This window comes from Elgaria multicarinata, chromosome 4 (assembly GCF_023053635.1).
Source record: "Elgaria multicarinata webbii isolate HBS135686 ecotype San Diego chromosome 4, rElgMul1.1.pri, whole genome shotgun sequence".
Taxonomy (NCBI): domain Eukaryota; kingdom Metazoa; phylum Chordata; class Lepidosauria; order Squamata; family Anguidae; genus Elgaria; species Elgaria multicarinata.
The window spans coordinates 13229203-13301291 of NC_086174.1; positions in this window are offsets into that span (position 1 = coordinate 13229203).

Here is a 72089-nt window from a genome sequence, read left to right on the forward strand (position 1 = left end):
ACATGAACAAGGATGACCCCAGGACAATCCCGGGATAAACCTTAGGTCTAGCTAAGGCCTCAGTCTCTCTTCATAGGGCTTTGTGACCTCAGTGAACAGGAAGTACAAATTAAACAAATGCTTACAACTGCGTAAGTTTTAAAGATAAAGACATCAAAATTGGCACAGTAATAGATATTAAGGAGAGCTTTAAGCACACCAAATTTGAATCGGATTGGGTCATCCGTTGAATTTTTAATGATTTTTTACATTTCTCCCCCTTAAACCCTTTTGCTGGTATGCAAAGGATCTTAGGAGTGCCGCCACCCAGGGTGTGATTTAGCTAACAACAACAATGACAGCTTTATGCTATGGGGATAATTCGAGGGAAATGGGTACGTGGGATGAAGCCATATATGAAATAAATTCCTTTCATCACACCCCAAATGATGTAGACAGCGGATCACTTTCCACACACAACCCTCCACCCTAGTGGGCTGAACCCTGAAGAGCTGGTAGTCGCAGACAGGTACTCGCAGCCTTAAACATTTATTGCATTATAAATGATCAATGGTGGTGGGTTTTTTTTAACAGTATCCCCCTGGATCTCTTTGTATATATCAAGCTATGATTTCAGAGAAAGAAAGAAACCATTTCATGTACATTATACCACTTTAACTTTGGGAAGGTCAGTTCTGACAGCACCTCTGGAAATTGAAAGTGGAGGATCAAGGAATAACAAGCATCTACACAGAAGAAACTGGGTGATAATTTTTTTCCCCCTCATACAACTACTCTGATATGAAAGCATTAAAAAAGGAACGAGGCAGGGAAAGAGAAACTAGAATGTGGAACCGGAGTGGACCCCTGTCCCCCTAAGAAAACACTAGAAGTTGAGTGCAACAGTATTAACCATATGCCCCCCCCTTTTTTTTAATGGGTAGCTTGAAGAATCAGGGGGAAAGTTTCAAAGTATTTAATGCACTACTGACTGTTGGAGATTAAGAGCTACAGAGCCATGTCTTTCTGAATTCAGAAAAACAGCTGGCGGCAATGAGAGTCCCACGTACCCAGATTCCAATTAAATGTCATTAAGTTTTTCTGCAACAGTTGGTGTCATTTGCAAGGATAAAACCCATAGGGTAAACAATCCAGGGGGGGGGGGGGAAACAATGCTCAGAAAGTATTCCAACGCAGACAACTGGCCTTGGAAAAAATACATGTCCTAATTAGAAGATTGTTGAATGTCTAAGCAAATCATGCCATGCATCATGAAATCTCATTTATCATAAGAATGTGAAGGAGAGAAGGAAGGAAATCAATGAAGGTATTCCAAACCAACGATGGTTTTCCCACGCACCCCTCTATCTTTAACTGCAAAAAGCTTGGAATGAGGCAAACTTGACTACAAACAGGAAGCTGTTCATCTTCTTCTTCCAATCTACGTGCCTGTCATAACTCATAGTGCTTCATCCGACGAGCGTCAACGAGCAGCTCGCATAGTTTTTTCTGTTGCCACTGCAACATCACTTCCTGAAAACAGGAAGTAATTACCACCATAGAGTAAGGTAGGGGAGACCTCTAACCGGACTTTGACTGGTTCTTTTTGTTGCGCAAGATGCACAAGTGACAGACGATGTCATGTAAGTATTTTGTGAGTGCCCAATGACGAGTGTGCATTAAAACACTCGTTGGATGAAGCTAATAATGTCACTAAACTCTGCCCCAGACAGCATCCCCAAATCTTCAACCTCATTCTTCTCCCTCTCTCAAAATACTAGAATCCAGGGTCATCCCATGAAGCTGATTGGTCGGAGATCCAGGACTAATAAAAGGAAGGACTTCTTCACACAGTGCATAGTTAAATTATGGAACTCACTACCACAAGATGTAGTGATGGCCACCAATCTGGATGGCTTTAAAAGGGGGTTGGATAGATTCCTGGAGAAGAAGGCTATCAATGGCTACTAGCCCTGATGGTTATGTGCTATCTCCAGTATTCAAGGCAGTAGGCCTGTGTGCATCAGAACATGGGTGGGAGGGTGCTGTTGCACCATGTCCTGCTTGTTCATCCCTGGCTGGTTGGCCACTGTGTGAATAGAGTCCTGGACTAGATGGACCCTTGGTCTGATCCAACATGGCATTTCTTATGTTCTTATGTTCTATATTCTGATGGGATCTGAGCTAGTGGTAATGGCAAGGAAGAGATCTTGGGGTTGTGGTGGACAGCTTGATGAAAATGTTGACCCAGTATGTGGTTCCTGAGAAAGAAAGAAAGAAAGAAAGAAAGAAAGAAAGAAAGAAAGAAAGAATCTATGTTAGGCATAATTAGGAAAGGAATAAAAAATAAATAAAACTACCCCCTTATACTGCACTATTCAAATCTATAGTGCAACCATACTGGGGATACTGTGAGCAGTTATGATTATCACTCTTAAAAAGGACATTCTGTAGAGTTGGGAAAAGTGAAGAAAAGGGAAACTAAAACGATTAAGGGGCTGGAGCAACTCCCCTATGAGGGAAGGTTACAGCAGTTGGGATTGTTTAGTGTAGGAAAAGGAGAATAAGGCCGTAGCTAGACCAGCGTTTATCCCGGGGCAAACGCCGGGATCATCCCTGTGCGTCCAGATGACACACAGGGAATCCCAGGATCAGGCAGGGATCCACCCTCCTTGGCCCTGGGATACAGCACTACACTTTGGGCCTGCTTTTTCCGCGGTCCCAGGCTCAGCCTGAGACCGTCGAAAGTGTGGCCCGTTGCAGTGTCTTGAGCCAGTTCCGCGCGATTACTCGTGCGGAGCCAGGAGGAGCACTATGTCCATCGGGTTTAGAGTGGGGGGAGTGGGGAAAGCATTTAAAAAAAAAAAAACCTTACCTTTTCACTGGAGAGCTCGTGTGCTGCCAGCCCTTTAAGAATAAAAAAAATGGTGGACGCGATGCCTCTCTTCTTGAGGTCTTCGCGCCTTTCGGTAAACGAGGGTGAGATCTCGTGTTATTCACAACATGAGGTATCCCCTCCTCTCCCCCGCAACAAAAGGTTGGTCTAGCTAAGGCCTAAGATGAGATATGACAGAGGTGTACAACGTTATGCATGCTGTGGAGACAGTGGATAGGATGATCTCTCTCTCTCTTTCTCTCTCTCTCTCTTTCTCTCTCTCTCTCTCTCTCTCTCTCTCTCTCTCTCTCTCTCTCCATAATATTTCAAGTTTAGAAACCCACTACACCTCTACTATTGCAGGCATTGCCTACTGTTGCAGGCATTTGCAGCTGCCATTTTGCGCAACAGAAATATACAAAAAAGTCACCCCCCAGATCTTCCATAAAAATACTGTCTTGCATCTAGGAACGGTGGCAGTGGGGTACTCCCTGTCCATGCAGGGCTCGACTAGCATGGGTGCCCATGGCTCAGTGAACAGGTTCCAGGCATGGGGGAGTCTACTGGACTCCTGAACCCAGTTTGTCGCCCATGGCATCCCTATCATAGAGATACAAACAGGATTCGAGGTCAGGCCAGACATTTTTTGTTCCAGTCTCTCTCACCCACCCATCTTTCCTCTTTATCCTTCATTCCACAAAGGACTTTTTCACATGTGCAGGTTTGTTACATGATGGTTACACTATCGAGTGATGACATGGATGTTTGAATGGGTCGTTGCAGCAGAACCTTCAGAACAGATCAGATCATCTTCATGCAATGCTTTCCAATGTAGTCAGTTTGCACTATCAGGAAACTGTAGAAAGATCAAGCTATGTTTGTGTGAAATAGTGAAGATTCAAATGGCAGTGCAAGGCTACACAATTGGTGTGTAACAGTCTAGTGGATATTAAGAGATTGAGATATGAGCCAAGAAGACTCCGGTTGAAATATTACCTCTGCAATGAATTCATTGGGTAGCTTTAAGCAAATCATTCACTCTCTTCTTTCTCCCCTTCTCCTTCTCTCTCTTTTCTCAGGGCCTTCCTAGACGAGAGTTTAGCCAAGTGCGAGGCCCGGGCTCCCTGGTGTGTGTGCAGATGACGCACAGGGGATCCCAGGGTCAGGCTGGGCTAAACCCTCCCTTGACCCGGGATAACCAGATCCACTTTTCAGCCCGGGGCTGCAGAAAATCTAGCTGGTTCCGCGGCTTTTCCCAGCTGCTCGCTTACTCGCTTACTTCCCTCGTACCCATTGGGCTGGGGGCGAGGGAATTGTGGGGGGGAGACATGGGGGCCAGGGGGGAAGAGCAGACCCAGCAGGAGATATGGGGGGGAGAGCGGAGCCGGGGGGGGAGATCACAGCCAGGGTGGTGGTGGAGGGGGCATTGGACATAGCGAGCGGGGGCAGCGAGTGGAATGGTGAGCGAACAGATGAGCGAGCGGGGAGGCAAGCGGGGGTGTGAGCAAGCAGGCAAGCGAGGGGGCGAGCGGGGGGTGTCAGACATTGTGGGGGAAAATCGGGAGCAGGGGGAGTCGGGAACCCTTTATTTTTAAATAAACCAACTTACCTTTTTGTTGGTGTGCTCCTGCGCACATGGCCCCTTTAACTTTTTTTAAAAAATAGAGGACGCGATGGGGCTTTCCTTTCCCCGTCGCGTCTGACGTGTGGAAAGGAGCAACAGCTCCTTCTAGCGCGGGCTGGCTGCTCCTCCCACATGGATTCTGAGGTAGGTCTAGCAAGGCCCTCAGTCTCAGGGCTCATCTACACCAAGCAGGATATTCCACTATGAAAGCAATATATAAAAGGTAGGATTATTATTATTATTTATTTATTTATTTATTTATTTATATAGCACCATCAATGCACATGGTGCTGTACAGAGTAAAACAGTAAATCGCAAGACTCTGCCGCATAGGCTTACTATCTAATAAAATCATAATAAAGTAATAAGGAGGGGAAGAGAATGTAAACAGGCACTGGGTAGGGTAAACAGGCACAGGGTAGGGTAAAACTAACAGTGTAAAGTCCAAACAACATCACGTTTTAAAAGCTTTAGGAAAAAGAAAAGTTTTTAGCTGAGCTTTAAAAGCTGCGATTGAACTTGTGGATCTCAGATGTTCTGGAAGAGCGTTCCAGGCGTAAGGGGCAGCAGAGGAAGATGGACGAAGCCGAGCAAGGGAAGTAGAGACCCTTGGGCAGGCGAGAAACATGGCATCAGAGGAGCAAAGAGCACGAGCGGGGCAATAGTGTGAGATGAGAGAGGAGAGATAGGAAGGAGCTAGACTGTGAAAAGCTTTGAAGGTCGACAGGAGAAGTTTATATTGGATTCTGAAGTGAATTGGAAGCCAATGAAGAGATTTCAGAAGTGGAGTAACATGGTCAGAGCGGCGAGCCAGGAAGATTATCTTAGCAGCAGAGTGGTGGACAGAAACCAGTGGACTGATGTGAGAAGAAGGAAGGCCAGAGAGAAGAAGGTTGCAGTAGTCCAACCGAGAAATAACCAATGCATGAACAAGCGTCTTGGCAGAAGAGATAGACAGAAATGATCGAATCCTGGCAATATTACACAGGAAAAAACGACATAGGAGCCATACTACTGCTTTATAGCGGTACTGCACTTTATAGTGCACTGACAACTGTTGGGGCCCATTGGCACATACTATATACCACTTTCATACCATTTTCATAGTGTTATATCCTGCTTGGTGTGGACGTGTCAATGGGCCCCAACAGTTCTCAGTGCACTTCCATACCACTGTAAAGCAGCAGTGTGGCTCCTGCTTTTTATACACCGCTTTCATACCACTTTCATAGTGGAATATCCTGCTTGGTGTAGATGAGCCCTCTATCCCCCATCTGTAAAATGGGAATAATACTGGCCAAACTCACAGGAACTGTTGTTTACATTTAAAAAAAAAAACGTTGAGTGAGGGGAGACAAAAGTGTGCATGGTGCAAAGAGTGTATAGAGAGACATTTTTCTCCCTCTCTAATAATACTAGAACCCATTGGGGCCATCACATGAAGCTGATTGGTGGGAAGCTCAGGACAGATAAAGTGGGGGGGTGACTTCTTCGCACAGTCCATAGTTGAACTATGGAATCAAGATGTAGCAACAGCCACCACTTTAGATTGCTTTAAAAGGGGATTGAGCAAATTCATGGAGGATAAAGCTATCAGTGGCTACTAGTCCTGATGGCCACATGCTACTTCCATTATCAGAGGCAGTCTGTCTATATGGACTAATTGCTGGGGACCTTGGGGTGGCAAGGTGCCATTGCCCTCATTCCCTCTTGTTGGTTTCCTGTGGACAGCTGTTTGGCCGCTGTGTGAACAGAATGCTGGAGTAGATGAACCCTTGGTCTGGTCCAGCACAGCTCTTCTTATGTTCTTATGACAGAATTTCTGAGTCAATGTATATGAGCTTGATGCCCTTTGAGAACTCATTAAAAGTGCTATGTAAGAGTTCCTTCTAAGATATCACAATCATGGGCCCCATTCACTTTGGAAGACATGCATTCTGGTTCAGAAGCTCTGCTGTCCAATTAGTGACTACTAATTGCTAGAGATCTTGACAAAATTTATCACTCGGAATAGAAACTTGTCAAGCTTGTACTGCTTGACTGCATTATGAATCGAGTGGAGTTTCCCTCAAAAGTTTATTCTGAAGAAACCAAGCATCTCTACCACCACTTCATGTATGTTAAAAACTGCAATGGCAGCATCTGACATGCCAGGAATCATGGGAAATGTAGTCTTCCAGCCCACATGAGTCTTAAGAATGAAATCAGATGGTAAATATTTCAGAGCTCCTTATGCCTAGGAACTACTGGGCATGCTGATAGCTCTGGTCCAGGTGCAAGGGATTATGGGAAAGATAATAGTGCTGGTATTAACATTTAAATACATTCAAAGTGCTGGTATTAACATTTAAAGCCCTAAACAGCTTGGGGCCAGGCTATCTGAAGGAACGCCTCCTCCCATATGTACCTGCCCGGACCCTAAGGTCATCCTCAGGGGTCCTTCTCTGTGAGCCCCTGCCAAAGGAAGTGAGGCAGGTGGCTACCAGGAGGAGGGCCTTCTCTGCTGTGGCACCCTGGCTGCGGAATGAGCTCCCTAAGGAGGTTCGCTTGGCACCTACATTATATGCTTTTAGATGCCAGGTGAAGACCTTTTTTATTCTCCCAGCATTTTAACAGTCTATAAATAAATTTTAACTCTGTATTTTAAATTTGTAATTTTGCATTGCTGCTGTTTTTATCTGGTTGTGCTATTATATTGTATTTTATATTATGGTTTTATACTATTGTTTTATACGTTGAATGTTTTTAATTTTTGTGAACCGCCCAGAGAGCTCCGGCTATTGGGCGGTACAGAAATGTAATTAATAAATAAATAAATAAATATCCAGGAACTGAGAATTCAGAGCCCCTCTGGAAAATTACATTTCCCGAAATCCCTGGCACCTGAGATGTTCCTGTTAGAGTAGAGGTGAGGAAAGGTTTTTTTTTTTTGTTTTTTTTTTTACTTCTCAAGGCCCCCATTCCCTTGGGGGTAATCTATCAGGAGCTGCATGTCACCAGTGGATGAAGTTAAAAGCAGTGATGTTTGGGGTGGAGTCAATGGGTGGGACCAGACCCAAAACTAGGTGGCCCACCACCACCCCTTTCTGCCAATTCCATCTCCTCCTGGCCACTTGCTCTTCTTCTCTACCCAGCAGGCTTTTGGGAAAGGACAGATTGCTCTTGCCAGAGGTCTGAACTGATTGCTTGCAGAGGTCTTCTGACAATAAGGCAAGACCCAGAGGCTGTAACACCATTGTGTTACAGCATTCAAAGTCCTGGAGGAGGTCTCCTGTGAGAACTTCCCATTACTGCTGTTGTCACTGCCAGATCAGTGACAATGGGACAGGGAATGGGACAGGGTATGACAATTCTCATGGTGGGAAGTGGCGGCCACAAGGCCAACAACGTCATCAGTGTTGCAACAGTGACTGAATTCTGGAATTGGGCTTAAAGGGAAAACAACTTTAAAAAAAAATTAAAAATTTTTTTTTGTGAACCGCCCAGAGAGCTTCGGCTATTGGGCGGTATAAAAATGTAATAAATAAATAAATAAATAAATAAAAATGCAGCAATCTGCTGAGTCCAATTCTTAATCAAGTCAAGGGGGATTTGCATGTCACATACATAACTGGGCACTTTTGAACAAATGCATGAACTAAAACTCATTTATCCTTCAAAATTTGCATTTCTCCCAATTTTGCAGTGGAGTTATCCAGTCAAAACATGGTGTATACGAATATGTGCAAGAAGGGAAGGTACACACAGAAATGTATGCGTTAGTGAGTATCATGTTTCAAATGCATTATATTAAGAACATGACTTGCACAAAATGTATAAATTTAGCAAAATTGTGTAGAAGAATCCATGTATTATGAGAAATGTTTACAAAAATGTCTCTGGATTTTCAGTTAGGGTTGTTGTTGTTTTTTTAATTAAATCAAATCAATGTTTGGGATGAACTGAAGTTCAGACTGTGAAAGTGAAAAACAGAGGAACTAAAATGGACAGATTAACTACTACTGTTTCCTTAATGGTGAAAGGGAGCCAGTTGCATTAAAAAACATAATTAGACATTTGTGCAAATCACACCCACAAATTGTGTAATTTGCTCAAATGGCAACTGTGATTCACACAAATTATCTCATTTCAAATGCTAAGGCCTGTGGCTGATGCAAATAAAGGAATTCCTTCCTTCCTTCATGCATTCATTCACACAAATTCTGGCTGTAAGTTTGTGCCAATAAATTCTGGGCAATATTTACGCAAATTTCTATTTCTTGGGGGGGAATGGAAAAGCCGCAAGCTGGACTGACTTGATGTAGGTTGGACTGGGCCAGCTCATAGGGAAATGAGCCAAAGTCCAAAGTGTGTGAATCTGATGAAAGCTCAGTGAACTCCACCTCTCAGACGGATTCCTCTGACATCCTTATTCACTTGTTCCTGGATTAAATCCTTGCAGCACGTATTATCAGGCCCAGACGATTCAGGAAAGGTTTTGCTGAAGGCTAAGCAAAAGAGATGAGATGGATCGGGCCTGGGAACGCACGCATTCTTGAAAGTTGTTTGGGTACTATTTACAAAAAACTGAAATATATCCTCTCTGCGAATATACATAATTCACAGGGTCACGTACCATAAGAGGCTGCTTTTATCTATTTATTGTTAGCACCGCCAAAGGTTATAAAACCATAAAAGGCAAACAGGGCATGAAGGACAGCTTTGCAAGGAATGTATTCATAATTTAAAGTGTTTGCAGCGAGATTTTCCAGGCAACCCAGAATAATTCTGACAGTTGGCTATGGAGAGTATTCATCACTGCATGCGGAACTATGACAATCATTTCACATTCAAGCCAGGACTTACTGTTAATGTCACATAAGATTATGCACAGAATGCCACATCTTAAGCCTTATTTACATGTAAAATGAAATCCACTGACGTTTGGCTAGTGGTGTGGCTTATTCAAAGGGATTCTAAAACCAGGTGCTGCTGGGTTTTGTGTTCCTTTTGAAGGGCTGCTTCGGAACTTAGCAAGTACAGATTTTCAGATAAGGCCTGAACTGCAGTGTATGCACGGGTAATTGGCTTGGCTATGAAGATATTCCTGGGAACTCATGAGCATTTGTAGTCACATCATTACATTGATGGTGCTATATAAATAAATAATAATAATAATAATAATAATAATAATAATAATAATAATCTGGCTCCAAGTTTGAGAGGACCTGTCATGCCCTGCATAGAGATGGAGTCCGGAGATGAGGAGGAGGTGGCAGAGGCTGGACCTAGTACCGAGAAGCCCAGCACAGGTAGTGAGGAGGCTGGACTGGCAGAGACTGTGGCAGAGCCTCAGGGAGAAGAGCCAAGGCCAGCTGGGACCTCTGCTAGCTCTGAGGGCCTGATGCCAGCAAAGACTACGGAGGAGCCGCAGAGGTCTGAGGAGGAGGCGGAGAAGCCTGGTTTCAGCCAGTTGCGGGCGGAGAAGGCAACCAGACGCCGGTCTCGCCGCCTCCACCAGAAACACCTGGCAATTAGGGATCAGCTGAGAGGCCATGACTCAGCACTCTGACTAAGGATAAAAGCACAGCTGTGAGCCATGCAAGGTTGTCAGAGATTATCTGAGCATTCTGGCGGAAGCCTTTGCTCTTGGATCTTGTGACCTCGTGCCTTGTTCCTGAACGCCTGGATTCTGATTCCTGTCTTGATTCCCGGACCCCGTGACCACGTCTGCCTACTCTGGATTCCTGCTTCGACCTTGGACCGGTTTGTGACTACGTCTTGCCTGTTGTTGCCCCTGACTCTGGACTGTGTTACTGGTTTGTCACTGACTGTTGGCTGTGTTTGAACTTGGACTGCATTATCGAATCTCCACTTTGCTACGCTCCCTTGACTTTGGACTGGACATTGACTACTCTACAAGCCTGCTCCTTGAACTGTTCCTGTTCCTTGACTTTTGCAGTCAAACCCCCATTTTCCCCTCCTTTCCCTGCACTGTTTAGCTTCTGTAAATAAACACCTTCGTTGCCTAGCTACCGGCTGGTCTTATCCTTCTTTGTCAAGCCATTTGGCGGCTTTCCCGGACAGGACCCCAATTGAATGCATTCAGGTGGACTTCTACTATATGATTTAACTTCCAGACATCCACAGTGTTCTGATCTCATTTCTAAGATGGAGGTAGATTTTTTTTATGATTACTATTCTTGTTTGGCAAGACGGGTATGCATATATTTAACACACTGCTTGTAATTGCCTTCCTCATTTGCTTAGCAATAATTAGGTCTATCACTTCTCCATGAACAGAATGAACATTGAGGAACTTAATTAAAAATACCTAATGCTCCCTTTTATTCACAATTTTATGGAGCACAAGAGAACTAACTATAGTTCTACTATAGCTCTGAATATATGGTCTCCTTATATCCCCTGAGGATGTCATTTCTGGTGGATTATGCCATGAACACTGCAGTTAGCCCTACACATTCAGATTAGGGTTGTGCTTTGCCTCAGCCCCAAACCCCGAATCTGAGTTGAAGCGGGCTGGATTCATTCAGGACCAGATTGGGCCATCCCGGGCCAAAGCAGACAAAGTGTTTCAGGCTTATTCAGCCCAAAGCCAGCTGTCCCCCATCCCCTCCCCCATCCATCTGCAGGACTTAGCTGAAGCCTCCGTGCATGCTGGCAAGCCACCCATCCTCCATGAGAGCCACTGTGGCCTGCTATACATCTACTGTTACTTTATTTATTGCATTTTTTATATCCCACCATTTTTTCTCCAAAGAATTCAATACAACATACATAATCATCATCCTCTCCATTTTTTCCTCACTTCTGACTCCAAGCTGAGCAGATGCAGAGAAGAGGAGCTGCCCCAGCTGCACTAGTAGCTACAAAAGGAAGCCAGCTCCCAGAGAGCAAGTGATCAGAGCAAGCGAACAGGGGGAGCCTTAAAAGCTTGCCTTTCCTTTGAAGTGCCATTGTAAGCACCATGGAAGTTAGTTTACAAGCCATGATTGGGTGGAATTCACTGACATCACTTCTTACAATTGTAAACATTGCAGCAGATATTCCATATCAAACTCACTTTGCACCCTTAGGAGGAAGATACACATGTGAAATACAAGCTGTTCAACTGAGGAGGGAACACTCAGCACCTCCGAACTGGGCCCTTCCAGCCTGAGGACCTCTCTCTTCGACCTTCATCAGACTTGGAAGATGAGCCCTCAATAACATTTCTACCCCCTCTGCAGAACTGGACAAGGGCCCTTTAAGACAAGCTCCTCCAAGGGATTGGGCACCTGAAGACCAGAACTAGTTCAAATGGCCTTAGCTCTCTGCTGAGACATCTCTCTGTAGCTCAGCCAGGAAAGTTTTACTGGGAGCTGTCCATGGTCCTGACTTCTGCTTAGAGAGACCTGATCATATTGCCTGAATGACTTCCCACATCATGATAGGACAACAACTGTACATTTATTTATTTATTTATTTATTTTATTACATTTATATACCGCCCCACAGCCAAAGCTCTCTGGGCAGTTTACAACAATTAAAAATGGTAAACATTAAAAGTATACAAAATTTAAAAACCATCAAAAACATTAAAAAACAGTATAAAAACAACAGTATCCATTTAAAAACAACAATTCTGGGGTCCATTAAAAACAAACTTAACATTGTTAAATGCTGTTAAAATGCCTGGGAGAAGAGAAAAGTCTTGACCTGGCGCCGAAAAGATAACAATGTTGGCACCAGGTGAGCCTCATCGGGGAGATCATTCCACAGTCAGGGGGGCCACCACTGAGAAGGCCCTCTCCCTTGTTGCCATCCTCCAAGCTTCCCTCAGAGTAGGCACCCGGAGGAGGACCTTAGATGTTGAGTGCAGTGTACGGGTAGGTTCATGTCGGGAGAGGCGTTCCATCAGGTATTGTGGTCCCAAGCCATGCAGGGCTTTATAGGTTAAAACCAGCACCTTGAATTGGGCTCGAAAACATATAGGCAGCCAATGCAAGCGGGCCAGAATTGGTGTTACATGCTCAAACCTCCCTGTTCCAGCTATCAATCTGGCCGCCGCATTTTGCACAAGCTGCAGCTTCCAGACCGTCTTCAACGGCTGCCCCATGTAGAGGGCATTGCAGTAATCTAATTTGGAAGTTACCAAAGTATGGACAACTGAAGCTAGGTTATCCCTGTCCAGATAGGGGCATAGCTGGGCCACCAACCGGAGTTGGTAGAAAGCACTCCATACCACCGAGGCAACCTGAGCCTCAAGTGACAAAGATGGTTCTAGGAGAACCCCCAAGCTATGAACCTGCTCCTTCAGGGGGAGTGCAACCCCATCCAGAACTGGTTGAACGCCCCCCATCTGATCAGAGGAACCACCCACCAGCAGCATCTCAGTCTTGTCTGGATTGAGTTTCAGTTTATTAGCTCTCATCCAGTCCATTGTCGCAGCCAAGCACCGGTTCAGCACATCCACAGCCACACCTGATGAGGATGAAAAGGAGCAGTAGAGCTGCGTGTCGTACTGATGACAACGCACGCCAAAACTCCGGATGACTGCACCCAACGGTTTCATGTACATGTTAAACAGCATGGGGGACAAGACCGACCCTGCGGAACCCCATACTGGAGAGTTCACGGGGCCGAGCAATGTCCCCCAAGCACCACCTTCTGAAGCCAACCTGCCAAGTAGCAGTGAAACCACTGCAATGCAGTGCCCCCCACTCCCAACTCAGCCAGACGTTCCAGAAGGATACCATGGTCGATGGTATCGAAAGCTGCTGAGAGATCAAGGAGAATCAACAGAGTCACACTCCCCCTGTCTTTCTCCCGACATAGGTCATCATACAGGGCGACCAAGGCTGTTTCCATGCCAAAGTTAGTGTTTAATGTATGCAGAATAACTATATTAATATATTTATAATGAACACAGTGGTCATGTGAACTGTAATCTGTCTGGGACATACACTTGAGTATACATACATGCAAGCAGTGTACCAGGGTCTCCTACAACATCCCTATTTAGCTTTCTTCTCTGTGCTCTTCAAGTTACTCAAGGTCTAGATTCTCCAAGACCCTGGAATGCTATGGCACACAATCTGTATATTCATACCAGGGGAGGCATGAGGCAGATAAATGGGGCTCTATTCAGCTATATGCAAATCACCCCACTCACAAATTTTGCACCTGCACAAGGAAGGATCATTTCCTCTGCTACTAGCTTTGGCTGAGTATATGCAATTTAGCACCATATTATAAGTGCCTATTCTCCTCCAATGGTCTGTATCTCCCGAATCCCAGTGATTAATTACCTTTGTGATGCAGAATCTCATAGATGCTTAGATGATGCAAGTGAACCTAGATTTCTGTTCCTGGTTAATATGTGCCATTATACTTTAAGGCAGGTTACAAGTAGTTCAGGCAAACAGGTGATAGCTCTACAGCTGTAATAAAGGAATCTCAGCATGCACAAGTGGCCCGCTCACTAAATTATTTAAAAACCAGTCAAAAATAATTATCTCACAGCTGCATACATTAAAACCACTGGTTTCATAAGTGGCATGGGGTTTAGAGCCAATAAATAATAAACTGTGGAAACAATTCTGGATTTAGGGTTCTGTGAAAGCATTTGTTGGTTTCTAGCATATTGTTTTAAAAGGAGGGACAAGTTACACTAGTAACAAGGAAATGGTTGTTTCTTTCCTATTTGCATATCCCTGAATAGCCTATTGGGTGTGAGGAAAGAAGGTATTTAAAGAAAAAGAAATAAAGAAATCTGGGTCTTTCAGGTTGTGTTCAGGTTGACAATAGTGACCAATGTGAATAGAAAGAATAGTATTTTATTTATTTACTAGCTGTACCCTGCCACGCGTTGCTGTGGCTCAGTCTGGTTAAATTGAAAAGAAAGAAAAGACAAAGTGGATGTTTCTAATATGTTTAATTTCACAATGCTTGTGGATATACAATATTTTTAGTTGTTCCATTGTCTGTGTAGATATAGAGATTGTCTGGTTTGCCGACTCTAGAACACGCAACATATAATTGTCCATGTGAGAAGCAATTTGTGTCTAGATCTAAACTGCACAATTCTAAAGATTGGCCCTGAGCTTTATTGATGGTGATTGAAAACGCCAATCGAATTGGGAATTGCAATCTCTTAAATTGAAATGGCATATCTGTTGGAATCATAGGAATGCAAGGAATGAGGACATCTTCACCTTTGAAAGGTCCTGTCAAGATTGTTCCTTCTATGACATGGCTCAGTAATTTTTTTACTGCAAGCTGCGTGCCATTGCAAAGTTTTGTGAGAGAACATGCAAATAGGAGAGGAGGCAGAGGCAGTGGATTGGCCTACTGTTTGGTTTTTTAAAAAGGATATTTTTACGGTGAAGAGGTTAGTGGAAACTCCTGGCAGTTACCTTTCTTCAGAACGTGTAACTGTCACAGGTGTGACATCTATATTCACTCAGCCAATTGTGAGAGAACATGCAAATAGGAGAGGAGGCAGAGGCAGTGGATTGGCCTGCTGTTTGGTTTTTTAAAAAGGATGTTTTTATGGTGAGGAGGTTAGTGGAAACTCCTGGCAGTTACCTTTCTTCAGAACGTGTAACTGTCACAGGTGTGACATCTATATTCACTCAGCCAATTGTGAGAGAACATGCAAATAGGAGAGGAGGCAGAGGCAGTGGATCAGCCTACTGGTTGGCGATGTCACAATGACCTATAAGAACAAATAGGAGAGAACATGCAAATAGGAGAGAAGGCAGAGGCAGTGGATTGGCCTACTGGTTGGCGATGTCACAATGACCTATAAGAGCAAATAGGAGAGAACATGCAAATAGGAGAGGAGGCAGAGGCAGTGGATTGGCCTACTTGTTGGTGATGTCACAATGATCAGCAGGACTGGTTTTGAGGAGGCCTATTTCTTCGATTTTAAGACAAACCTTTGACCCCATAGAGAACATAGTTACATAACAACGCTCGTGTATTCGAACGCAACGCTGTGTCAAAATTTCAAAGCAATCGGTGAAGAACTTTCGGAGATATAAAAGCATGTTTTTACGGTGAGGAGGTTACTGGAAACTCCTGGCAGTTACCTTTCTTCAGAACGTGTAACTGTCACAGGTGTGACATCTATATTCACTCAGCCAATTGTGAGAGTACATGCAAATAGGAGAGGAGGCAGAGGCAGCGGATTGGCCTACTGGTCGGTGATGTCACAATGATCAGCAGGACTGGTTTTGAGGAGGCCTATTTCTTCGATTTTAAGACAAACCTTTGACCCCATAGAGAACATAGTTACATAACAACGCTCGCGTATTCGAACGCAACGCTGTGTCAAAATTTCAAAGCAATCGGTGAAGAACTTTCGGAGATATAACGACAGTAACGAACGGTCTTTTTCATTTTTATTTATATAGATTTATTTATTTATTTTGTTATTGTGTCCCATCCCCCCTATCCAGTTGAGGGCCATTGCTTAGCCTTGTTTTTCTGTCTCAGCAGGTGCCATTTTGTGGCTCAGCCATCCATGTACCTAATTATGTCTTGACATCATTATCTAGGCCCTTCTCTAAGAGATCCCTTCCAAATCAGAATGTAAGACATGTCATGCTAAAGCAAACCAAAGGCGTATGTTGTCCAGGATCCTGTTCTCACAGATACCCAAGTGGGAAGCCCACATGTGGGACATAAGTGAAATAGCATCCTCGCCCTCATGTTCCCTAACAACTGGTATTCAGAAACATATGTTTCTGGTACTGGAAGTAATATATAGCGATAAAGTCTAGGAGCCCTTGATAACTTTATCCTCCGTGAATTTATCTAATTTCCTTTTAAAGCCATCCAATATCATGGCCATCACTACATCTTCTGGCAGCAAATTCTGTAGCCAGGCACTGTGTGAAGAAGTATTTCCTTTTATCTGTCCTGAATCTTCCTGCATTTAGCTTCCTTGGATCATGGAACCATAGAATCATAGAATAGCAGAGTTGGAAGGGGCCTATAAGGCCATGGAGTCCAACGCCCTGCTCAATGCAGGAATCCACCCTAAAGCATACCTGACACATGTTTGTCCAGCTGCCTCGTGAAGGCCTCTAGTGTGGGAGAGCCCACAACCTCCCTAGGAAACTGGTTCCATTGTCGTACTGCTCTAACAGTCAGGAAGTTTTTCCTGATGTCCAGCCGTAATCTGGCTTCCTGTAACTACAGCCTGTTGTTCTGTATCCTGCACTCCGGGATGATCAAGAAGAGATCCTGGCCCTCCTCTGCATCTATGCACCTATCCACTTTCTTCTCATCATGCATAATCTTACACACCTCTATCATATCCTCCCCTTAGTTGGTGTTTTCCTAAACTAAAGAGACCCAAAAAAGTAACCTTTCCTCATATGGGAATTGCTCCATCCCCCTTCCTATTGTCTCATTTTCATTGGCCATTTCTGTACCTTCATCAGCTCTACAATATCCGTTTTGAGATATGGTGACCAGAACTGTACACAGTATCCAACTATGTTCACACCATAGATTTATATACGGGTCTCGTGCTATTTATATTTGTCTATTAAAATGTTTTGAACCCACCCCATATCAATGTTTACAATCGGTAAAAACAACTCAACGAAAAATGATTAAAGAATCCACAACCCAGAATATAAAATCAGCAATGATAAATCAGAACAGTGCTATGATGAAGGTGGAACTGTGGTTTTATGTAACCCCCAAGCATTCTGGAGAGATTTCACCCACTTGACATTCCCTTTCAATTTTCTTTTTTACCAGTTTCTTCTTTTGTAGTCAATTGTAACTGTGTTTTTTATTTCCTTGGCAATTATCCACTTGGGGCTCATCTACACCAGGCAGGATATTTATTTATTTATTTATTTATTTATTTATTTATTACATTTCTATACTGCCCAATAGCCGGAGCTCTCTGGGCGGTTCACAAAATTCCACTATGAAAGCGGTACGAAAGCAGTATATAAAAGGCAGGAGCCACACTACTGCTTTATAGTGGTATTGAAGTGTACTGACAACTGTTGAGGCCCATTGACACATACCAGATACCACTTTCATAGTGTTATATCCTGCTTGGTGTACGTTCCATATACTGCTTTCATAGAGGCCTCAGCTAGACCTACTGGTCTAGCGTGACGGAGGGGTGAAGAGCTTGCGATGTTTTTATCACGAGATCTCCCCCTCTTTTTACAAATGGCACATGGTTATCTCAGAGGGAGGGGACGTCACACCCGCCATTTTGTTTTTGCTTTTTAAAAAGGAAGGAGCGCACAAGCGCTCATGCGCAAAAGGTAAGTGTTGTTGATTTTTTAAAAAAAACCTGCTCACCCCACCCCACCGTGCATGTGTCCCAGCACCTCCCGCATAACCGCAAGGAGCTGGGACAAACCTCGACGCCTGCCCACATGTTCTGCGGTCTCAGTATCAGCCCGAGACCACGGAAAAAGCGGGCCCAAAGTGTAGGGCCATATCCCGGGGCAAGGGAGGGAAGATCACCCCGGGATAAAGCCCTGTCTACTAGGGGTGTGCACGGACCCCCCCGCTCCGCTTCACTTCCAGATCTGCGATTTGTGGATCGGGCCGCTCCGCCCCGCCCCCGCTCCGCCTATTTTCACTCCACTCCGCTCGGAGCTCTGGATCCGGATCGGAGCTCCGTTTTTCTGCCCCATAGGCTTGCATTAAGCTAAAAAAGTATACAACTTTTTTTCTGTGAAAGTTAGAAACCTCAAGTTTGGCACCATGACACCTCATGGAGGTATACACACGCACGCCAAGACTCAAGGCAATCCCATCATCCCCTGATTTTTGGGAAATTTATGAAAACCAGGCACCCCATTCACACCCCTTTCCATAGCTCCGTCAATTTGCACGTTAAAAATCTCAAACTCATTACCATGAAAGCTTATCCAGGGATACACACGCACGCCGAGACTCAAGGCAGTCCCATCATCTCCTGATTTTTGGGGAATTTATGAAAACCGGGCACCCCATTCACACCCCTTCCTATAGCTCCGTCAATTTGCACGTTAAAAATCTCAAACTCACCACCATGATAGCTTGTCCAGGGATACATACACACGCCGAGACTCAAGGCAGTCCCAGCAGCAGAGCCCGGTAAAGGACCAAGGGAGAGGGGGACCTTACCTGCCTCCGTCCGTGGTCCATCGCCGTCTTCAATTAGCCCACGGTTCCACCAGGAAGTCTGGGCCGCAAGCGGCCCAGACTTCCTGGTGGAACCGCGGGCTCAATTGAAGACGCTGACGGACCGCGGACGGAGGCAGGTAAGGGAGAGGAGGGCTGGGAGGGGGGTTACCAGGCCCTGCCGCCGTCGCTGCATGGGCGACAGCGACAGCGGCAGGGCCCGGTAAACCCCACTTACCTTTCCGGCGGAGCTCCGGATCGAGGCGAAGGATCCGCCTTCACCTCGATCCTCTTCGCCACGCTCCGCCGGCCCCCCAATCCTCTTCGCCTCCGCCTTAAGGGCAGGCGAAGCCCCCCACTCCGCTCCTGCTTCTCCGGTCCGATTAGAAGCGGAGCACATCCCTACTGTCTAGCTATGGAGTTATTTCCTGCTTTTTATTCCTCATTATCTAAAATACTGCCACAAATGTCTTGGTGTGTCATACAAGGTATAAATGTGCAAGGAGAATATAGTGTTACCATCCTGGGATCATAATGATTAAACACACGGTGTAGATCTGGCCATGGTATAAGGTGGCCACTAAATACTACACACACACACACACACACTATCTGAGGCTTTCTCCTTCCTGGATTAGTTATGTGGGCAATACTGTCTTCACGCTGTGCTTGAATGCACTTTGGAGCCATATGTGGGAGCAACAATAGTTCAGCCAACTGATGCTGGTGCTCATCACCCCCTTAGGATCTGGATGTAGTTTTACAAAAATTCCTGCCTTTTGAAATCTTCCCCAAGAAACTCACATAGGAAAGCAAAGCTGCCCTTCAACACCTCCGTGATGGCCGTTGTAGTCAGGCTTGCTGCATATATTGCCAATACATCTGGCTTTCATCTAGTAACAGTACTGTGAAGATTACCAGGGGGGATTCACATTCCACTGACCTTCTGCCCTTTCGCTACTTGGGGTACACGTGTGGGGAGGACATCCAAAAATATAGATTCCAAACATGGAGAAACATAAAAAGTCTGGGTTGTTTGATTTTCTTTTGTTTTTTAAAGATGTTACACAAAATCCTACTGAACCTGGCATATGGAATGAAAGCCAGAAAGACAGCAGAAGAAATATCTATCTCCTAGCTGCCCAAAATATCTATCTCCTAGCCTCATCTTCATCAGGTGAGGCTGTGGGATAGATTCTTGTGAATGCTGCTATCTCAGTGGCTGCTGATTATAGCACTATGTTTGGATTTAATTGCTTGATTTTACAATCGATTTCTTTTATGATGGATATTCTATTTTTGTTTTGTTTTTACATTTTGAGTGCTGCTTTGATGTTGGGGTCTTTTGGACTGCGATATAATTCTTGTCACAGAATGACAAGCTACTTAATTCTGTCTAGCTAACATGATCAAAACAAATTCTTTTAAGGAAATTTGCAAATAGGCCATTTCCGGAGGGTCTGGAAATTGCCTATTTCCCCTGGTTGCGTTAATGATAGCCACTATTCACACAATGGGGGGAAATGCACAATTTCAGGATCCTTGGGAAATCGCGTGGTTCCCTCCTCTCCTGGACCAGTGGGGGCCTTACAGGCCCCATTGACACAAGGGTAAAAGCGAATAATTCGGAAATGCACAATTTCAGCAGAGGCTGCAGGCAGCTGCCAAGGGCTTGCCAAGGCCTTATGAGCTCTTGGCAGAGGCTTGCATGGCCCGGCTCATGGGGGGCAGGTGGCTGCAGTGGTGGGGCTAGTGCCTGCACAGCCCAGTACCACCATTTTTGCCCATTCCTATTCCTGAGTGGTTGGACTTCAATCCAATGAGTTAATCTACTGAAATCACATTGTCTTCTCTTCAGATGCCTCTTCCTCATAAACCAAGGTGACCATATGAAAAGGAGGACAGGGCTCCTGTATCTTTAACAGTTGTATTGAAAAGGGAATTTCTGCAGGTGTCATCTGTATATATGGAGAACCTGGTGAAATTCCCTCTTCGTCACAACAGTTAAAGCTGCAGGAGCTGCACTAGAGTGACCAGATACAAAAGAGGGCAGGGCACCTGTAGCTTTAACTGTTGTGATGAAGAGGGTATTTCACCAGGTTCTCCATGTATACAAATGACACCTGCTGAAATTCCCTTTTTCTATGCAACTGTTAAAGCTACAGGAGCCCTGTCCTCTTTTTCGTTTGGCCACCCTACCATAAACAAGTTTTCATTATACAAGGACAGTGCTATGAAATCACAATGGGGCATAAGGCAGGGGATGGTCTCTGTGGAATAAAAGGCCTGAGAGATTTAGATCTTCTGCTAAGATCATCTTCTTGGCTCGCCGCTCTGACCACGTTACTCCACTTCTGAAATCTCTTCATTGGCTTCCAATTCACTCCAGAATCCAATATAAACTTCTCCTGTTGACCTACAAAGCTTTTCACAGCCTAGCTCCTTCCTATCTTTCCTCTCTCATCTCACACTGTTGTCCCGCTCGTGCTCTTCACTCCTTTCATGCCATGTTTCTTACCTGCCCAAGGGTCTCTACTTCCCTTGCTCGGCTTCGTCCATTTTCTTCTGCTGCCCCTTATGCCTGGAACGCTCTTCCAGAACATTTGCGAACTACAAGTTCAATCACAGTTTTTAAAGCTCAGCTAAAAACTTTTCTTTTTTCTAAAGCTTTTAGAACTTGATTTTGATCTGACTTTTATACTGTTAGTTTTACTCTACCCTGCGCCTGGCTGGTGCATTCTCTTCCCCTCCTTATTGTTTTATTATGATTTTATTAGAATGTAAGCCTATGCGGCAGTGTCTTGCTATTTATTGTTTTACTCTGTACAGCACCATGTACATTGATGGTGCTATATAAATAAATAAATAAATAAATAAATAATATATAGTTTAGTCAAATCAAAACTCAGAAACATCTGGGTTTGAGCAGTCCACCTCTGAATAATTCATACTATGAAATTAACACAGGTTGGCTAACTTTGCATTGTCCCTTCTGCTCCTTTAAATTCACTTTGATGCTACTGACATCAAGCTAGGGAGGAATGATTAAAGCAGCATAAACCATGGCAAAAATAGGGTTTTTTAATGACCTTGTCACGGGAAATATATATCCGCATTTTCATGGTGCTTTGCTAAGCCATATATTTATGATTTTGTTCTTCAAGGTCTCGGCATCCGGGAAACTGCTAAAATGCTTAAAAGATGTGCCTTTTTTTCTTCCCTAAACAGAAGCTAAACAATTATTTATGCTTCAGGAAATTGTTCAGGAAATGACAAGCCCAGTGGGATGAATATATGTGAAAAGTTGTCCTCTTCTAATTTCATTACGTTATGTTTATTTCTGCCTCGTGGATATTGTTTGCATCGGAATCTTCCTTTTGGCATGTTGAATTGTTAGATATACATTGATAAGTTACATACACAGTTGAGTTGACAAAGTTGTAATGGTCATATATTCCAGGGACAACTGAACAGAAGCTGATACTTAGAAGCAGATGCTAAAAAAAAAAAAAATCTCCCCAGTGGGAAGAGAATTTTTATCAGTGCCTGGGAAAATATAGCTGAGCTCGGTATGGTCTATACTGTGACTTTTTTTGGCAATGGCTCTCTAGGCATTCAGGTAGGAGTCTTTGGCCTTAGCTAGACCTAAGGTTTATCCCCGGATTGTCCCTGCCTGCTCCCGGGATATCCTGTGTGTCATTTACATGAACAGGGATGACCCTGGGATGATCCCGGGATAAACCTTAGGTCTAGCTAACGCCTTTCTCAGCTATATCTGGAGTAAGGATGAGTGAGAAATTCACTCCATTAAGCTTCTTTTTAATGGATTTTACCCAATTTGCACGTATAGGAACTGACCATGGACCAAAACACAAGCTGCAATCAAAAATCCATTCATATCCAAGCTTGCAGTGCATTCCGCAAAACAAAAACATTTTGCGCACATTTGAGAAATGGGCAAAGAAACTGTACACAAGCCCGTGTGCAGATTTGCCCGTCCTTACTCAAGAGTTACCTAGGATCAAACCTGGCACCTTTCATGTGCAAAGTATGTGCTCTTCGATTGAGCTATGACCTTCCTCAAACAAAGTGATAGAGGTGTATCAAAATGCTCCTTGGTTTGTAATTGGGCTGTTGGGCTCCAAGGGAGGCCTCAAGCTGGAACGTCTACCATTTATGCTCCAATACCTTATTTCCTACACCACCACAAGCCTCACAGACTGATTGGTGGGAGATTCAGGACAGATAAAAGGAGGTACTTCTTCACACAGCACACAGTTATACTATGGAATTCCCTACGAAAAGATGTAGTGATGGCCACCATTTTGGATTGGACAAATGTGTGGCCATCAATGGATAGCAGTCCTTATGGCTATATGCTACCTCCATTATCAGAGGCAGTATGCCTATGTACACCAGTTGTTAGGGAACATGCATAGGCAGGTGCTGTTGCACTCATGACCTACTTGTGGGCTTCCCATGGCCAGCTGGTTGGCCAGTGTGTGAACAGAATGCTGCACTAGATGGATCCTTAGTCTGATCCAGTATGGCTCTTCTTAAGTCCTTAAACTGAGCTCTTGTTTTTCATGTATCACCTCAGCTGCAGTATCAACATTCCGGAGCATTCGGTGATCTGTTCCATGAGCCAATGCCTGTCCACCATGTCCTATAAAGCCCCAACCTGAGGGCTTTCACTCAGTTTCAACAACTTTTCTCTGGTTTGAGGACATTGCCTAATGCTTAAACTTTTCCTGGATTGATGCCTGGCTCTGACTACTTAGCTGCTTCTGGCCCACTTGGGTCGTAGATAGTGACTTGGTAAGTATAGTAATGCACTTTTTAAAGCTAGTGCAGAATGCAACTCACACTAGCAGAGTTTTTCAGGAAGTCCAGCGCCAAGACAAAGAAGCTGATCTCAAGATGAAAGACCACACAGACAAAGATCAGTGGTGCTCAACTAAGTCCTTTACTGTGCAGTATCATACAGAGTGGCAGTGCAGCAGTAGCCATTTACATCAATATACACAATGACTTTTCACTCTAAACCTAAACCTTCTTCTCCACACTATCCATAGTCCAGCTTCTTCTTTATAGTCATTTGAGCCAACCAGTTAGTGGCATTATAGTTGGTCCAAGCTTCTTGCCAGGAAGGCAGCTTCAATCGGTCTCTCCTCTTCCCTCCTCCTTAATCTGGGCTTGAATTTTGCTATGAAATCTGTTAAACAAAAACTGTGGGATATAGCCTTCTGTGGGCCTTCCTAGACGAGGCCTTAGCGCTCCTTCTGTCCCGGCTTCCCTGCTGTGCGTCCAGATGACGCACAGGGGAATCCGCAGACAGGCCGCGCTGAGGCCTGGTCTTACCCGCCATAAGCGAAGTTGCTTATGGCGCGCCTTTCCCCAGCTCCAGCCTCAGGCCGGAGCTGGGGAATGTCTAGGGACTTCCGCAGCTTTTCGCGGCTCCTCGCTTACTCGCAAGGAGCCACAAAAAGCCGCGGACCTGGCACAGCGCTCATAGGAGCGCTGTGCCCATCGGCCAGGGGGGGCCGAAGGCTGGGAGGGTGGGTGCCAGGGTGGGTGGCACGGGGGGAGGGCGGGTGCGATCGCGCCGCGCGCCGCCCGGGCAATGCCTGGCATGGGGCGGCATTGCAATGCCGCCCCATGCCAGGCATTGCCCGGGCTCGGGCGCCGCGCGACGCGATCGCACCCGCCCTCCCCCCATGCCACCCACCCTGGCACCCACCCTCCCAGCCTTCGCCCCCTCCCCCCCCCCGGTAAAAAAACCCAAAAAAACCCCACTTACCTTTCCGGAGTCTTCAGGCCGCACCCGGCCCCTTTAAAATTAAAAAAAAATGGCGGATGCTGCAGGGACGCGACGTCCCTGCGCGTCGTGCGTGTGGTAGCCTGGGGGAGGCGCGCTAACTTCAGCGCGCCTTGGCCCCGCCTCCCTGCTGGCGTAAGCCAGCAGGTCTAGCAAGGCCCTGTGACTTACGCACTCGCTCTTATGTTTCCTGCTGTCCCAGTGCATTGCATGTTCATTACGTTGGGCCTCTTCAGCTGGCTGACTATCTAAAGAACCTGTCGGTGGCTAAATATCGTATTGCTTTCTCCAAGGCCAGATGCAATGGTTATTCTATTGAATTACTTCAGGGCAGATATGCTGGTGTCCCCTATCAGGAACAACGGTGCCCCTGTAGGAACATGGAAGTGGAGACGATGGAGCATATCCTTCTGTCCTGTAGCTTTTATAATCAGGCCCGCCATCTTATGATCACCCCATTGTTGAGCAAACTGTCCAGAAGTTCAGACAAATTTTATGTTAAGTTTCTGTTGGAAGATAAGTCCTCAAGAATAACTTTGGCTGTTGCTAAATTTCTTACAGTGGCGGCCAGGATTAGAGCTCTCTATGTATTAGACATAAGTTGATAATAGTTCCAACTGTATGATTTCATGTTTGATTCTTGTTCTTTGTTTTTTTCATGGATCTATGGATCGTTATAAAGAAGTATGAAGTTAGTGGCATTCTTACCATGTGGTATTATTACATCAGCTTTACCACACTCTTTGTGAGTCAGCAAACCATACCAGCTGCTCCTAATTAGTCACCTGACTGTAGGTGCAATAATCACTTTGGCCTTGAAAATACCACCAGCTAATCTGGATCTCCTTATGTGTCATAATGGCAGAAAAACCTCTAGTCACTCTTTTGGTTCACTCACCCAGAAACCTGACAGCTAGACCTAAGGTTTATCCCAGGATCATCCTGGGTTCGTCCCTGCCTGAGCACTGGATCCCCTGTGTGTCACCTAGATGAACAGGTTTGACCCCTGGACGATCCAGGGATAAACCTTAGGTCTAGCTATGGCCTTAGACAGACAAGCCCAGCTTCCCTTGGGTCCTAGAACACAACCTGACCCATGCCAACTGCTGACAAATGCTGAACTGAAATCTCCCCCCTCAGACTTTGCCATCCTGATTGCAGGCTGTGGAGAGAATGATCTCCTTCAGGGCTTTGTTTTGTTTTTGGGGTGGTGGGGAGAGTCTGCTTAGCAAGGGCAAAGTGATTACTTCATTCACTATCAGCAGCAATCATGTGATCTTGGGTTCTATTTTGCTTTCTTTTACCCATAAGAAGCTGGAGTGAAGGCAAAAAGCATTGTCCTCACTCTGATTTGTCTTCATGATGATGGCATATTCAAAAGACAAATGAGGTGGACAATGTCTCCTGTTCCATCATCTTATTGGATAAGATAATAGGCAAAGCCTACCCTACTTGGGATCAAGTCTGAATGCCTCCCAACAACCATGGGTGGTGGTCCACTAAGACACCAATAAACCTGTCTGGGACTCGGGGGGGGGACAACAACAGGGGGATGGGGCATATGGATCAGGCCATTGATCTATCTTGCCCAGGGCCCTGTCTGACCCATGAATCAGATCCCCAAGGTCTCATTCACAGGTTCCTTCCTAGCCCTTTTCCTACACATGATCAGTTTTACACTTAGAATTTAACTGGAGGTATCTGAGATAGAAATGGGGCCTTCTACACGTTCTCCAGTATTCAGCAACAGCTCTCCATTCCTATGGCTTCTGGATTGTGTTCAGCCAAGGTAGTAGTAGTAGTAGTAGTAGCCATCTCATAGCCAAAGCTCTCTAGGTGGTTGGGGTGGCATGACAACCCTGTAGTCTCTGGTAGGGGTGTGCACAGACCCCCCACTCCGCTTCACTTGCAGATACGCCATTTTCCAGATCGGGCCGCTCCGCCCCGCCCCCGCTCCACCCACTTCCGCTCCGCTCCGCCCGGAGCTCCGGATCCGGATCCGGAGCTCCGTTTCCCCCCCCCCATAGGCTTGCATTGAAAGCTAAAAAATTATACAACTTTTTTTCTGTTCAAGTTAGAAACCTCATGTTTGGCACCATGACACCTCATGGGGATATACACACGCACGCCAAGTTTCAAAGCAATCCCATCATCCCCTGATTTTTGGCGAATTTTTGAAAATCGGGCACCCCACACACAACATCCCTGCGAGGTGGGCAGGGGAGGAGGGAGGGAAGGCAGGCAGGCATGCAGCTGGCATTTCTGGGGGCATAAGAAAGTGAGCCAAGGATAAGCCAGTAATGCATATAAAATGGAATAAATCAATCAATAAACAAAGGAGGGGTGGAATTAAAAGCAGCAGTGTTGCTCAATAAACAGCAAGAAGAATTTTTTTAAAAAGGCTATATCTGTCTTTTACCAGCAATAGGGGGACATGCCCGGGGGAGGGGGAAGTAGCTGCCAGTTCAAGACAGCCACCAACAGCTCTGAGAAGAAGTAAAACGCTCACTTCAACTCATAACAGGCATTGCTCCACCACTGAGAAGTAAACGCTCACTTCAACTCATAATAGGCATTGCTCCACCACTGAGAAGTAAACGCTCACTTTGACTCATGATAGGCATTGCTCCACCGTTTTACTCTCTTTGGAAGGCTCTAATGGCCTTCCAGTGCAGGAGAGAGTGGGGGCACGTCCACGATGAGATGCCCTAGGGGAGCTCATCCCCTTGCACCACATCTTTTCAGTTGTTCCCCAAAGTTAGGGTGGGTAGCAGTGCTGTGTTTCTATCTCTTATTCTTGGCTTAGTATATGATTTCAGGTTGTGTTTGTGCATTTGGTGGGGCTACTGTGTTAAAAAACACTGGGAAAAGCCCGTTCAGATGAAGAAAGAGAAGTTTCCCAGAATCCCAAGTTACCCGTTTTGCCTATGCCCTCCTCTAACTTTGGGATCATGTGATCATGACCGGGAGCTGACTCTGCCCCTCAGCCCTTTGAAAAAGGTATTTTTCCCGCCGATTTTTAAAAAACTTCTAGCGCGCGACCCGGACAACGCAGAAAGTTGAGAGTAGTCTCAAAATGACCCGCATCCACGACTCTCTGTGCACAAGAATTTTCAGAACAATAGCTTAAAAACCAACCCAGTTATGCCCGAGTCTTTCCCTCAATGCAATCCTATGGGCGAAAAGCCAAAAACGCCGTTTGAGCCGCGCGGTTGACCCGATTTTCACAAAAATATAGCACGCGACCCAGACAACACAGAGAGGTGAGAGTGGTCTCAAAATGACCCCCATCCACGACTCTCTGAGCACAAGAATTTCTAGAACGATAGCTTCAAAAAGAACGTAGTTATGCGCGATTATTTGCCGCAATGCAATCCTATGGTGAAATGTTTTCAAGATGGCGACCGGAGCGCTCCGCCTGAACTAGGAGCTCCGAAAAATGGCTGCTTCTCTTCGCCTTGCTTCTAGGGGGTCCGCGGTCCGCTCCTACTCTGCCTCTGGGTAAGGCGGAGCAGGCCAATCCGCTACTGCTTCTACGCTCCTAATCGGAGCGGATCACACCCCTAGTCTCTGGGATGGGTGATTCGTGACATCTCTGATGATAAGTTCAGGAATTCCAAGTTTTCACAGTCAAGATAGACTGATCTTATTCATAAACCATGATGCAACATCCCCCCAAAAAGAAACCCTGCTGGCTGTTTCTGCCCAATCAGCCACAGCTAGCCAGAGTCACATGTCTCTGGTATTCTCCTCCCCACCAGCAGCGCTCTCCAATGGTTACAGGTGATGCAATTTACTGTGCTAGGCTGTGAGCACAAGGCCAATGAGGTGGTGCAACCACCCCTTTCAGGGTCATCTACTAAGCCCCTGAGCAAGCACATATCTTACCTTTCATCTGCTATCTTGAGAATATTCCTGTTGCTTCCATGCGGAAAAGATTACATCATATATTCTTTGAAATGATTATCTACAGTGGACATTTCACATTGGTTTTAGCATCACTGGCTCAGCGTTCCTATTGCCCGAGTTCTACAAAAAGCTCCATATTTTGCTTCTTCTAATAGAAGCACTGATTCTTTTACTGATTTTAGTCTTTTACTCATTGTTAAGCATATGCTTATTCATGGGGCATACATTGCATGCACTGAGAGTAGCAAACGTGTTCATGACAAGCTGACTGCAGCAATAATAATAAACAACATCTAGAGGGTAGAGGTGAAATAATTTGCTCTGATTATATTCATGTCTTCCTGGGGGGGGAGGGGGGGCAGGCAGCGTAAGACATGATGATTTGCAGCCTGCTTGCAAACAGGGTTTAAATCACCATCTATAGAAAATGCTGTCATTTTAATGGCCACTTTTAACACCTCCAAGGGGCCACTGTAAATCTCCAGGAAAACAATGGAAATGTCTTTGTTTCTGTATTTAAGCCACATCTCGTCTGACAAGCTCTTTGGCTTATCCTAATTACAAAACCATTAGCTATACAAAGAGCATGTTCATACCTCATGAACTTGGCAGAACATTACAAGAACAACAACAAAAATGGCCTGATTTCTCCGGGGCTAATTGTATAATGGTTTGATTTCTATCTTGTCAACGTTTTTTGCTGCTTTGAAAGCTTCGTCCCTGTTGTCCCCGCCAAGGAAATGATGCCAGCCAAGACTTTCAACTGATTACATAATGCTCTCTTGATTAAAGCTCGCTTTGTTTACACTTAAATATATGTGCATGCTTCAGTGCAAATTGGGAAGGGCCATAGGTCGGTGGTAAAGCATAAACTCTGCAAACGAAGACCTAGATTTGCTGTTTGGCATCAATGGGTAAAAGGATCTCAGGCAGCAAATGTGAAATCTTTGAGAGCTGCTGCTAGATAGAAAAAGAGATCGTCCTCTTATGATAAATGATTATTACATTGTTTGAGTGGTTGTTCATTCTTGATGGCCTGGGACAACTGTACAGGAAGACGTTTTGCATAACGTGAGAATTGTTCTTGTTAATTATTGACTAGGATCATGAAGAATAAAATAGAGAAAACTGTACCAGAATGGAAATCGCATGAAAAGGAAGGAATAACTAAGATGAGAAGATGAAAACAAGCAAATTCAAGGTCTAGACAAACCTTAAGCACTCGATTGGCCATCAAGTTCTTAGGCCATAGCTAGACCTAAGGTTTATCCCTGGATCATCCGGATCATGCGACGTGCTGGGCTTGACGAATCCAAGGCTGGAGTTAAAATCACAGGAAGAAACATTAACAATCTCAGATATGCAGATGACACCACTTTTAGGGTGACCATATGAAAAGGAGGACAGGGCTCCTGTATCTTTAAAGTTGTATAGAAAAGGGAATTTCAGCAAGTGTCATTTGAATGCATGTAGCAGCTGGTGAAATTTTGTCTTCATCATAAGAGTTAAAGCTGCAGGAGTCCTGCCCTTTTGACCAGATACAAAAGAGAGGAAGCACCTGCACCTTTAACTATTGCTATGAAAAAGGAATTTCACCAGATGCTGTCTGCACACAAATGACACCTGCTGAAAATCCCTTTTCTCTACAACTGTTAAAGCTACAGGAGCCCTGTCCTCCTTTTCGTATGGTCACCCTAACCACTTTGATGGCTGAAAGCGAGGAGGAGCTGAGGAGCCTTAGGACGAATGTGAAAGAAGAAAGTGCAAAAGCTGGGTTGCAGTTAAACCTCAAAAAAACCAAGATTATGGCAACCAGCTTGATTGATAACTGGCAAATAGAGGGAGAAAACGTGGAGGTAGTGACAGACTTTGTATTTCTGGGCGCAAAGATTACTGCGGACGCTGACTGCAGCCAGGAAATCAGAAGACATTTACTTCTTGGGAGGAGAGCAATGACAAATCTTGATAAAATAGTTAAGAGCAGAGACACCACACTGACAACAAAGGTCGGCATAGTTAAAGCAATGGTATTCCCCGTAGTAACCTATGGCTGCGAGAGCTGGACCATAAGGAAGGCTGAGCAAAGGAAGATAGATGCTTTTGAACTGTGGTGTTGGAGGAAAATTCTGAGAGTGCCTTGGACTGCAAGAAGATCAAACCAGTCCATACTCCAGGAAATAAAGCCAGACTGCTCACTTGAGGGAATGGTATTAAAGGCAAAACTGAAGTACTTGGGCCACATAATGAGAAGACAGGATACCCTGGAGAAGAGGCTGATGCTAGGGAAAGTGGAAGGCAAAAGGAAGAGGGGCTGACCAAGGGCAAGATGGATGGATGATATTCTGGAGGTGACAGACTTGACCTTGGGGGAGCTAGGGGTGGCGACAGCCGACAGAAAGCTCTGGCGTGGGCTGGTCCATGAAGTCACGAAGAGTCAGAAGCAACTGAATGAATAAACAACAAATAAGAATGGGAGGAGCTGGAGAAATGTAGCTCTCTCTCTCTCTCTCTCTCTCTCTCTCTCTCTCTCTCTCTCTCTCTCTCTCTCTCTCTCTCTCTCTCCAGTTTTAGCTGACAGGGAGACAGAAGTGTATGATTCTATGAAAGAGGTGTATGTGAAGAGAGAGAGACGCAGATACTGGATAGGAAGGACTGGTGTGAGATATTGGGTTGAGAATAAAGGTATTTCAGTATATAGACAGTAGTATTCTATAGTAGAACCTTTTAAGAAAGAACTTTCAGAAACCAATTCATGAAGAACCCTTGTAGCTATACACACTTCGACTGAGGAAACAAATAAGCTTGTTGACAAGAAATTACGGATGTTAATATATTCCAATTTATTTCAAACAACTGCTGTGGTCCATGGAAGAGTGCCTGAGGGGGTACAGTTAATGGAGACAGCGGGATGGAGCTGTGGGGTCTAAAAGAACAAAGGTGAGACAGGAGCAGCAGCAGTAGGCCAAAACCCTCACACGCATCATCAGCACAGGGGGGATTGAGTAGTAGAGAGCTTCGGCTATTGGGCGGTATACAAATGCAATAAATAAATAAGTAATAGTTCTGAGTGCTAATGGCATGGATAGTCCTGTCAAGTAGCCTGTGGGTGGCACAGGTGAAGGCAAGACGTCACAGTTCCTAACCACGATTTTGCACAAATGTGGATGTGCACACACACAAAAAGGTGGGAAACGGTGGCATCCAGGGGCCAGAGCTAGGGAAAACCCACTGAGCTCCACCCCCAAAACAGATTCCTCTGGCATCACTCTGACCATAGCTAGGCCTAAGGTTTATCCCTGGATTATCCAGGAGTCAAACCTGTTCATCTAGGTGACACACAGGGGATCCAGTGCTCAGGCAGGGGCGAACCCTGGATGATCCCAGGATAAACCTTAGGTCTAGCTGTGGCCACCTTCAGACCATTGGGTGATAAGTAGTAGGTGTTTAACTTTCCACGCTTTTAGTATGAATCTCTTTGCAACTGTGTAATGGCTCTCAAAGTTCTCTTTTGCTGTCCATCGATCAATCCCCACATCACAGAACCTCCTTTAAAAGTGCATGAACACCAGCAATTTTCACCGATTTATACAAGCAATGGTTTCCCATTAAAAAAAAAAGCCTCCATAGGACCCCCTGACATTATATGCCTCTACAAGAACTAACTATGCACCTCCTGTAACATCTATTTCTGGCCTCTGCAACAGCCTGCGATTTCCTCCTATTGTATTAATGCATTTAGAAATGCCCATTTATTATTTCCTTTTCTCAAGTCACAAGAGACGAGATGGCGTCTTTCTCAAGCGGAGTGTTAAGTTCATACAATGGGCCTCTTCCGCCTATCTATCACGCCGTGTGAGCAAAATTATGCATGGTTGTTACTCTATTATGCATTCAACTGAATGTGTTACCTTAATTAGGGCATCTTGATTTAATACATGCAAATGTATTTGGTAACAGAAGCTGTTCTTCTTTATGGAATGTGACTCTGTGGCTTGTGATATTAACTGAGGAAGAACACTGGAGCTGGCCTTCTCCCCCATTGAAAGAATATCACAGCTTTGCAGGCACTTAGATCCTAACAGCAGCTGTGCATCAGAATTTGGTTGCATGGGATGTGCAGCCCCATCTTCTGCATTTTTACTCAGACGTTAAATCCTACTGCATGCTTGCAAGTTAGCGGGTGCAGGATGGCAGCCTAATACCACAACCTTGCATGTGAGCTTGGAAGTCAGTCCCACTGAGTTCGATGGGGCTTCCTCCCAGGGAGATGGTATTGGATTGCAGCCTAAATCACACTGAAATGAATGAAGCTTGCAGCATAATAATTGACATGTGTGACTCAAAAGTAAATTTATTTATTTATTTATTTATTTATTTATTACATTTCTATACCGCCCAATAGTCGAAGCTCTCTGGGCAGTTCACAAAAATTAAAACCATAATAAAACAACCAACAGGTTAAAAGCACAATTACAAAATACAGTATAAAAAGCACAACCAGGTTAAAAATCACGCAGCAAAATTGATATAAAATTAAAATACGGAGTTAAAACAGTAAAATTTAAATTTAAGTTAAAATTAAATGTTAAAATTCTGAGAGAATAAAAAGGTCTTCAGTTGGCGACGAAAAGAGTACAGTGTAGGCGCCAGGCGGTCCTCTCTGGGGAGCTCATTCCACAGCCGGGGTGCCACAGCGGAGAAAGCCCTCCTCCTAGTAGCCACCTGCCTCACTTCCTTTGGCAGGGGCTCACGGAGAAGGGCCCCTCTAGATGATCTTAAGGTCTGGGCAGGTACATATGGGAGGAGGTGTTCCTTCAAATAACCAGGTCCCAAACCATTTAGGGCTTTAAATGTCAATACCAGCACTTTGAATGGGGCCCAGACCTGGACTGGCAGCCAATGAAGTTGTAAAAGGACTGGCGTAATGTGATCTCGCCAGCCAGTCCCTGTTAATAACCTTGCTGCCCTGTTTTGCACCAGTTGAAGTTTCCGGACTGTTTTCAAAGGCAGCCCCACGTATAACGCATTGCAGTAATCCAAACGAGAGGTTATCAGAGCATGGATCACTGTAGCTAGGCTATCTCTGTCCAGATAAGGGCGTAGCAAATCTCACTATATTCAATGGGTTTTACAGGCAAGTACGCACAGGATTGTATCCTTAAGTGTGTGTTGTTCCCCACCTCGATCCAGAGGGAGAGGCGGGTAAGGAATATATATGTTTGTGTTTCAGAGTAGGGATGTTACGAACATCTAATCGGGGCTTGAAGCCTGGTGAGAAGTTGCCATCTCAGCCCCCCAGATGCTAGATTGCAGGCTCCACAGCTCACCTGACTCAGCAAGCACCCCAGACGTATGGAGTGGAGGAACAAGGAAAGTCAGTGTTATGCTCTCAAGACATGAGGCACATTGAACTACACATTAAAGAATGTGATGACCTGACTCAACATGGGCCTGCTGGTTCCAGCAGCAGTAGGGTGACCATGTGAAAAGGAGGTCAGGGCTCCTGCCTCTTTCCATTTTCTATACAACTGTTAAAGAGACAGGAGCCCTGTTTGCCTTTCCATACAGTCACCCTAAGCAGCAGTCCTGAGTTTCTGACCAATATAACAGTGGAAATTTATGTGGAGTGATCCAGAAATGTGCAAATTCAATCATTCCTGCTTTGCCTCAAGCCTTGTGGAAATTAAAAGGGAGCAGAGCTTCAAGATTTGTTTCTCCCCATATCTTAGCAAAAGTCCAGATGATGCATGGTTGAAGGTAAAGGCAGGCTGAGCCCTGGAGCATCTATTAAATGTAAAAGGATGAGATGTATGTGTGTGTGGAAACCTTCTGGACCCAACACTTTGAACTTCAAGTTATCTATTTGACTGAGGACCAGACCCGATGGCACCTTCTCTGTTTCTGCTTCACTATCCCATGCCTTACCGAGAGTCTTTCATCTTCGAATGTAAAACGTGATGCAAGATGATCAGGCATTTGGCCATCATTTCAGAAAGTAAGTGGGGGAGAGAACCACTGAGGGAAAGCAATGATCAAACTTTGATTGGTCGATCACAAAGTATATACCATGTTCACTTCTATCTCGGAAACTGGCTGTTTGTGAAGATGAGATTTTAGCAATATTAAGCAGAGATGTAAATATTACCCACAGGAAATCTAAAATAATCTTATTCATTTCCTTGCATTATGCATGGGAGAATGTGATAGCTGGCTAGTTCTGGCTAGATTACTGCTCAGGGACTACTATAAATCGGTGTTATTATTAGGATAGATAAATTGCACCCAGTTGTCCAATTATATCTCTTTCTCTGTGCCAGACTCAATCTTATCCATCACTGATGAAGGTTAAAGTTTGCAGATGCCTTGCATCCCAGTTGGAGTAATTCACAGGCCTGCTTCACCATAGAATGCCGAAGAAGAAGAAGAAGAAGAAGAAGAAGAAGAAGAAGAAGAAGAAGAAGAAGAAGAAGAAGAAGAAGAAGAAGAAGTAGGGGGGGGGGGAAATGATGCTTATGAATTGTCCTCCAGGTTATGATGCTAATGAATGGTCCACCGTTTGGACTAAGAGTTCTCAGTCTCTAGATCCAGAAGTTTTCCCTTTAGTCAACCATATCAGTCTCTTTCATTTGTTCTTTTGGAACCAACTGTAACTCCGAGAGAGAATTGAAACGTCTTGCAACAGGCCACTCAAGGTGTGTGTGTTTTGGGTAAGAATCACAGATTTATGGTTATGGAATCTTGTTCTTAGATCTGTTGCAGTTAACCCTATACATTGCATATGACATCCATTTATTTATTTATTTATTTATTTATTTTACACTCAATTAAATAAACCACATTCATAGAAGTGCATGTTAATGATTGTCTAAAGCAATATGTTTTGTTGGTAACTGCATTCTTGAAAAAAGTGGTTTCTTGGAGGTAACTGCAGGTAGGGATGGATGGACTTACCTGCATCCATCTCAGTTGGTCTCCTGCTGAGCCCCACCATTGCTGAACCCTGCCCTTGTCTGGAGCCATCTGCCCCTCATCAGGAGCCACTATTGGATGCGACAATGGGTGCTCCAGAAACTATGTATTTTCAAAGTTGCAGAAATGGTGGCTGTAAAGGCCCCATCTATGCAACATCAAAGGTTTGAATGGAGAATTGAGACCTTTGTGGGGCTTCAGAAGTGGGCAACAAGGATGATCAAGGGTCTGGAAACAAAGTCCTATGAGGAGAGACTGAAAGAACAGGACATGTTTAGCCTTGAGAAGAGAAGGCTGAGGGGAGACATGATAGCACTCTTCAAATACATGAAAGGTTGTCACACAGAGGGAGGGCCAGGATCTCTTCTCAATCATCGCAGAGTGCAAGACATGGACAAATGGGCTCAAGTTACAGGAAGCCAGATTCCAGCTAGACCTTAAGAAAACCCTCCTGACTTTAAGAGCAGTACAACAATGGAACCAGTTATCTAGGGAGGTTGTGGGCTTTCCCACACTAGAGGCCTTCAAGAGGAAACTGGACAGTCATCTGTCAGGTATGCTTTGAGGTGTATTCCTGCATTGAGCAGGGGGATGGACTTGATGGCCTTATAGGCCCCTTCCTACTATTCTGATGCAGTCAGCAATCAAAGAACATGAATGTATGAAGTAGAGATGTAGTCTAGCCACAACAAAATGGCACCCTCTCTGGAAGCCACTCTCTGAAGCAATTGCTTAACAGCATTTAATGATAATCTCTGCCTCCTGCTGGGAGTACTGAACTCAACTCAGATTTATCCAGATCAGAATTGGCACTGTGGCCATAATGCTGTAATTCCTTTTTCTCTTCTAGTCTGCTGCAGCAGCAAATCAATTGATTTATCATTCTATTCCATGCTTAACTGATCTACTTTCAGACTTTGCGACATCGACAGAGTACCTGCAAATAAATATTAATTTGACACCTGATTGTGGTTATGATCTATTGTTATCTGTGACTAATGTCCTTTGTCTCTGCATCTTATGTACTTAGCGAACTGCAATGTGGTTCATAAATGGATGCAATCTCTACTTACGCTGTAGCTCAGAAAATATATTTAGACTTTCAATCACATTGTATTGACTTTACTTTTGATAAGCTCCATATTTCTTCCCTCCCCTTTTTTTACGCTCTGTATCTCCCTTGGAATTGGTGCATTTATGTTTATCTCTTTAGCAGAAACCAGTTCAAACTCTGGACTTAGAACATAAGAAGAGCCATGCTGGATCAGACCAAGGGGGGATCTACACTACTGCTTTAAAGCGCTTTATAACAGTTTTGACAACTGTTGGGGCCCAGGACACACTGCATATACAGGTTTCAAAACGTTTCAAAGTGCTTTAAAGCGCTTTAAAAGCAATAGTGTAGCTCAGTTGCAAGAGTCCATCTATTCAAGCATTCTCTTCACACAATGGCCAACCATGGGACACCCACAAGCAGGACATGAGCGCAATAGCTGTGCACAAATGGTCTCTTTTGTATCTGGTCACTCAGGCAGGGCTCCTGCAGGTTTAACTGCTGTGATGAAAAGACAATTTCACCAGGTGCTGCATGCATACAGATGACACCTGCTGAAATTCCTTTTTCTATACGACTGTTAAGGATACAGGAGCCCTATCCTCTTTGTTGTACAGTCACCCTACCTCAAAGATGTGTTCACTTTTGCTTTAATTGAAGTGCGGGAAACCAAGGAGGCTATGGGCTGCCAAAGAGATTATTGTAAAATGAAGAACTGGTAGGGATGGATGAACTCATAGTATCATAGAATAGCAGAGTTGGAAGGGACCTACAAGGTCATCGAGTCCAACCCCCTGCTCAATGCAGGAATCCACCCTAAAGCACTTAGACAGTCTCCCTACTTAGGGGGAAAAAAGTCCTATAATTCCCAGCACGACCCAGACTGGGAAATGCTGGCAATGGTAGAACTTCTTTCTGTCTAAATATGCACAGGATTGCACCCTTATATATATCCTTTTGTTTGCTGATAGTCTGTTTTATTTATTTCTAGTTGCCTTCTTAAGGCTCTGTTCTGCCCCCTCCCAAGATGGTTTACAGCATAAAAAGTATATTAACCCTCTGTGTGATTTTAAGGCAGCTTTAAAGACTAGCCTTTTCCGGCAGGCCTATCCAGTTCAATGTTAAATCAAGAATTTTTAAGATGTATTGATTCCTGTTCTAATGTTGTTCCCCGCCTCGAATATATTATTATTATTATTAGTAGTAGTAGTAGTAGTAGTAGTAGTAGTACAGTTCAGTACCAAATTATACAAAACACCCTAAACGTTAAAATAAGCAACTTTAATATAACAACTTTAAAATAAGCCAGGTAAAATAACAGTTGACAGATGGTACTTGCATATATGCAGCCTTTCCTCATCCGTGCCTAGATTCGTCGAGTGCTTGTCGAGTTACTGCCAGCACCTGTTCTTGCTTGCAGTTATGTGTGAGCTTCTCAATGGCGCATTGAGTCCTGACGAAGCCACAGGCCATCCGTTCTCCTAGTGAGCTGCCTTTGTTGCACAACAGTTTCCAGGAAGGTCATTCTGTGCAAATGGCAGCCATTTGCAAATGGCAGCCATAATGCTCCATTCACACTTGTAATGTTGCAAAAATGACCCCCTTACCATATGTAAAGGAGGACAGGGCTCCTGTATCTTTAACAGTTGTATAGAAAAGGGAATTTCAGTAGGTGTCCTTTCTATATATGGAGAACCTGGTGAAATTGCCTCTTCATCACAACAGTTAAAGCTGCAGGTGCCCTACCCTCTTTTAAATCTGGTCACTCTAGTATAGCTCCTGCAGCTTTAACTGTGGTGATGAAGAGGGAATTTCACCAGGTTCTCCATATATACAAATGACACCTGCTGAAATTCCCCTTTCAGTACAACTGTTAAAGATACAGGAGCCCTGTCCTCCTTTTCATATGGTCACCCTACTTTACGGCCGCCATTTATGCAACACGACCTTCGCGACATTCCTAAAAACAGGGGACTTGTGCACAGTCTTTGTTTGGGGTTCTGCTGCAAGGTAAGCAGAAGAACCCCAAACCAAACCCATGAGATTTTCTCCGAAATTCCCTTCACCATTGAATTTCTCTTTGAAAGCAATTTATTTTATATCAAATTGAATAAGAATGGTAAAATTAGAAATAGGGAAAAAAGTGGGTAAGATTTTCAGCATCGCACTGGGGGAGTGGGATTATGATTTAAAATGTAACCACAACAAAGAGTTGAAAGCCCAAAATGATGGGGAAGTATGAATGTAATCTAATTTCTTGTTTTTGTTTTCAGAGAAGTGGTTGAATGATTCATGAATTATCTGGCTATGTACTGTTAATGAAAGATGCCTCAAATACTCCGGCATCCCGCTCCACATTGTAACTCTAAACTGTGTATTAAATTATAGCATAATGCACAACACTCTGATGAGTAAACTATATCTCATTTCATATTATTGTACAAAATTATATGATTATAGGCTTCTATGGGGTGGAAATATGTTCTGTTATCTTGTTTAAAGTGAGTTGGTTTATAGAAAAAGGCACAAACAGCTTTTGTGTGGTGATAATTTGGTTCTGAATTATAAATGTTGTTTGACGGAAGAAAGGGATGTTTTACGATCTCACAAGCTTTTACAGATGAAGAACTGCGTGGGGAAAGGAGTTGGAGCTAGTGGTGTTGTGGGCACCCAACTGGGTCTGGGAGTCTGATGGACTCCCTTGTGTCCACTCCCTGGCACCCAGTTGGGCAGCCATGGTGTTTGCTGGCCTGTGGGTTGAGCACCCGCACTGCCCACAGACCACCCAGCATCAGTCTGCCATCATCCAGGGCTTCCATTGTTCACAATAATAGTGGCTCTGGAAATTATGTAATTTCTCCCACTGCATAAAAGGCAGCCATAAAAGCCCCATTTATACAAGAGTAAAAGTATGAACGCCTTTACTCTTGCATAAATGTGCAATTACTAAAGCCTCCATTTCCATGTACAGTGGAGTATTTGGATGAGAGTGGATAGCTCCCAGGTGATTGTCAGATGCTCAACAAGCTATAGAAGCAACTTGAACAGTGCCACAAGCAGGGCAGGGCCACTGTCCAATCAATCGGACCCGGAAACAAAGCCCTATGAGGAGAGACTGAAAGAACTGGGTATGTTTACCTGGAGAAGAGAAGACTGAAGGGAGACATCATATTGCTCTTCAAATACTTGAAAGGTTGTCACACAGAGGAGGGCCAGGATCTCTTCTTAATCATATCAGAGTGCAGGACACGGACTAATGGGCTCATGTTACAGGAAGCCAGATCCTGGCTGGACATCTGAAAAAATGTCCCGACTGTTAGAGCAGTATGACAATGGAACCAGTTACCTAGAGAGGTTGTGGTCTCTCCCACACTAGAGGCATTCAAGAGGCAGCTGGACAACCATCAGTCAGATATGCTTTAAGTTGGATTCCTGCGTTGGGCAGGGGGTTGGACTCGATGGCCTTGTAGGCCCAGCTTGTGTCTGTGAATGAGCAGTTGCCCGTCAACCATCAATCAAGGATATTTCATAGCACTCCAAAACATAATGCTGTTCAATGGGATGAGTTCAGACATTAAACTACAAGTCATCAAACCTTGCCCCATCAAGTGAATGTGCATGCAGATGGGCTGACTGATGGGGAAAAGTGCTTCCTGATCTTACTGCTAGGAATGAATGGGTTCATGCTGAGCCATGGACATCCTTAGACTGGGAAGAAAGAGAAGCACACTCTGCTTTCTTCCCCTGGAAAGATGAGAGGTGAGGGGTGCTGCTAGGTTCTGAAATAATCTGGGAATGGGCCCATAACACAAATTTGCATTTGCAGAGAGGCAGCAAGAACTAGAGTAGAGAAGGTCCCATTGAATGACCCATGGACCCAGAACACGTTCCCATGAAATGACAAGGACAGAAGAAAACAACGAAACGAACTGACTGGTGCTGAAGACTAGGGCCACAGCTAGACCTATAGTTTATCCTGGGATCATCCAGGGTTCACCCCTGCCTGAGCACTGGATCCCCTGTGTGTCACCTGGATGAACAGGTTTGACCCCTGGATGATCCCAGGATAAACCTTAGGTCTAGCTGTGGTCTGAGAAATGTATTTAGATGGTCAGCCACTCAAGTTCATTGAGAAGATCACTATTGCCACAGTTTGACTTCATAGTTGTGGGTGATGGTTTGTTTTTAACAATTTGCACAATAATTAGCAATTACATGCTTGCCCTTAACAATTAGACTTGAAGTCAGTATATGAGAGACCGTCGTATGCTGAACAGCTAGATCAAAGCAGAGCTCCTCAGAATTAATCAACTCCAGGATAAATCAGCCACCATAAGAGAACTGATGTAGCTGGATGAATATCTCCTTCCTTGAACTTTTCAACAACAATATGAGGGATGCTCAAGCTCTGTCCCATAATTTTCATGGATATATCTTCCTTCCTTCGCTTCGGCTACACATGTGTGAGTCATTCATCCGCAAGTTGTTGTTTTTCCACAATGCAAATCTGAAGCAATGCTGTCCACATGTGTGTAATTTACCCCAAACAGGGCCAAATTCATATCATGCTCCCCATTAAAAATGGAGGTATTATGTAAGCACTGATACTGGTCAGTTTCAAGTTATGCCTGGGTTGAACGGATGGTGTTTCCATAAAAGGGAAAAGGGGCAGCTTAATTTTATTGATGCAGTTATAATGCATTCGTAGGGATGGGCAAACTCACCTGCGTCTGATTTGTCACACGCTCACCCCCTCGCACCACCGTCCACGCCTGAAGCTTGGTGAGTCCTGATGAGCGCTTGGCAGTCCTCACTCTGGAAATTACATAGTTCCCCCTGTTGCATAAATGGCCCCATTTACACTAGTGGGGAAATGCTCAATTTCTGGAGCCTCCATGGCTCCAGATGATGACGGACGGCTATTGAGCATCATAGAGCCTCACAGGTGCTCAGAGCGCAGGCCTGCGAATGTGCTGTGAGCATCCAACTGGGTCTGGAGGGTGGATGCATGGGAGTCCATTAGACTCGCAGTCTCATTTGGGTCCCCACGACACCTCTGTGCATTGGCCCTCTGATAACCTCTCGCTTGGATTACTGCAATGCGTTATACGTGGGGCTGCCTTTGAAAACGGTCCGGAAGCTTCAGCTGGTACAAAATAGGGCAGCCCGTTTACTAACAGAGACTGGCCGGCGAGATCACATTACGCCAGTCCTTTTCCAGCTTCATTGGCTGCCAGTCCAGGTCCGGGCCCGATTCAAAGTGCTGGTATTGACATTTAAAGCCCTAAATGGTTTGGGGCCAGGTTATCTGAAGGAACGCCTCCTCCCATATGTACCTACCTGGACCTTAAGATCATCTACAGGGGCCCTTCTCCGTGAGCCCCTGCCAAAGGAATTGAGGCAGGTGGCTACTAGGAGGAGAGCATTCTCCGCTGTGGCACCCCAGCTGTGGAATGAGCTCCCCAGAGAGGTCCACCTGGTGCCTACACTGTACTCCTTTCATTACCAGCTGAAGACCTTTTTATTCTCTCAGTATTTTAACCCTTAATTTTAGCTTAAATTTAAATTTTACTGTTCTAACTCTATATTTTAATCCTATATCAATTTTTGCTGCATGGTTTTATCCTGGTTGTGCTTTTGATACTGTATTTTGTATTTGTGTTTTTAACCTGTTGGTTGTTTTATTATGGTTTGAATTTTTGTGAACCGCCCAGAGAGCTTCGGCTATTGGGCTGTCTAAAAATGTAATAAATAAATAAATAAATTCACAAGACACGCTAAGCCATAATGTTTAGCTTGCAGTGCTTACCCACTGTGGCTTAGCATGTCTTCTGAACAGATTCATTATGGCTTACCATGTCATTAACCATGGTGGCTACATAACCACTGTTTAAACATGCTCACTAACCAATTTCTAGAAAAAGGGTTAGCGGACTAACCATGGCTTAGCATGTTGTCTGAACAGGCTCACTACAGTGCAGATCTGAACCTATGCTGTGTACTCCATAAACACAATTGTCCAGGGATGTATGAGAATTTTTATTTTTGCTCACAAAATAAGTGAGCATGTCCTGTTTGAAACCCAGAACATGATTGAAGTACAAGCACCAAAAATGTCTGCAAATTGCCAGACATGCTTGGGTTCTATATATGCAACTTCCCAGATTGATTTTGCTCAAATATCTTAATTTGAACAAATTTCCCCTGCAGACTGAATCAGCCCCACTGTAGTCTATGATGGCAAGTCCTACAAATTTGGAAATCTGCAAATTTGGGGAAACTTGTGATAATTTCACATCTGATCACTGCTTGATTTGCACATTTTTTCCAGATTGTGCAGAGCAACCAGTGATTGTAAACATAATTAGGAATAAATCATGGGCGGGTGGTCAAAAGATGTTTGGAGACTCCTAGCAATCTTGAACATTGCTTGTTTGCCCAACACTTCAGTTGGGTGAACTGAACATTAATTATACATACCAAGAGCTCCAAAATGATAAATGGCAAATGCAATTCAGTTTAAGTAAATGTAAAATGATGCAAATTGGGGCAAAAAATCCTAACTCCACAGATGGGGTCCAGTCTGCCAATGGCTGAATAGGAAAAGAGATGTTTCTGTCACAGTGGACAGCTTGATGAAGAGAGAAACCTAGTATGTGGCAGCTGTGTGAAAATGGTGATTTTCATGTTAAGAATCATCAGGAAAGGGATTGAAAATTCAGCTGCCAATACCAGAAAGCCTTGATACAAATCTATGGTGTGAACCCTCTTGGAATACCATGCACCGTCCTGGTTACCATATTTCAAAAAGAGAATTATAGAATTAGAAAAGGTGCAGAATAGGGCAAGCAAAATCATCAGGAGGCTGGAGCAACTCCCCTATGAGGAAAGGTTTCAAACTTTTTTGTTTAGAAAAAAAGACAAATAAGGGAATACATTATTTAGGGCATGTCTATACCATGCCTTTTCCCCAGGGTTGTCCCTAGATCATCCCTGTGTATCCAAGGACATTTCTACACCTGCCTTTTTCCCCAGGATCGTCCCTGGATCGTTCCTGTTAGGGCTGTGCTCCGCTTCGCTTCGGATCGTAGAAGCAGCATCGGATCGGCCTGATTCACCTCCGTTAAAGGTGAATCATCTGCAATGTCCCTCCTTACTTCCAGGATATTGCACTGCCATTTGGATGCTGGGGAAAGCGGAAGCAGGTAAGTTCACAATCCTCACCCCTCCCTCCCTCTACACCCTTAGGTGTAGACAAGCCCACATTCTTATAACTTTATACCTGGTGCGGAGACAGTGGATCTCCCTCTTTCATAATAATAGAACCTGGGATCATCCAATGAAGCTGAATGGTGGGAGGTTCAGGAAGTATTTCTTTGTACACTGTATGAAGAGTTGGGAAATACAGAGTGACCAGATCCATTTTTGTGGCCACGGCCACCCAAAATGAACTTCAAGGTGGAGAGTAAAGAACCTTAGCATGCTCTGGTTTTGCTGATTCACACATCCCCATATCTGTCATGATGAATAGGCAACTTTTACACTAGGAGTGGAAAACCACATTTCCTTGGCATGCCTAATAAAGAAAGATAGGCATGAAGCGTGGATCCTCTTATAGCATCTATGCTATATATCATCTTCATTATAATGGGCTTCATATTGAAGTACACTGTATTACACTAATAATAATAAACATGTGTGTAGTGCCAATAATTTTAACCATCATCAACCCACCCCTAAAGCAGCAGGCGCTTAAGCTTTCGTTACTGATGGGGTATAAACAAGTTGTGCCTGCTGTTCACCCATTCCATTAGTAACCGAAGGAAAAAGGATTGGATGCTAGTAATTATAACTCAAGGCAATTAAAGTAGCTCTTCAAAGATTCCTTCGCATTGACATAAACTGTATACCACTATCAAATCTCGGTATAACTGTTGCAACTTAAAATTGCAGTGGTCTATTTTAATGTGCAACTTATTGCTTTTAGAAGGCAAGGAAGACAAGATCGCATATTATTACAGTCCAGTGGTCACTGGTAGACAACTACTCCCAATTATTTTTAATTGGCTGTGTTAGTCACGTTGAGGCACAAGGATAATAAAACTTTAAGGGGTCAGGGGGCATTTCATTATTTCTGTTAAGACCTAGCCACTTGTTATAGATGTATATGGTGGTCGACGTAAAAGAACTGACTTTCTGGATTGGACCAAGGTCATAGGAATCTGCCTAATACCAGGTAAGATTATTCATCCACTTAGCCAAGTATTGTCAACACTGACTGGCAGCAGTACACCCAGGTTTCACCTCCTACCTGATCTTGTTGCAGGGTGGGGGGGGGGAGGTGGTGAAGATCAAACCTGGGATCGCCTGTGTGCAAAATATATGCTCTACCACTGAACTATCAATCCAGCTCAGTCTTCTGTTTAGGAATGTAGGAAGTAGCCTTATACTGTTTCAGACCATTGGACATGTATGTTTGACTGGTAATGTCGACACTGACTGGCAGTGGCTCTCCAAGGTTTCGGACACATGTGTTTCTTCCCCTACCATGCCCTACCACTGAGCTGTGGCCCCTTCCCAACAGCTGCCAGGAATACCTCTGGAAATAGGACATGTTGTTTGTCTCTCAACATCTGGTCCAGAAAGTGTGCACTAGAAACATCCTTATCAAAAACAAGCTGAAATGAATGCCCCATGCATCCGTAGCCCTAAATTCCTTAGGGCTTTATATGTCAATAAGAATACGTTGAGCCTGATTTGGAAGCAAACTGGCAGATATAGAGGCTCAGATATAGCCCTGGACTTTTCCACTATCTTATTTATTTATTGCATTTCTATACTGCCCAATAGCTCTGGGGCCGTAGCTAGACCTAAGGTTTATCCCAGGATCATCCCGGGTTCATCCCTGCCTGAGTGCTGGATGCCCTGTGTGGCACTTAGATGAACAGGTTTGACCCCAGGACAATTCTGGGATAAACCTTAGGTCTAGCTACAGCCTAAGTGCCACACAGGGCATCTAGTGCTCAGGCAGCGACGAACCTGGGACGATCCTGGGATAAACCTTAGGTCTAGCTATGGCCTGGGTGTTTCACAAAAATTAAAACCACAAAGACAATTCAAAGTTTGTTTTATACCATGTAAGTACAATGTAAAAGCACAACCAGGGTAAAACCGAGCAGCAATGCAGAGAATAATACAAATTTAAAATACAGATTTAAAACAGCGAAGTTAAAAAAAACTAAGATGATCAACTGTTAAAATACTGGGGAAATAAAAAAAGGTATTCACCAGGCATCGAAAAGAGTATAACGTAGGTGCCAGGCAAACCTCTCTAGGGAGCTCATTCCACAGTCAGGGTGCCACAGCAGAGAAGGCCCTCCTCCTGATAGCCACCTGCCTCACTTTCTTGTTTTCTTCATTTGCCACCCAACTCACATTCACCTTTACTGGATTAACGGATCTGCCTGGTGGTCACTCAGGCTTGGCTGTTTGCTCTGGTGCTGGAGAGGAGCCATTGGTATTGTCCCATGGTTTGTAGATTATTCCTCCAATGGTGCAAAGATACAAGCCAGAAAGAACTGGGAAAAGGGTGAACCCTAACCTTGATATACTCCATCTTCCCTCTGGATCTCAAAGTCTGCTGGCCACTGGTATTAAATTAGTTTATACTATCTTTAACTAATCATGTTTGCTCTGAACAGGGAGCTAGCCACACCGCGTTACATTTTTGCAAAGAACAAGGTATACAATGTTTCCAAAAAATAAGGGAGAGGGTTGGATAAAATTGGTCAAGTGCCTGAATTTCAATGGTAAGCTAGAAATTAATAGACCAAGCGCTGTCACTTTCATTTATTAACATTCCAAGCGGTTCTGCAGAAGTTTAGTGGATTGGGCTCCACTTATTAACGTGAGAAAATACCCTTTAAGCGATTTTATTGTTCTTTTAATGTCTGAACTGGAGAACATTATAGCTCTAAAATGAATTACAATGGCACGTTAAAGAGGGGATAATCTCTCTGGTTATTTTATTAAGTGCTTCGTGAATGAAACGACGTTTTTGGTAGATTTGTGGGCACTTCTTTGAGTCCTTGAAAATTGAATAAACAGTGCCTAGCAACCAGCTCTATCTGTGGTGTAGACCAGGGTCTACATCAGGTGATATCTCAAGAGTCGTCCCAGGATCATCCCTGTGCGTCCACATGATGTACAGGGGATCCTGGGAGCAGGGAGGGATGATCCCTCCCTTTCTTTCCCCAGGATATCGCTGTAAAGGAAGTCAGGGTCCACCTGACAACCCTGCAAGGTAGGCTCCTGGACCAAACATCCCAAACTCCACAACCGGGATGAGCCAGATGCTCAAGGGAACAAAACACAGACACAATCATTTTGGGACCAAAGCAACCCGAGTGCAATCACTAAAACCACCACGCAAGGCCTTGGCCGTAAAACAGCCCCTTCCAAAATGGGAAAGGGGAGAATAAAGGGGGAGGGAAGGGAAATGTGGAAAAGAGGGAGTGAGGAAAGAAGGTGAGGGAAAGCTCTAATACTTAGCCATTACCCCGGCTGTGGAATGAGCTCCCCAGAGGTCCGCCTGGTGCCTACACTGTACTCTTTTCATCGCCAGCTGAAGACCTTTTTATTCTCTCAGAACTTTAACCCTTAATCTTAATTTAAATTTAAATTTTACTGTTCTAACTCTGCATTTTAATCTTATATCAATTTTGCTGCGTGGTTTTATCCTGGTTGTGCTTTTTATACTGTATTTTGTATTTGTGTTTTTAACCTGTTGGTTGTTTTATTATGGTTTTAATTTTTGTGAACCGCCCAGAGAGCTTCAGCTATTGGGCGGTATAAAAATGTAATAAATAAATAAATAAATAAATAAATAAAATCTCTGTGGTGTGTGTGTGTGTGTGTGTGTGTGTGTGCATGTTCTTACTCATTGTGAGAAAACACAGTCACAAAGAGAACACACATTGAGAGTTAAGTTCTTTGTACAAAGCCCTAAACAACTTGGGACCAGGATACCTGAGAGAGCGCCTTCTCCACTACCAACCAGCCCGGTCACTGAGGTCATCCGAGGGCCTGCTCCTGGTGGTTCCACACAGACCCATCCTCTGATTGGAGTCCACCAGGGGAAGAGTCTTCAGTGTGGTGGCCCCCGTCCTATGGCATTCCCTGCCTCTGGAGGTCAAGCAGGCGCCAACTTTGTATTCCTTTCGGCACCTCCTAAAAATGCAATTGTTCCAGGAAGCCTTTCCTTAACAACCAGCCTTGGTTCACAGTTCACTTTTCAATTTGCTTCTTTTAAAAATCTAGTGTAAGGTGTTTTATTCTGTTTTTATTGTATTTTATCTTGTACACCACTCCGAAATTTTGAATGGGGAGCAATATATGAATATTGTAAATAAATAAATAAATTTGCAAGATTTGTGACTGGCCTTATGCCAACAGCAGCCATTTTGTGGTCATATTCACAACACTATATATCCAAATATGCCCATGAACCAGAAAAGAAATAGACAAGGAGAAATTATGTTTGTTCTGTTCCACTTCAGATTCCAGGCAAGGATTATATGATTAACTCTCCTGCATAAAAATTAAAAAAGATAAATCCCTCCACATAGAAAAGTAGCATGCCAGGGAGAAATCTAGACTAGAACCCTTTGTCTGACATGATAGTTTTCTATATGCAGGGGTTTTATTTATTTGTTTTGTTAAGGGGAGCATTCATTGTGTGAATCCTCCATAACTGTGGTCTTGAGTGGCACAACCCAGACAGAGGTCAACTACTTCACTGAAAAGCAGATCTCAGGTTATGGCTAGACTAGGCCTATATCCTGGTATCATCCCTGTGCATCCAAATGACACACAGGGGATCCTGGGAGCAGGCAGGGATGACCCCTTCATTTGCCTGGGATAATCTTTAGGGCCATATCTAGACCTAAGGTTTATCCCAGGACTGTCCTGGGGTCAAACCTGTTCATCTAAGTGCCACACAGAGCATCCAGCGCTCAGGCAGGGACAAACCCGGGATGATCCTGGGTTAAACCTTAGGTCTAGCTATGGCCAAAGTGTAGCTAAGGCCTCTGTCTCTCCTCAAAGAGCTTTTCTAAGCCATTGTGATAAATAAGATCCATCAAAAGATTCTGGGGGAAGAACGCTTTTGAGCAGACAAATCTCACCCTCTTATGGACTTAAGGGACCTTTGGATCATTCATAAGCGCCTGGAAACAGTAACAGCTGCAAAAACAGAAGAAAGCAAAGGAGAAAGAGAAGGAAAGGGGAAGGCAAAGAAAAGTAATTTCCAGAACTCTGCTTCTGAAATTTATTAGAGGCTTTTCTTCTTCTTCTTTTTTTACTGATAACTAGGCTGCCAGCTGTGGCTCTTGTTACCATGGAAACAGACATCACTGCCAACAGGGCAGGTTGTTCTAAACTAATCACTGTTTTACAAAAGCTGGGTTTTGTGTGGAATGATTAGCTTAAAGGAACCCCTGTCTATTTTTCAGCCTCACCTGCTATAGCAGACACAACAAGGGCTATTCTACAGAGAATTAGTGCCACTGTTCTTTACCGCCCCCCAGTACGGCCTACATTTAATTTCTTTCTTTCCCAATGTTTTACTCACAGCTCCTAGATACTCCTTCCTGTACACTCTGGATGTCATGGGAAGGGGATACCCCTATTCCATCGAGATCTTGTGTATTGATTCGAAAACTTTTTGGCCTGCCCTAAATCAAAGTATTATTCAATAAAACAATAACATCAATATTAAGGAAGCTAAGGGGAGAGATGAGAAAGGTGTACAAAATTATGCATGGTATGGTAGGGTGACCAACTTTCAGGATTTCCCCTGATTTGTCCTGGTTTTTGTTCTTTCCATGGTGTCAGGGGGGATTTTCTATAATTTTCAATAATGTCCTGGAATGACACACCTTCCTCTTTAAGGCTGCCATTAGCATGGCAGGAGGGAGTGACATGCTTCCTTGAGGCACATCATTCCCCCACCCCGAGCTCCAACTGAGGTCTTAAAGGGGAAAGTGGGTCATTCCTGGACATTATAGAAAAGGCCTCAATTGGAGTGGATGGTGGTGGTGCAGAATGAAATCCTTTCCCCTCCTCCACTCCAATCGGGTTCTTTAAGGTGGCAGGGGAATAACGTACTTTCTGCAGGACTCAGAAAGCTGCTTCCCCCCACACACACACTAGGTGTCCTCTTTTTTGGTTTCCCAAATATGGTCACCCTATGGTATGGAGAATGTGCATAGGGAGACATTTTTCTCCCTATCTCAAAATACTAGAACTTGCAGCCATCCCAAGAAGCTGATTGGTGGGAGATTCAAGACTGATAAAAGGAACGACTTCTTCACCAAGTGCATAGCTAAACTATGGCATTCACTGCTACAAGATGTGATGGTGGCCACTGCCATGACACAGGCTCTGAACACCAAGCCTGGCCGCAGCTACTCCCTGCTCAAGCCAAGCACCACCGCTTGATACGCCTGAGACAAGGGACAAAAACCACCTTCCTCCAAACTATGTGGAGAAAGGGGTTTAAATGGAGAAGGATTTCAATATATAAAATAAAACACTGTGAGTTATATGTGCTGAGGTGAATGATTGTCAGAGTGGGTGCTAAATGTGTAAACTTCAGATGATAAATGCCAAACAGACACGTGGGACTTTTGTGGTAGTTAAAAACAAAATAATTAAAATTTATTTTTAAAAGTTCACAAGCTTTGTTTCAAATGAAACATTTAAAAACCTTTTTGAAACCTTTCATCCAATCCTTCTACTCATTCACATACGCGCTTTCCTTTTTCTCACACAATCACTCTTGAGCTTTATTATCTGTATTGATTAATATACGTCAACTACGTGCACACCACACTCCAAAGACACCACTCTCTACCCTGAACCCCAAATTTCCCAGAACTTAAGTACTCTAAACACAGAGAGCACTAAAGACTCTAAGACAGCCTTCCTCAACCTGGGGCGCTCCAGATGTGTTGGACTACAACTCCCAGAATGCCCCAGCCAGCTGGCTGGGGCATTCTGGGAGATGCAGTCCAACACATCTGGAGCACCCCAGGTTGAGGAAGGCTGCTCTAAGAGTACCTAAAAAGTCTCTTCAGTCCCCTCAGTCCTTCCCTTATATATCACTCCTCCCCCTCCCCAGACATTCTAACTCTGCCCACTCAGGCCAACATTCTAAACTCACCACAGACTTACAAACTGCAGACATACATTTGGGAACTGACTTGTGGGGTGTAACACCACAGCCACCAATTTGGATGGATTTAAAAGGGGGTTGGATAAATTCCTGGAAGAGAAGGCTATCAATGGCTACTAGCCCTGATGGCTGTATGCTACCTCCAGTATCCGAGGCAGTAAGCTTTTGTGCATCAGTTGCTGGGGGACATGTGTGGGAGGGTGCTGTTGCACCATGCCCTGCTTTGTTGGACATGGTGCAGCTGGTCAACAACTGGTTGGCCACTGTGTGAACAGAGTGCTGGACTAGATGGTAGGGATGTGCTCCACTCCGATTAGAATCAGAGAATCAGAAGCGAATTGGCCTGCTCCGCCTTGCCCAGAGGCGGAGTAGAAGCGGACTGGGGACCCATAGAAGCACAGCGCCCATACACGGAGTGCTTCTCTTTTCGCGGCGCGATCCAATTGCCATTTTGAAAGATTTCGCCCATAGGATTGCATTGAGGAAAAGAATGTGGGATAACTGTGTTGTTTTTTAAGCTATCTTTCTGAAACTTCTGGTGCTTAGAGAGTCATGGCTGGGGGTCATTTTGATCCTACTCTCAGCTCTCTGCGTGCTGTGGTTCGCTTGCTAGAATTTTTTGAAAAATCAGGTAAAAAACAGTGGGAAAAGGTACCTTTTCGAAGGGCTGAGGGGCAGAGTCAACTCCCGGTCATGATCACATGATCCCAAAGTTGGAGGAGGGGATAGGCAAAATGGGTAACTTGGGATTCTGGGAAACTTCTCGTTCTACTCTGAATGGAGTTTTCCCAGTGTTTTTAAAACAGTAGCTCCACCAAATGCACAAACACAACCTGAAATCATATACTAAGCAAATAAACAGATAGGAAACACAGCACTGCTACCCACCATAACCTTGGGGAACAACTGAATAGATGTGGTGCAAGGATATGAGGTCCCCTAGGGCATGTGGACATGCCCAGTGCACTCTCCTGTCCTTGGAGGGCCATCAGAGCCCTCCAAAGGTTAACCCGTGGAGAGAATGCCTATCATGAGTTGAAGTGAAAGTTTGCTTCTTAAAGACTGGTCCCTAGACAGGGACAGTCAAAATTGGAGCAAGTATTCCCCCTCCCACTGGGCACGTCCACTCCCCTCTTACTGGTAAAAGAAAGATCTGGCCTAAGTTTCTGTTTCCTGAGTTTAAACTATTTTGCAGCCCCTACAAGAAGGACATTTTGTCTTTGGGATTCAGAGGCCCTGTTCAGAAGACACCTTAAACCATGGCTTTAACCACAGTGGTTAAGCCAGAAAGCCGGGCTGTGTTCAGAGGACACCTTAAACCATGGCTAACCATGGAGAATAAAGCAAAAAGCTTTATTCACCATGGTTAAAGCCATGGTTTAAGGTGTCTTCTGAATGGGCCCATTGTGACCCTTCTGTGAGTCCTCCGCATCACCTGTACTGCTCCTTTTGGAGTGTTGTGGTCCCTGTTCACCAGTTTATCTGTTTGTTTGTTTGTTTGTTTGTTTGTTTGTAATATGTTTGCACCTTGTTAAAATTTGGGGTTGCCTAGGGCTCACTCTGAGGCATGCCTTCCCCAGCTGAAGAATCAGCAAACTTACCGTTGGTGTTCTGTTCACCTCATGCAGCCCTGAATTGCTCACATCTTAATACCAAGAAAGCAAGACACATTATTCAGTGGAAAAATTCAACTCAGCTCCAGCACAGGGCACCACTTCCCATCCCTGAGTATTGTGCCTGAAGTATTTGGCTTGTCTTTTTCAAGAATTTTATGGAATTTCAAAGGTCAGAAACCTGTAAACTTCTGTGAAATGTACCAGAATATTTAATATATATGTAAGGACATAAGAAGTGTCATGCTGCATCAGACAAAGGGTCCATCTAGTCCAAGGCCGTAGCTAGACCTAAGGGTTATCCCAGGATCATCCCGGATTCATCCCTGCCTGAGCGCTGGATGCTCTGTGTGGCACTGAGGACGTTGCTAGACGAGGACTTAGCCCAGTGCGAGGCCCGGGCTCCCTGATGTGCGTGCAGATGATGCACAGGCGATCCCGGGGTCAGGCCGAGCGGGGGGTGGACATGGCGAGCGGGGGATGGACATGGCGAGCGGGGGGGTGGACATGGCGAGCGGGGGTGGACATGGTGAGCGGGGGTGGACATGGTGAGCGGGGGTGGACATGGTGAGCGGGGGGTGGACATGGTGAGCGGGGGTGGACAGGTGAGCGGAGGGGTGGACATGGCGAGCGGGGGGTTGACATGGCGAGCGGGGGGTGGACATGGCGAGCGGGGGTGGACAGGTGAGCGGAGGGGTGGACATGGCGAGCGGGGGGTGGACATGGCGAGCAGGGGTGGACATGGCGAGCGGGGGGTGGACATGGTGAGCGGGGGGTGGACATGGTGAGCGGGGGTGGACATGGCGAGCGGGGGTGGACATGGCGAGCGGGGGTGGACAGGTGAGCGGAGGGGTGGACATGGCGAGCGGGGGTGGACATGGCGAGCGGGGGGGTGGACATGGCGAGCGGGGGTGGACATGGCGAGCGGGGGGTGGACATGGCGAACGGGGGGGGTGGACATGGCGAGCGGGGTGGACAGGTGAGCGGAGGGGTGGACATGGCGAGCGGGGGGGTGGACATGGCGAGCGGGGGTGAACATGGCGAGCGGGGGGTGGACATGGCAAGCGGGGGGTGGACATGGCGAGCGGAGGGGTGGACAGGTGAGCGGGGGGTGGACATGGCGAGCGGGGGTGGACATGGCGAGCGGGGGGTGGACATGGTGAGCGGGGGGGTGGACATGGTAAGCGGGGGGTGGACATGGCGAGCGGGGGTGGACATGACAAGCGGGGGTGGACGGGTGAGCAAGCAAGCGGCGAGGGGGTGAGTGGGAGAGTGAGCTGACGGATGGGCGAGCGAGGGGGCGAGCGGGGGGCATCATACATTGTGGGGGGAAATCGGGGCAGGGGGAGCGGGGAACCCTTTTTAAAAAAACAAGGACTTACCTTTTCATTGGTGCGCTCCTGCGCACATGGCTCTTTAAGGTTTTTTTGAAACGCAGGACACAATGGGGCTTTCCTTTCCCCATCGCATCTTACGTGTAGAAAAGGGCGACGGACCGCACTAGCTGCAGTGTGGCCTCGCATTAACTGGTAGGTCTAGCAAGGCCCTTAAATGAACAGGTTTGACCCCAGAACGATCCTGGGATAAACCTTAGGTCTAGGTATGGCCCAATACTCTGTTCACACAGAGGCCAGCCAGCTGTCGACCAGGGACCAAAGCAGGACATGGTGCAACAGCACCCTCCCACCCATGTTCCCCAGCAACTGGTGCACACTAGCTTATTGCCTCAGATACTGGAAGTAGCACATATAATAGAAATCAGAATGTGCAATTCAAGGATACACACACACACACACACACACACACACTTCCTTCATTATTTCAGATCCTCATCTTTATTCTCTGTATCTGTCACGGGGTGGGGTGGGGGGGTGTTAATGAAGTTATTTGTTTTGCTTATGAAGCATCTCTCTCTCTTTCTCTCTCCTTCGATTTTTTTTTTTTTTTTTTTTTGGTATCACACCTCTGTCTTGGCCCACAAGAAGATGAATCCGAGGAGATAAATAAGGTGTGAGCAACATATCCTTGCATTCCGTAGCATCTTCATTTATTTCCATTTGCTCAGATGTTCTGGACTGTGTGTTGGAAAATAATTTAAATAAATAGAATATGCGGTGCTGCGATCCTATCTGCGGGCAGCTCTTAAGTAAAAATGACAGTTAATAGAAAAGATAGTTTAAAAGCCATTACATGTCTGTCAAGAAACACTCTGAAGATTCTTCAAATGATTAGGAGATTTTTATTTCAGCTCTTTTAAAAGAAAATAACCCTGAAAGTGTGGAAGGGGGGAACCTAGTATTATTAGTATATATGTGCTGATTATTAGGGATGTGCTCCGCTCCGATTAGGAGCGTAGAAGCAGTAGCGGATTGGCCTGCTCCGCCTTACCCAGAGGCGGAGTAGGAGCGGACCGCGGACCCCCTAGAAGCAAGGCGAAGAGAAGCGACCATTTTTCGGAGCTCCGAGTTCAGTCGGAGCGCTCCGGTCGCCATCTTGAAAACATTTCGCCATAGGATTGCATTGCGGCAAATAATCGCGCATAACTACGTTGTTTTTGAAGCTATCGTTCTGGAAATTCTTGTGCACAGAGAGTCGTGGATGGGGGTCATTTTGAGACCACTCTCACCTCTCTGCGTGCTGTGGTTCACGTGCAATATTTTTTTAAAAATCGGGTCAACCGCGCGGCTCAAACTGCGTTTCGGCTTTTCGCCCATAGGATTGCATTGAGGGAAAGAATCGGGGATAACTGGGGGGGGGGGTTTAAGCTATCGTTCTGAAAATTCTTGTGCACAGAGAGTCGTGGATGGGGGTCATTTTGAGACCACTCTCAACTTTCTGCGTGCTGTGGTTCACGTGCAATATTTTTTTAAAAATCGGGGTTTGGGTTTTTTTTATTTATTTTTTTATTTTTTTGGAAGCGATGACAGGCACATTCAACTCCCAATCCTGATGAGAATTGATCTCCTCAGAAAGCATCCTCCTCCAATCCCAGCGTTGGAGGGGGGACTAAGGCAGACCCACCCTGAGAACTTTCTGTTTTGTGTCTCTTTGTGGGTTGGCGTTCGTGGAGGGAACACTTAGTTAGTTAGTGCTCCTGCTTTGGACTTTGGAGATAGATTAGGATAGGTTTAGTTTGGCGCGTGTGTGTGTTTGTTTGCTTCTTTCTGACTTGTAGCTTAGTTTGCCCTGTGTTTTCCCCTTACTTTGATTTAATATAAACTTTATTTTTGAATTTTGGAGTGTGTGGTTGGGTTGGTTGCCCCCCCCCTTCCCTGTATTAAAGCCTGACTGTTCTGCTTTTGTGAAAGCTTTCTTTTGAAAGCATACACACACTTTTTGTCCCATTTCCCTACATTTATATTCTTAAACATATTTTATTATATTCTTTCACATAGTCCATTAGTATATATTCTCATACATATTATATTAGTATTCATATTTTGTTCTTCTTATAGTAGTGGTTGGTTCTTTTCCCCCCTCCCCTCTCTTAAATCCTGATTGTGTTTCCTTCTATCTTCTATATACCAAATATACCAAAAAAATTGGATTCTCTTTTTCTTCTCTGTGTAACTTCGACGGAGTGGGCTGCTTTTGTCAAGTTCAACAGGCAGCCACAGATTGAGCATTTTGGGGAAAGCATACGCACACCATTTCCCTATTCTTAAACATATTATTATTATATTCTTTGACATAGTCTTAGTAGTCTATTAGTATACATTCTCATACATATTAGTAGTAGTATTCATATTTTGTTCTTCTTATAGTAGTGGTTGGTTCTTTTCCCCCCTCCCCTCTCTTAAATCCTGATTGTGTTTCCTTCTATCTTCTATATACCAAATATACCAAAAAAATTGGATTCTCTTTTTCTTCTCTGTGTAACTTCGACGGAGTGGGCTGCTTTTGTCAAGTTCAACAGGCAGCCACAGATTGAGCATTTTGGGGAAAGCATACGCACACCATTTCCCTATTCTTAAACATATTATTATTATATTCTTTGACATAGTCTTAGTAGTCTATTAGTATACATTCTCATACATATTAGTAGTAGTATTCATATTTTGTTCTTCTTATAGTAGTGGTTGGTTCTTTTCCCCCCTCCCCTCTCTTAAATCCTGATTGTGTTTCCTTCTATCTTCTATATACCAAATATACCAAAAAAATTGGATTCTCTTTTTCTTCTCTGTGTAACTTCGACGGAGTGGGCTGCTTTTGTCAAGTTCAACAGGCAGCCACAGATTGAGCATTTTGGGGAAAGCATACGCACACCATTTCCCTATTCTTAAACATATTATATTATATTCTTTGACATAGTCTTAGTAGTCTATTAGTATACATTCTCATACATATTAGTAGTAGTAGTATTCATATTTTGTTCTTGTTATAGTAGTGGTTGTCCCATTTCTTGTCCCATTTCCCTACATTTATTAGTAATATTCTTAAACATATTATTATATTCTTGTAGATATTCTTAGTAGTAGATATATATATATATATTAGTATATTCTCATACATATTAGTAGTAGTATATTTTATTGTTCTTGTCCCATTTCCCTACATTTAAACATATTATATCTTCTTATACATATTCTTAGTAGTACCTTATACATAGTATTAGTAGTATTAATATTTTGTTAGTCATCATGAAAAGAGGAAGCAGGCGTGCTGAAAGCAGCAAGGCTCAGTCTGCCAGCAGTAAGCAGGCTTCCTCTCCTCCTGTGAAACTCAAACGGGCAACTCCTTGGCTGACTGCTCCAAAACAGAAGCAGGACAAGCAGCAGGCAGAGCCACTCTCTTCTGCAACTTGTGCCCGGCGTTCTCTTTTTGAGGGTGGGAATGGGAAAAGTGCCCGTTTGCAAGAGGCACGTGGCAGCAGTGCCATTAGAGGAGGAGGAGTATCCCCAACTCCTTCATTCTCCTTTCAGCCCACGAGCCCGATGATGGACCTAGACGAGGTCCTCAGCACAGTGGAGGGGGGGGAGGAGGAGGAGGAGGCGGTGGGCCTCCAGGATGTGGGGGCTGAGGAGGAGGAGCAGCAGGCCGAGGCTCTCTCCCCAGTCTCATCCCACACCCCTGTTTCTGTGGCAACACCAGAGAGCTCAGGCGGGCAATTGGTGGTGTCACCACGGAAACGAAAGACAAGCATCGTGTGGGACCACTTTGAGTTGGGAGCGGATCCCCGCTTTGCTGTCTGTCGCCACTGCAAACTCAGCCTAAGCAGGGGTTCATCGACAGGGCATTATGGAACCAGCAGCATGAAGATGCATCTTAAGAGGCAGCACCAGTCGGTCTTGCTGGGGAAAGAGGCGGGCAAGGCGACTGGTTCCAGGGGAAAGCCGAAGGCGGCGGCTGCTGCTGCTGCTGCTGCTGCTGCTGCTGGCACTTCCAGTCTCAGCTCTCCATCTCCCATCCCCACAAGGGTTAGGCAGGCAACCCTGCCGGAAATGGGGTGGGGGAAGTATGGAACCACAAGATGGCGTTTTCCAACGCCCTCCCAGATCACCACGTCAATCGGTGAGATGGTGGCGTTGGACGACCAGCCATTCAGCCTCGTCGACAACGCAGGCTTCAAGAGGCTGATGGCGCTTGTGGTGCCATACTATAAGCTGCCGTGTCACACCACCCTGAGCAGGCGGGTGGTGCCTTCCCTGTACCGTTCCTGCAGGGAGTTAGTGCTGGGTCGTCTGTGCCAGGCAGAGGCACGGATGGTGCACTTCACCTCGGACATTTGGTCCAGCGAGGGCGGAGTGCACGCTTACCTGTCCCTGACGGCACACTGGTGGGCAGCCGTGGGGCAGGAAGGATCCAGCACTACAGGGACTGGCAAGGAGGGCTACTGCTGGGCCCTCCTCCACACGCAAGTGATGGACCAGTCCCACACGGCAGGGGAGATTACGGAGGCCATGAACCGCATGGTGGATGGGTGGCTAGCTGGGCAGAAGGTCACCCGCGGTTACATGGTCACGGACGGGGGAGCCAACATGGTGAAGGCGGTGCGCGACGGCGGATTCGAGGGCGTCCGCTGCATCGCGCACGTCTTGAACCTGGTGGTGAGGGATGGCCTTGGGATGGGCAGCAGCAAGCCCAACCTCGGTCCCCTGTCCGGGATCCGTAACCTCCTGGAGAGCTGCAGAAAGGTGGCAGGCCATTTCCACCACAGCGTCAAGGGCAGTCGCTTGCTGCGGGAGAAGCAGGAGGAGTTGAATCTCCCGCAGCACAGGCTAGTGCAGGATGTGGTGACACGCTGGAACTCCACCTACCTGATGCTGGAGCGGATGGTGGAGCAACAGCGTGCCATCCACGACTTGTTCAGGGTCAGGGACATGGGCGTCCACCACCTGGGCAAGCAGCAGTGGGACGCCATGTCCCAGCTGGTGGCGGTCCTCAAGCCGTTCCTGAACGCCACCGAGACCCTGAGCAAAAGCTCTGCCCTCCTCAGCCAGGTGATCCCTGTATGCAGGCATCTCCAGAAACAGATGGGCGACTTTCTGGAGTACAGGGATCCCGTCACCGGCAGGCGCTTCGAGCCCGAGGTCCGCGAAGCGGTGACTAGGCTGAGGGACGGCGTGACGCGGAGGCTGGAGCCCATCCAAACCGACAGGGTCCACATGTTGGCAGCCATGTGCGACCCTCGTGTGAAGGATGGGCTTTGTGGGCCAAATAGCAGGCAGCACTGGGTGGAAACGCTGGTGGGCGAAGTGCGGGCGGCATGGGCCAAGAGGGTGGGGCAGAGTGAGGCAGAGGAGCAGGCCACCCCTCCCCGCAGCAGCACCAGCAGCACCAGCAGCAGCCTCACCTGCATCCCTCCCAGCAGCAGCACAGGCGAGGGGTATTGGGAAGAGGCTCTGCACACCGTGTTTGGGCAGAGACCCTCCCCAGCCACCAGCCAGGATGACGCTGCAACCACCGTGCAGCGTTACCTGTCAGAGCCCATCGAGGACTCCTCCATGGACCCCCTGGCCTACTGGTCATCCCGTTTTCAGATTTGGCCGGACCTGGCGCGGGTGGCCATGGATCGACTCAGCTGCCCACCCACCAGTGTTCCAAGCGAGAGGGTGTTCTCTATGGCGGGCGACATAGTGACCCCTCACCGCTCTCGCTTGGAGCCGGACTTGGTGGAGCAGCTGGTCTTTCTGAAGGGCAATCTCCCCCTGCTGGGATACCCCACCCTCAAGCCCTCGTGGGAGTGACAGGCAGGCTCCCTTTAATTCCACCCCTCCTTGGGTTGGCAGGCACACTACAGTTCAGGCAGGCTGGTTTTTTCTCTGTAGGCACTAGGCAGAGTTTGTCACCGTGCGTGTGTGTGACTGACTGTGAGGGCAAAGCACCGCACTTGAGTTCATTTCATTTCTGTGGCGTCCGGTACAGCTTAGTCAACTCATCCGGATAGTTTTCCACCCAGTTCCAAAAGACTCCATTTATTTATTTATTTATTTATTTATTTAATTACATTTATATACCGCCCCACAGCCGAAGCTCTCTGGGCGGTTTACAACCGTTTGTCCATGATTGACTGCACGTTTAGGTGAGGTGCAAGCAGGGGGCAAGGCAATGCCTGGCACCACCACCACCACTAGCCAGGCTGCCTCTCTCCAGCAGTCCACGGGTCGCCCTTTGGAGTGCCCTGGGAGTGGAAGACGTACTCCCTGATCCAGAAGTATGGTTTTTTGAGAAGCAAACAGGCGAGTCCTCGCCTTTGAGAAGCAACCTTTCACTTGAACTCATGGAAGTCATTGACTTCAGCACAGCCACTACATAGAGGCTGTGGACCTCTGGGTGACTCCATCAGTGTGCTGATTTTGAGAAGCAACCTTTCACTGAAACTCATTCACTTCCCCAATTGAGGGTGAGGGAGGTTACACTCCAGCAGTCCACGGGTCGCCCTTTAGATAGCTCGGGGATCAAATGGAGTCCTTGATCTGTGTGCTGATTTTGAGAAGCAACCTTTCACTGAAACTCATTCACTTCCCCAATTGAGGGTGAGGGAGGTTACACTCCAGCAGTCCACGGGTCGCCCTTTAGATAGCTCGGGGATCAAATGGAGTCCTTGATCTGTGTGCTGATTTTGAGAAGCAACCTTTCACTGAAACTCATTCACTTCCCCAATTGCGGCTGGTACTCCAACAGTCCACCGAACTCCCATAGCACAGCCACTTAGTGCATAGGGACAGTTTAAGTTTCCTCCTGAGAAGTGAGCACTCACTTCAACTCATGACAGCCATTGACTTCACCACAGCCACTACTGCGGATGCTGTGGTCCTCCAGGATGTGGGGATAAGTAGCAGTCGCTGGTCAAGCTTCTCTCCCCAGTCTCATATGGAGCAATTTTGAGCTCTCACTTCGACTTCAAGTTCAGACACTTGAGCACAGCCCCTACGGTGGAGGCACAGCTGGCCGTGCCTCTCTCCCCAACCACTGACTGCACAGGGACAGTTTAAGTTTCCTCCTGAGAAGTGAGCACTCACTTCGACTCATGACAGCCGTTGACTTTACCACAGCCACTTCCTGGTGGATACTTTGTTCCACCACGATGTGGGTGAGGAGGATTAGTTGCAGCAGCTGGCCGTGCCTCTCTCCCCAACTACTGACTGCATAGGGACAGTTTAAGTTTCCTCCTGAGAAGTGAGCACTCACTTCAACTCATGACAGCCATTGACTTCACCACAGCCACTACTGCGGATGCTGTGGTCCTCCAGGATGTGGGGATAAGTAGCAGTCGCTGGTCGAGCTTCTCTCCCCAGTCTCATATGGAGCAATTTTGAGCTCTCACTTCGACTTCAAGTTCAGACACTTGAGCACAGCCCCTACGGTGGAGGCACAGCTGGCCGTGCCTCTCTCCCCAACCACTGACTGCACAGGGACAGTTTAAGTTTCCTCCTGAGAAGTGAGCACTCACTTCAACTCATGACAGCCATTGACTTCACCACAGCCACTACTGTGGATGCTGTGGTCCTCCAGGATGTGGGGATAAGTAACAGTCGCTGGTCGAGCTTCTCTCCCCGGTCTCGTCCCACCCCTCTTCCGCTGTAACCCTGTCTTTGAGAAGCAAGCTGTCACTTCAACTCATGGACTTCCCCTATGTGCGGGTGGTACTCCAGTAGTCGACCGATCACCCATAGCACAGCCACTTAGTGCGTAGGGACAGTTTAAGTTTCCTCCTGAGAAGCAAGCTGTCACTTCAACTCATGGACTTCCCCTATGTGCGGGTGGTACTCCAGGTGTCCACCGATCGCCCATACCACAGCCACTTTGTGTGTACGGACAGTTTAATTTTCCTGAGAAGTGAGCACTCACTTCAACTCATGGACTTCCCCAATTGCGGCTGGTACTCCAACAGTCCACCGAACGCCCATATCACAGCCACTTAGTGCATAGGGACAGTTTAAGTTTAATGAGAAGTGAGCTCTCACTTCGACTCATGACAGCCATTGACTTCACCACAGCCACTTCTCGGTGGATGCTTTGTTCCACCAGGATGTGGGTGAGGAGGATTAGTTGCAGCAGCTGGCCGAGCGTCTCTCCCCAACCACTGACTGCACAGGGACAGTTTATGTTTCCTCCTGAGAAGTGAGCACTCACTTCGACTCATGACAGCCATTGACTTCACCACAGCCACTTCTCGGTGGATGCTTTGTTCCACCAGGATGTGGGTGAGGAGGATTAGTTGCAGCAGCTGGCCGAGCGTCTCTCCCCAGTCTCGCAATTCAAGTTATCTGAGAAGTGAGCTTTCACTTCGACTCATGGACTTCCCCTATGTGTGGGAGGTACTCCAGCAGTCGACCGATCGCCCATACCACAGCCACTTAGTGTGTACGGACAGTTTAATTTTCCTGAGAAGTGAGCACTCACTTCAACTCATGACAGCCATTGACTTCACCACAGCCACTACTGCGGATGCTGTGGTCCTCCAGGATGTGGGGATAAGTAGCAGTCGCTAGTCGAGCTTCTCTCCCCGGTCTCGTCCCACCCCTCTTCCGCTGTAACCCTGTCTTTGAGAAGCAAGCTGTCACTTCAACTCATGGACTTCCCCTATGTGCGGGTGGTACTCCAGTAGTCGACCGATCGCCCATAGCACAGCCACTTAGTGCGTAGGGACAGTTTAAGTTTCCTCCTGAGAAGTCAGCACCCACTTCAACTCATGACAGCCATTGACTTCACCACAGCCACTTCTCGGTGGATGCTTTGTTCCACCAGGATGTGGGTGAGGATTAGTAGCAGAAGCTGGTCGAGCTTCTCTCCCCAGTCTCATATGGAGCAATTTTGAGCTCTCACTTCGACTCCAAGTTCAGACACTTGAGCACAGCCCCTACAGTGGAAGCACAGCTGGCCGTGCCTCTCTCCCCAACCACTGACTGCACAGGGACAGTTTAAGTTTCCTCCTGAGAAGTGAGCACTCACTTCAACTCATGACAGCCATTGACTTCACCACAGCCACTACTGTGGATGCTGTGGTCCTCCAGGATGTGGGGATAAGTAACAGTCGCTGGTCGAGCTCCTCTCCCTGGTCTCGTCCCACCCCTCTTCCGCTGTAACGCCCTCTTTGAGAAGCAAGCTGTCACTGAAACTCATGAAAGCCATAGACTTCCGAAGCAACCTCTCTCTCCTCAGTCTCATCCTCTTCCTCTTCCCCTTCTGCTGTAACCCGTCTTTGAGAAGCAAGCTTTCACTTAAACTCATCATTCACTTCCCCAACTGAGGGAGGTAAAGTCCAGCAGTCCACGGGTCGCCCTTTGGAGTGCCCTGGGAGTGGAAGACGTACTCCCTGATCCCGAAGTATGGTTTTGAGAAGTAAGCTGTCACTTGAACTCATGAGCCTCTGTGCAAAAGCTGTCCTTGTGTGTGTGGTTGTGAGTGTTACTGCAGCTGCCTGTCTCGCTGCGAAAATGAAACAGGCAAGTCCTCGCCTTTGAGAAGCAACCTTTCACTTAAACTCATGGAAGTCATTGACTTCAGCACAGCCACTACGTACAGGCTGTGGTCCTCTGGGTGACCCGATCAGTGTGCTGATTTTGAGAAGCAACCTTTCACTGAAACTCATTCACTTCCCCAATTGCGGCTGGTACTCCAACAGTCCACCGAACGCCCATAGCACAGCCACTTAGTGCATAGGGACAGTTTAAGTTTCCTCCTGAGAAGTGAGCACTCACTTCAACTCATGACAGCCATTGACTTCACCACAGCCACTACTGCGGATGCTGTGGTCCTCCAGGATGTGGGTGAGGATTAGTCGCAGCAGCTGGTCGAGCTCCTCTCCCTGGTCTCGTCCCACCCCTCTTCCGCTGTAACGCCCTCTTTGAGAAGCAAGCTGTCACTGAAACTCATGAAAGCCATAGACTTCCGAAGCAACCTTTCACTTCAACTCATTGACTTCCCCTTTGAGAAAAAGCTAAGCTCCAGTAATGCACCGTTTTTCCGTGGGACAGCTCTCTTTCGAGAAGCTGCACTGCATATGCAGCAGTGCCATGGCTTTGAGAAGCCGAGACCCATCCCAGCCACCGGGAACCGGAGGAAAACTCCAGCAGTCCACGGGTCACCCTTTAGATAGCTCGGGGATCAAATGGAGTCCTTGATCTGTGTGCTGATTTTGAGAAGCAACCTTTCACTGAAACTCATTCACTTCCCCAATTGCGGCTGGTACTCCAACAGTCCACCGAACTCCCATAGCACAGCCACTTAGTGCATACTAGGGACAGTTTAAGTTTCCTCCTGAGAAGTCAGCACTCACTTCGACTCATGACAGCCATTGACTTCACCACAGCCACTTTGTGTGGGATGCTGTGGTCCTCCAGGATGTGGGGATTAGTAGTAGTCACTGGTCGAGCTTCTCTCCCCGGTCTCGTCCCACCCCTCTTCCGCTGTAACCCTGTCTTTGAGAAGCAAGCTGTCACTTCAACTCATGGACTTCCCCTCAGAGAAAAAGCTAAGCTCCAGCAGTCCACCGATCTCCCGTAGCACAGCCACTACGTTTCCTGAGAAGTGAGCTCTCACTTCAACTCGTCTTGTAGTGCGCCCGCCGAGTTGAGCACAGCCACTACAGTGGAGGCGCCTGCCCGCCTGCCTGGGAGCCATCCTTGTGAGGTAGCTGGATCTGCTGGGACTGACTCCCCCACAGATCTATGGCTTACTTGTGCAAGGTACCAGCTTTTCTGGGCCCGCCAACCCATGCCTGCCTGCCTGTCTGCCCGCCTCCCCCGGGGTGCTGCTGTGGTGGGGCATCTGCCAGGACTGACTCCTCGCCTGCTCTGCCCGCCTGGTGCCTGGGAGATGGGCTTTGCGGTTCGTGGCCAGCACCCTCCGGCACGCTTGCTCCCAGTCGTCCTCCTCTGTGCCCCTCAAGGCGTAACTGCTGGCTTAGAAAGAAAGAACCAGCCATCTTTGCCTCACTTTGCGCCCACTTATGGGTTGGTTTGCTATGCGTTAGTGCTCAAGCCATCCTTGCGGCACTACAATGCATGCTGCCTGCCTGCTTTCCCTCCCTTCTCCCCTTCCCGCCTTGCAGCGATGGTGTATGTGTCTTGCTTTGACTAAGGGGAGAAATCCTTCCTGCGCTCACTTAGACTTTATCAAATTCAATAATCCCTTTTTCAAATGTGCCAGAAGATTTAGGGTTATCTCGTGGCATGTTGGGATTGCCTTGGAACTGGCCCCATTGAGCTGTCTGCAATTGCAACTTTAAATCCCTGACATACTGGAGTGTTCAAATTTCAAAAGTTCCCCTAACATCAGGGGATGATGGGATTGCCTTGAAACTTGGTGTCCATGGGGACACATGGGTAAGCTGTCATGGGACCAAAGGATAGGTTTCTAACGTGCAAATTGACGTAGTTGTAGAATGGGACTTGATTTGGGGTGAGTTAAAAAGTTTAAGCCGCGCCAAAAATCAGGGGATGATGGGATTTGCTTGCAACTTGGCGTGCATGTGGACACATGGATAAGCTCTCATGGTGCCGAGTTTGAGGTTTCTAACATGCAAATTGACGGAGCTATCCCAAGGGGTGTGAATGGGGTGCCCGATTTTCATAAATTCCCCAAAAATCAGGGGATGATGGGATTGCCTTGAAACTTGGCGTCCATGTGGACACGTGGATAAGCTATCATGGTGCTGACTTTGGGGTTTCAAACATGCAAATTGACGTAGTTGTAGAATGGGACAATTTGGGGTGAGTTAAGCCATGCCAAAAATCAGGGGATGATGGGATTTGCTTGCAACTTGGCGTGCATGTGGACACATGGATAAGCTCTCATGGTGCCGAGTTTGAGGTTTCTAACATGCAAATTGACGGAGCTATCCCAAGGGGTGTGAATGGGGTGCCCGATTTTTATAAATTCCCCAAAAATCAGGGGATGATGGGATTGCCTTGAAACTTGGCGTGCATGTGGACACGTGGATAAGCTATCATGGTGCTGAGTTTGAGGTTTCTAACGTGCAAATTGACGGAGCTATCTAAAGGGGTGTGAATTAGGGTTATGGGTGGTGCGTTAGAGGGTAGAGCCGCGCCAAAAATCAGGGGATGATGGGATTTGCTTGCAACTTGGCGTGCATGTGGACACATGGATAAGCTGCCCTGGTGCCGAGTTTGAGGTTTCTAACATGCAAATTGACGGAGCTATCCCAAGGGGTGTGAATGGGGTGCCCGATTTTCAAAAATTCGCCAAAAATCAGGGGATGATGGGATTGCCTTGAAACTTGGCGTGTGTGTGTATACGCCCATGAGGTGTCATGGTGCCAAACGTGAGGTTTCTAACTTCAACGGAAAAAAAGTTGTTTACTTTTTTAGCTTTCAATGCAACCCTATGGGGGGGCAAAAACGGAGCTCCGGATCCGGATCCGGAGCTCCGAGCGGAGCGGAGCGGAAGTGGGCGGAGCGGGGGCGGAGCGGAGCGACCCGCTCCGGAAAATGGCGGATCTGCAAGTGAAGCGGAGCGGGGGGTCCGTGCACACCCCTACTGATTATGCTTTGCAAGCTAACATAGGCCATGGGTAGATCAGGCCTATATCCTGGGATCATCCCGGGATGATCCCTGTGCATCCAAATGACACACCGGGGATCCCCGGAGCAGGCAGGGACGACCCCTCCATTTGCCTGGGATAATCCTTTGGTCTAGCTAAGGCCATAGAGTATAGAATGTCAAAACTCATAGTTTTCAATCGGTTTGTTTTTGACCAGCAAATCTCTATAGAGAGCCATCATCTACATGTTTGCATTTTCCATGTACAGCCACATTGTCCATATTATAAATTCTATCATTTATATCAACATTTATATCAAATTCTATCAACCGCCCAGAGAGCTCCGGCTATTGAGCGGTATAGAAATGTAATAAATAAATAAATAAATAAATTTCTACCAAATGTCCTGCATGGGCTGTATCTAATTGGGAACCGCTGGCAGTATGGTGTTCCTCTTTTTTCGCCTGCAACCAAAAGTGTGGTCCAGAGAATTAGTGGGCCTTCTGGAGTGGATTTGAGATGTGCACGAGGACTGCATGAGGGAGGAGAACATAGGATCATAAGAAGAGCCCTGTTGGATCAGACCAAGGGTTCATCTAGTCCAGCATTCTGTTTACACAGTGGCCAAACAGCTGTCGACCAGGAACTCACAAGCAGGACACGAGCACCCTCCCACCCATGTTCCCCAGAAACTGGTGCACACAGGCTTAATAATACTGAAGGTAGCACATATCCATCAGGACTAGTAGCCATTGATATCCTTCTCCTCCAGGAATTTAACCAACCCTGTTTTAAAGCCATCCAAATTGGTGGCCATGACTACATCTTGTGGTAGAACATTACATAGTTTAATTATGAACTGTGAGAAGAAGTCCTTCCTTTTCTCTGTCCTGAGTCTCCCACCACTCAGCTTGATGGGTATATTGAGAGAAGGAGAAAAATGTCTCTTCACCCATTTCTCTACACCATGTATAAGTTTGTGCACCTCTGTCATATCTCTCCTATTAGGCCATATATAGACCTAAGGTTTATCCTGGGATCATCCAGGGTTCGCCCCTGCCTGAGCACTGGATCCCCTGTGTGTCACCTAGATGAACAGGTTTGACCCCTGGATGATCCAGGGATAAACCTTAGGTCTAGCTATGGCCTTAGGGCCTTGCTAGACCTACCTGATAATCTGGTGGGGAGTCGGGGCGAGCCCGCGCTACAGCTAGCGCAGGCCGTCGCTCTTTTCTACACGTAACGCACGACGGGGAAAGGGAAAGCCCCATCGTGTCCTCCATTTTTTTTTAATTAAAGGGCCATGTGCGCAGGAGCACACCAATGGAAAGGTATTTATTTATTTATTTATTTATTTATTACATTTCTATACTGCCCAATAGCCGAAGCTCTCTGGGCGGTTCACAAAAATTAAAACCATAGTAAAACATATGTAAGGTTTTTTTTTAAAACATAGAACATAGAACATTAGAACATACTAAGGGTTTTTTTTTTAAAAAAAATAAAGGGTTCCCCGCTCCCCCTGCCCCTGATTCCCCCCCACAATTTCTGATGCCCCCCTGCCCGCTCGCTCACCCGTCCCCACTCACCATGTCTGCCCCCCACTCGCTTGCCCATCCCCACTCGCCATGTCTGCCCCCGCTCGCTCACCCATCCCCGATCTCCTTTCCCTGGCCCCGTTCTTCTTCCCCCCTGTCCGCCATGTCTGATGCCCCCCCTGCCCGCTCACCAGCCTACTTGCCATGCCCACCCGATCACCCACCTGCCATGTCCGATGCCCCCTCCACGCCCCCCATCCGTGATCTCCCCACCCTGGCTCCGCTCTTCCAGGGAGGATTTAGCCCGGCCTGACCCCGGGATCCCCTGTGCGTTGTCTGCACACCAGGCTAAGTCCTCATCTAGCAACGGCCTTAGTCTCCTTTTTCCCAAGCTAAACAATTCCATTTGTTCATAGGGGAGATGCTCCAACCCCTTGATCATTTTTGTTGCCCTGTTCTCCCCATTTCCCATCTCTACACTTTTTAAGTGTGGTGACCAGAACTGTACAGTATTCTAAACGTGGTCGCACCATAGATTTGCATAAAGGCAGTATGATACTGGCAGTTTTATTCTCAATTCATTTTCTAATAATGCTTAACATGGAGTTTGCCTTTTTTAAGAAAAGTGGTTGCACACTGGGTTGACATTTTCATCAAGCTGTCCATCACAACTTCACGATCTCTTTCTTGGAGAGGAGAGGGAAGTTCTTTCGCACAAGTAAAAGAACCGTTGCATGTGGGTTGAATCCAACCCAATGTTTTTTCACATCTGCATTTTATTCACACCTGCATTGCATCATGGGCTTTGTAGTTTTAATGCAGTTGTGCTAGGGTCATTATTTATGCATGTAGTCCATGGGCTTGCTGGGAAAGTGGACCCAGTGCTATGATCTTCCCAATTTCTCCTCACCTACCAAATTCTAAGGATCTGCTGGGTGAGGGGACTCTAAAACCTTTTCTATACAAAGCTGTTAATCCACCGTGGTATAGTGGACTCGCAGAAATACACAAGAAGAAATCGCACAACCTTTTGCTTTCACAATTAAATGCCCCATTTTTCCTGCTCTAAAAAACTTGCCAAAAGTGCTGGTCAAACACAAAAGTGAAACGGAAGGTCACGGTGTTATCTAAAGAACCCATAGACAACCGTGAGTAGGGAATGATGAGCGCATGATAAATTCCTCATGTAGAAAAGCCCAATGGGCTCTAGGGCCAGATCCTGAGTGGTTAGGGTGACCATATGAAGACTGGGCTCCTGTATCTTTAACAGTTGCATAGAAAAGGGAATTTCAGCAGGTGTCATTTGTATATATGGGGAACCTGGTGAAATGCCCTCTTCATCACAACAGTTAAAGCTGCAGGAACTATACTAGAGTGACCAGATTTAAAAGAGGGCAGGGCACCTGAACCCATTAACTGTGGTGATGAAGAGGGAATTTCACCAGGTTCTCCATATATACAAATGACACCTGCTGAAATTCCCTTTTCTATGCAACTGTTAAAGATACAGGAGCCCTGTCCTCCTTTTCATATGGTCACCCTACGGGTGGTGTCAGGATGCAACACCAGCTTCTTAGCAATTACTTCACCAACAAGATGAAGAAAGTGAGGGAGGGGTTCTATTCTCTCTCTCTGCCCGATGTCCTTCCCCCATGAGTTTCCTGTGGGACCCTTCTGCTCAGTTACAGTGTGGGATAAGGAGACAGCAAAGTCTCTCTCTCTCTCTCTCTCTCTCTCTCTCTCTCTCTCTCTCTCTCTCTCCCCCCTTCACATCTGATCAAGGCATTTTTTGTGATGCAATCTTTAATAGGATCCAGGGCCAGATCTACAACAAGCCGAATATAACACTTCAAAAGTGGTTTGAAAATGGTATATAGAATGTGTCATGGGGCCCAACAGTTGTCAATACCATTATAAACCATTATGAAACAGTAGCGTAGATCCTGCCCAGAACTACGTGTGCCATACTGTTTTTATGGGACTGTCTTTGCCCAGCAGGTAAAGCAGAGCAGGCCTTAGGATAAATAGGACCCCGGGCGAGGAGTGCTTTTGGTGCCCTGCCATGGTCACCTTGATGCCCCCTCAGCTTCTCTTGATGTCCTCTTCAGCTCCGCTTGGCACCCCCTCCACTCTTCTGGGTGCACCCTCTATTCTGCTTTCCCCCCCTCAGGTAGGCACCCCGGGTGACCACCCAGTGCTCCCATCCCTAAGTCCCTAGCTGTAGGTGTGCAGATGTACTACTATCAATTGCACAGCGCAGAGTAGTAAATAATCATTTAATTAGCACCAGCTTTGGAAACCAGGATCATTACCCGGATCTCAAACTCACCTCGAGAGAATTCTCCCTTAATTGCTTTTTCTTCTTCCCTTACAGGTTACAGCTGTCTGCTTTAGCAGAGAGCTGCGTAAACCTTTGGGAACAGACGTCTTCAAGACTCACTTGTTCTTTTAAAGTGTTCACGGTTCATTCCTTAGCATTGTGCAGTCATTTTATATTGCTATAAAATACACTGTACCCAGAATTAATTATCCTGTTAAATGTTTGTGTTCAATAGGCGTACAATGCAATTGGGCTTTAGTTTCTTAATTCCCATTTTTATGATGTCATTCCCCCCCCCCGCCCCTCTTTTCTTTACGCCTTCTCTGCATTGTTTCCCAAGGCCACCTCTTCATTTTTCTCCAGGGTATCTCATATATAATATAATCTCATATAATCTCATGTTGTTTTTAAATGGATACTGTTGTTTTTATACTGTTTTTATGTTTTTTAAATTTTTGTATACTTTTAATGTTTACTATGTTTAATTGTTGTAAACTGCCCAGAGAGCTTCGGCTGTGGGGCGGTATATGTAAATAAATAAATAAATAAATATATCTTGCCTTTATTCAGTGAAGCCCAGGCTAGGGACGGATGGGAATTTCATTTGGATTGGGTTTTTATTATTCTGTAAGAACTTACCAAAACTTTGCAAATTTCTTTCTAAATGAAATAGTAAGAACATGAGATTTTAATAAAAATCATTGGGAGGGGGGAATTCAAACTGATAGATTAAACCACCTAGACAGAGGGCTTTGAATGTTTAGTTCTTAAAAGTCTGGGGTTGACTATTATTATTATTATTATTATTATTATTATTATTATTATTATTATTTCTTACCCGCCTCTCCATTTTGATCAAGGCAGGGAGCAACAATAAACGATAAAATAAATAATACTCAGTTAAAACTTAATATACATTGTTAAAAACATCCTACAAAACACCCTAAAAAGATTTTAAAAGCATCTCAAAATTCCACTGGATAGCCCTGCCGGAAGAGATCCATCTTTACAGCTTTTTTGAATGCTAGTAGACTTTTAAATTGACGAGTCTCCATCCAGGCCATTCCACAGTCTGGGAGTAGCAGAAGAGAAGGTCCTCTGGGTAACAGTTGTCAGCCTAATTTTGGCAGACTGAAGTAGATTCTTCCCAGAGGACCAGAGTGTGTGGGGCGGATTGTATGGGAGAAGGTGATCCCACAGGTAGCCTGGGCCCAAACCATGTAGGGCTTTAAAGGTTTCAACCAACACTTTATACTTTGCTCGGAAATTAATTAGCAGCCATGTATTCAACCATGTTTGTGGTGCTATGAGAATTACCACTTTTTATCCCTGGCAGGCTCCTCATCTTTAAAAGCTACATAGCAGGCAGATACCACATGGCCCTAATCTACGCCTGCCATTTATCCCAGGGTGGTCACGAGGTCGTTTCTGAATGTCCAAAAGATGCACAGCTGATCCCGGGGTGAATCAGGGATGAGCACTCAGATCTCCCGGGATAGCTAGGACTGCTTTTTCACTGTTTTTTTCCCCTGCCGTCTCAGATCCATCCCAAGGTCCGCAGGCAGAGGGCTCTCCCTCCCGGGGTCCTCCTTCTTCCACATGAGTAGCAGGGCTCAGGAAATGGGCTCAGAGCTGTGGGGGGGAGTCTGTGGGCATCGGGGGTGAGGGGGAGAGCATTATTGCCTTCTTTGGGATGGCGCTCAGCATCTTCCACCACCGAGTTTGTTGGGTTTTTTCCAAAAAAAAAAATCTCATCTTTGCGCAGGATTGTGCTTGCACAATTGTGCAATTGCGCAAATGACTCCTCTTTTTTTTAAAAAAAAAAATGTCATCCCGGACTGTCCCCGTTTACTTCTGGGACCACTCGCTGGAGTGTGGCCCCTGAGAGATGATCCCAGAAGTGGGAAAATCCATGATCGTCCTTCCCTACTTCCCAAAGGGCTGCAGGTATAAACAAGCCCATGGTCCTCTCGTGCTTGGAACAGCTGAGAGTCCTGAATTTGGCCAGTGCAGACAGGTGGACAGAGCATTCCGTTTGGGAGGGGGGTATTTTATTTTTTATTTTTCTGT